Here is a 72,089-nt window from a genome sequence, read left to right as displayed (position 1 = left end):
ACTGCGGCCAGCTTGCGGCATGCCAACTTTGCTTTTCAGGGGTAACTTCTGCTACCCCTCCGGGTTCCAGCACCGTCAGCTGGTTCTCGTCAGAGCCTTTGGCCTAGGTGCCTCCATCTCGGTATCCGAGTTCCGGCAACGTCTGCTGGTCCTTGGTAGTGCTTTGTAGCACAGGTACCTCCTGCTTAGTAACCGGGTTCCAGCACCGTCAGCTGGTCCTCGGTTGTGCCATTGGCTCTTATTCCTTCTGCTGCCCCTCCGGTTGCCAGCACTGTCAGCTGGTCCTCGCTATTTCCATTTGCTCTTGCAGCTTCTGCTACCCCTCCGGGTTCCAGCACCGTCAGCTGGTTCTCGTCAGAGCCTTTGGCCTAGGTGCCTCCACCTCGGTATCCGAGTTCCGGCAACGTCTGCTGGTCCTTGGTAGTGCTTTGTAGCACAGGTACCTCCTGCTTAGTAACCGGGTTCCAGCACCGTCAGCTGGTCCTCGGTGGTGCCATTGGCTCTTATTCCTTCTGCTGCCCCTCCGGGTGCCAGCACTGTCAGCTGGTCCTCGCTATTTCCATTTGCTCTTGCAGCTTCTGCTACCCCTCCGAGTTCCAGCACCGTCAGCTGGTTCTCGTCAGAGCCTTTGGCCTAGGTGCCTCCATCTCGGTATCCGAGTTCCGGCAACGTCTGCTGGTCCTTGGTAATGCTTTGTAGCACAGGTACCTCCTGCTTAGTAACCGGGTTCCAGCACCGTCAGCTGGTCCTCGGTAGTGCCATTGGCTCTTGTTCCTTCTGCTGCCCCTCCGGGTGCCAGTACCGTCAGCTGGTTCAAGAGGACAAAGAACAGGAAGACAACCACCAAGATGCAGAACAACAAGAGAGAGAAGACAAAGAAGCATAAAAAAACAAAGCAGAAGAACATTAAGCATAAGACTAATACTCTGAGCAAATGATATTATCTTATTTATAAGCAGAAGAAGACTAAGCAGTGTATGGGGGTGAGTCCGTTCCTCCTCGTGGTGCCCCTGGAAAAGGCCTGCTGCTGTAAGCCAAACTGAACGCGGACAAATCCTGTTGTAAATCTTTTGTGACAGGCAGAACGGAAGGTGTAAACTTCTAACTTTTCTAGATAACAACTACAGGAATGCCTGACACAAACAAGAATATGATGAAGAAGAATAGGAAGAAGATGAAGAAGTTGAATATGTAGAATAATAATTGTTGAATAAGAAGAATATGAAGAATGTAAGAAAAGGAAGAAGAAGAAGAATGTAAAAAAAGGAAGTAGAAGAATTTAAAAAAAGGAAGAAGAAGAAGAATGTAAAAAAAGGAATAAGAAGAAGAATGTAAAAAAAGGAAGTAGAAGAATGTAAAAAAAGGAAGAAGAAGAAGAAGAAGAAGAAGAAGAATGTAAAAAAAGGAATAAGAAGAAGAAGAAGAAGGTAAAAAAAGGAAGAAGAATAAGAAAGAAGAAGAAAGAAGAAAGAAGAAGAAGACATACATGTCTGGCAAAATATAAATGAGGCTAACATAGTCAATATCTTTGTAACTCCTAACGTCTTTAAAAAAAAAGTTTAATTCCTGCTATTCCATTTGATTGGGCTAAACCTCTATGGCTTTAATGTCTCCTCCACCTCCCACAATACATTCTACATTATTCTTAGTTGTTTTTCTTCATGTAGAATTAACCTACAAGGAAAGAAAGGGTTTTTTTTAATTCCGATATTTTGGCCCCATTGACTTGCATTGGTTCCCGGTATCGGAATCGGCGATACCGATACTTTTTTTTAAGATCGGCCGATCCATTCCGATCCGATATTTTCAAGTATCGGCTGGTATCGCTCAACTCTAGTGTCGAGCAATACCATCCGATATTGAAAAATATCGGATCGGATTTAATCGGCCGATATCCAAAAAGTATCGGGTATCACCGGTTCTGATCCCGGAAGTCCCATTCAAGTCAATGGGACAGAAATATCGGAATTAAAAAAAACCCTTTCTTTCCTTGTAGGTTAATTCTACATGAAGAAAAACAACTAATAATAATGCAGAATGTATTGTGGGAGGTGTAGGAGACATTAAAGCCATAGAGGTTTATCCCAATCAAATGGAATAGCAGGAATTTTTTTTTTTTTTTAAAGACGTTCGGAGTTACAAAGATATTGACTATGTTAACCTCTTTTATATTTTGTCAGATATGTATGTTTCACTACTTCCATGCTCTTCACCTTATTTTTTACTTCTCCCACACTTTCTCCTTCATCATCCTCAGCAGCAGCATCTTTTTCATCATCTTCTTCTTCACCTTATTCATCTTCTTCTTCTTCACCTTCTTCCTATTATTCCTTTTTTTTACATTCTTCATATTCTTCTTATTCAACTATTATTCTTCTTCATATTCTACTTCTTCATCTTCTTCCTATTCTTCTGCTTCTTCATCATATTTTTATTTGTGACAGGCATTCCTGTAGTTGTTATCTATAAAAGTTTGAAGATTACACCTTCTGTTCTGCCTGTCACAAAAGATTTACAACAGGATTTGTCCGCGTTCAGTTTGGCCTGCAGCAGCAGGCATTTTCCAGGGGCACCACGAGGAGGAATGGACTCACCCCCATACACTGCTTAGTCTTCTTCTGCTTATAATTTAGGTAATATCTTTTCCTCTGATTTTTAGTCTTATGCTTAATGTTCTTCTGCTTTTGGTTTTTCTGCTTCTTGGTCTTCTGTCTCTTGTTGTTCTGCATCTTGGTGGTTGTCTTCATGTTCTTTGTCCTCTTGATCATCTTCTTCAGGGTCATCTTTTTGGTCTTCTTCGGTGTGGTCTTCAGGGTCATCGTCTTCAGGGTCGTCGTCAGGGAGTTCCAGAGTGAGAACCAAAAACCATTTCCACAAGCTCGAACTTGGAAAAGTAGCAGAAGGTACAAGAAGGCTGAGGAACTGCTGAGAACCAGCTGACGGTACTGGAACCCAGATGGTTAGCAGAAGGAACAAGAGCAAATGGAACTAGCGAGGACCAGCTGATGGTGCTGGAACCCGGAGGGGCAGCAGAAGGAACAAGAGCCAATGGCACAACCGTGGACCAGCTGACGGTGCTGGAACACAGTTACTAAGCAGGAGGTACCTGTGCTACAAAGCACTACCAAGGACCAGCAGACGTTGCTGGAACTCGGATACTGAGAAGGAGGCACCTCGGCCAAAGGCACTGCTGAGAACCGGCTGATGGTGCTGGAACCCGGATGGGTAGCAGAAGCTGCAAGAGCCAATGGAACTAGCGAGGACCAGCTGACGGTGCTGGAACCCGGAGGGGCAGCAGAAGGAACAAGAGCCAATGGCACAACCATGGACCAGCTGACGGTGCTGGAACACGGTTACTAAGCAGCAGGTACCTGTGCTACAAAGCACTACCAAGGACCAGCAGACATTGCTGGAACTCAGATACCGAGAAGGAGGCACCTCGGCCAAAGGCACTGCTGAGAACCAACTGACGGTGCTTGAACCCGGATGGGTAGCAGAAGGTACCCATGATAAAGACAAAGTTGCAGGCTGCAGTTACCAAAACCCACAGTCCTACAGGGGGTGCTTGTCCTATTGGCACTACGGAACCAGCCTTTATTACCAGAACCCACAGCCCACATAGGAAGCACCTAAACTGCAGGCACCATAGACTCGGCTAACCCGACCGCAACACGACAGGACAACGTATTGGTGGCAAAGTGACGTTGACACTCCCCGGAAACAGCAGGCGTGCTGGAACCAGGATGGGCAGGAGGGAGTACCCGTGCCAAAGACACTTCTGAGCAGCAACTGGCGATGTTGGAGCCCAGGGTCAATCAGGGTGTAGGCTGAGGCCTAATTTCATCAAGTTTAATATCTGTTGTAGACTACTACTGATTTTAAACGTGCTCCAACTAGGCCTCTGGCTCCACTCTGTCTCTTGTATTTCCCCTGGCCACCAGTTGCTGCTCAGAAGTGGCGTCTGCACAATCAACACTTGTTCCTGTGTTACTGGGGTTCATTAACGTCAGCTGTTCCCCTGATGTGTGTCCGGCAATGTCTCCTGCTCTGTCTACATTCCCATTACTAGTAGTGGGAATGTGGACAGAGCAGGAGACCTTGCCGGACACACATCTGGGGTTCAGCTGACGTTACTGAACCCCAGTAACACAGGAACAAGTGTTGATTGTGCAGACGCCACTTCTGAGCAGCAACTGGCGGGGTTGGAGGCCAGGGGAAATACTAGAGACAGAGTGGAGCCAGAGGCCTAGTTGGAGCATGTTTGAAATCAGTAGTAGTGTGAATGTGGAGGCAGCAGGAGGTATTGCCGTTCACACAGCATGGGAGTAGCTGGCATTACTGAACCCCACTAACACTGGAGCATGTGTTTTTCTCTGTGCAGACGGCACTTCCAAGCAACAACTGGCTGTGTTGAAGCCCAAGATCAGTCATGGAGAAGGCTGAGGCCTAATTGCAGCAAGTTTTATAGGTGATGTAGTTTAAATGTGGAGGCAGGAGATGTTGCCGTCCACACAGCAGGGGAGCAGCTGGCATTTCTGAACCCCACTAACACTGGAGCATGTGTTTCTCTCTGTGCAGACAGCACTTCCAAGCAACAGCTGGCTGTGTTGAAGCCCAGGATCAGTCATGGAGCAGGCTGAGGCCTAATTGCAGCAAGTTTTATAGGTGATGTAGTTTGAATGTGGAGGCAGCAGGAGATATTGCCGTCCACACAGCAGGGGAGCAGCTGGCATTACTGAACCCCACTAACACTGGAGCATGTGTATTTCTCTGTGCAGAAGGCACTTCCAAGCAACTGGCTGTGTTGAAGCCCAGGATCAGTCATGGAGCAGGCTGAGGACTAATTGCAGCAAGTTTTATAGGTGATGTAGTTTGAATGTGGAGGCAGCAGGAGATATTGCCATCCACACAGCAGGGGAGCAGCTGGCATTTCTGAACCCCACTAACACTGGAGCATGTGTTTCTCTCTGTGCAGACGGCACTTCCAAGCAACAGCTGGCTGTGTTGAAGCCCAGGATCAGTCATGGAGCAGGCTGAGGACTAATTGCAGCAAGTTTTATAGGTGATGTAGCTTCAATGTGGAGGCAGCAGGAGATATTGCCGTCCACACAGCAGGGGAGCAGCTGACATTACTGAACCCCACAAACACAGGAGCTAGTGTTTTTCTCTGTGCGGACAGCACTTCCGAGCGACAACTGGCTGTGTTGAAGTGCAGGATCAATCATGCAGCAGGCTGAGGCCTACTTGGAACAAGTCTAAAATTGGATGTTGTGTCAATGTGGAGGGAGCAGGAGACTTTGCCATCCACACAGCAGGGGAGCAGCTGGCGTGACTGAACCCCACTAACACAGGAGCTAATGTTTTTCTCTGTGCAGACAGCACTTCCGAGCGACAACTGGCTGTGTTGAAGCCCAGGATGAATCATGCAGCAGGCTGAGGCCTACTTGGAACAAGTATAAAACCGGATGTTGTGTCAATGTGGAGGGAGCAGGAGACTTTGCCGTCCACACAGCAGGGGAGCAGCTGGCGTGACTGAACTCCACTAACACAGGAGCTAGTGTTTTTCTATTTGCCGACAGCACTTCCGAGTGACAACTGGCTATGTTGAAGCCCAGGATCAATCATGCAGCAGGTTGAGGCCTACTTGAACAAGTATAAAATCGGATGTTGTGTCAATGTGGAGGGAGCAGGAGACTTTGCCGTCCACACAGCAGGGGATCAACTGACGTGACTGAGCTCCAGTAACACAGGAACAAGTGTGGATTGTGCAGACGCCACTTCTGAGCAGAAACTGGCGGGGTTGGAGGCCAGGGGAAATACTAGAGACAGTGGAGCCAGAGGCCTAAGTGGAGCACGGTTAAAAATCAGTAGTACTTTGACTGTGGAGGGAGCAGGAGACTTTGCCGTCCACACAGCAGGTGAGCAGCTGGCGTTACTGAACCCCACTAACACAGGAGCTAGTGTTTTTCTCTGTGCAGACGGCACTTCTGAGCAACAACTGGCTGTGTTGAAGCCCAGGGATTACAGTTCAGGTGGTAGAAACATGAACACAACAGGAGACCTGGATACTGTTGCCAGCCAATTATTTATTCTGGAAGAGGACTGGCAAATTCTGATGAGATCCAGGCCTTGTTCATTTTCAGAAAAGTAAGCCAGTCAATGTTATCGGAGGACAGTCGCGTGCGACGGTCTGTAGTACACCACCTGCGGCACTAAAGACGCGTTCCGATAATACACTGGCAGCAGGGCAAGCCAGCACATCCAATGCATACTGGCTAAGTTCTGGTCATGTATCCAGCTTAGAGACCCAAAACTTGAAGGGGGAAGAGCCGTCTGGGAGTACAGTGACAGGGCAAGACATGTAGTCTGTCACCATCTGATGGAAACGTTGCCTCCTGCTGACTGGAGCCGTCTGTGATGGTGTAGACATTTGTGGCGGACACACAAAACTTTGCCACATTTGGGCCATACTGGTCTTGCCTTGTGCTGAGGCGCTGCCTCTGCTCCCTCTTTGTGCAGAGCTTCCTCCACTGCCTCGGCGCACAGAGCTGCTTTGTAAAGCACTAGCAACACTGCTCTCGGGTGAAATGGAGAACATGATGGACTGCACCAGTGTGTCTTTGTACTCCCACTTTTTACGCTCCCGGTTCAACGGTGGTATGAGGCTTTGTGAGTTGTCCCGGTAGCGAGGATCTAGGAGGGTGTACACCCAATAATCAGCCATGTTGAGAATGTGGGCGATGCGGCGGTCATTTCTCAGGCACTGCAGCATGAATTCAACCATGTGCTGCAGACTCCCAACTGCTAAAGAAACGCTGTCCCCTGCTTTAGTCGTCAACTCTGCCTGCTCTGCATCAACCCACCCTCGCTGTACATACTGACTTGAGCATTGTGCATCCCTCCTCTGGAGAGATGTCTTCCTCCTCCATTGACTCCTCCTCATCCTCCTCACAAAGTGTCCCCAGCCTAGGCCTTTGTGAGGAACCACGTAGCGCAGACTGTCCAGAAGCAGATGGCATTTGTGACTCCTCATCCTCCACCTCTTCCAAAACCTCCTCCCTTTGTGCTTTCAGTGTTTTTTGAAGGAGGCAGATAAGGGGGACAGTCATGCTGACTAGTGCATCATCTGCACTCGTTATCTGCGTGGAATCATTGAAGGCACGCAAAACGAGGCAGATGTCCTTCATAGAGGCCCACTCAGTGTTACTGAAGTGTGACCGGCACACAGTGTGACTTGTTTGCGCCTGATGCAGCTGGTACTCCATTACTGCTGCCTGCTGCTCACACAACCGCTCCAACATATGTAACGTTGAATTCCACCTGGTGGGTAGGTCACATATGATGTGATGTTCCGGAAGGCATAATCGGCGCTGCAGAGCTGCAAGGCGCGATCTTGCCGTGCTGGCATGCCTCAAGTGAGTGCACTCTATGCGGACCTTGTGCAGCAGTGCATCAAGATCCAGATAGTCCCTCAGAAAGCTCTGCATGACCAAATTCAGCACATGTGCCAGACATGGGATGTGAATGAGGTTGCCTAGGCCCAGAGCTGCCACCAGATTTCGGCCATTGTCACACACTACCAAGCCTGGCTGGAGATTCGCTGGCAGAAACCACACGTCGCTCTCCTGCTTGATGGCATTCCAGAGCTCCTGCGCTGTGTGGCTTCGATTCCCCAAAGAAATTAATTTGAGTACGGCCTGTTGACGTTTGGCCACGGTTGTGCTCATATCGGTCGTAACAGGCTCCTGCAGCACTGATTCTGAGGAAGTTAAGTAGGAGGAGGAGTCAATGTGTACAGACTGGATTCCTGCAATCAGTGGAGTTGGCAGAACACGTACAGCACCACTCTCCAGATCTGTACCTGGCTCCACAACATTGACCCAATGGGCAGTGAGGGAAAGGTATCGTCCCTGTCCATGGTTACTGGTCCATGCATCGGTGGTCAGGTGGACCTTGCTATTGACGGCGTTTAGTAGCGAATGTTTTATTTTTTCCTCCACATGCTGTTGCAGGGCAGGGACAGCTTGCCTGCTGAAATAAAAGCGCCTGGGCACGGTGTATTGTGGGACTGCCAATGCCATGAAGTTCCGGAAGGTGTCAGTCTCCACCAGCCTGAATGAGAGCATTTCAAGGGCCAGTAGTTTGGCAATGCCAGCATTCAGAGCCTGTGCTCGGGGATGATTTGCCGAGTATGGCCGCCTTTTATCCCATGCCTGTGCTACTGATGGCTGTAGAGTGGCCTGGGAGTGTGAGGATGACTGGGAACATGGTGCTGTGGGTGGAATGTCACTGGGTCTCCGGACAACAGTGCCAGAGGGTCTTCCTTGGCGAACCTGTGAGGAAGCTGAACCAGCTGTGTGTGAGCTGGAGGAAGAGGCCCCAACACGAGCTGAAGAGGTGGTAGGTGATGCTGTACGTTGGCCTACGTCTTCAGTGTGTCTGTGTAACTCCAGCTCGTGCTTGGTCCGCACATGTTTCCACATATTTGTGGTATTGAGGTTGCTGACATTTTTCCCTCGTTTGACTTTCTGATGACACAGCTTGCATTTGACAAAGCAAATGTCATCTGCAACTGTGTCAAAAATGGACCACGCACTGCAAGTCTGGGAAGCGCCCGTTTTGGCTTTTGGAAGAGGAATGCTCCTAACTGGTGCCGAAGTGGAGGCTACAGGAAACCAAGTCTGCCCCCTCTCTCTCCCTCCTGTTTTGGCCGTTCGGGGAATCTCTTCCTCAGAGCTGCTCCCACCACCTTCCTGTTCCTCACGCAATGATGGGTCAAGGACCTCATCATCTACACTCCCCTCTTCAAACACCTGCTTCTCCTGGGTAGTCTCGCCAGCACCGTACGCACCAGAAAGTGGCACCTGAGTCTCGTCATCATCTGATGCGTACTGAGGTGTGCTGACCATAGGCACTGGCCCACCCGCCTCTTCAGATTCAGAGGGACAAAGAAGTTGCGCATCACTGCATACTCCCTCTTCTTCACATTCTTGAATGCTGCTTGGCTGGCCCCCTCTTTCCAAGACAACACATTCAGAGAACAGAAGTAGAGACTGTGATGGCTCCTGTCTAGGGCTCTCTGACTGCCTGAGCACTTTGGCAGGTGGTGAAGAGACAGATGGTTGCTCTTCAGTGCTCTGGCCCTGAGAGGACGTGGAAGTCATTGAAGTTGATGCGCTAGCTGCCATCCATCCGACAACAGCTTCAATTTGTTCCTCCCGAAGCAGTGGGGTACGGCGATGTCCTACAAAGCTGCGCATAAAGGACTGTTGCCTGCTAAAACTGGGGGATGCTGACTCACTGGTGCCCGCAGCAGGCACAGAATCCCCACGCCCTCTCCCTGCAGAATCCCCACGTCCTCTCCCTGCAGAATCCCCACATCCTCTCCCTCCTGAAACTCCACGCCCACGCCTTCATCTTGGTAGACTGATAAAGATAGGCAGAAAAGTACAAAGGGGGGGCTTAGTGTGCTTATTCCTGAACAGCTGCTAACAGGTATAAGAAACACTAATTTTATAAAGTGTGTGTGTGGACTACACTTTAATATGAGCTAATGTGGCCTACACAACTGTCAAATGGAGTGTTTGGTGAACTTTATTTTGGTTTCTTTTTTTCAAAAAAACTAAAAGGATGTGACCAAAGATTTGAAAGCGATAGTATCACAAACTTTTTGGAGCTATTACAATGCAGGAAGGTAACCTACAATGTAAAAGATGAGGCTCCAAAAAATAGGGTAATACTAATCTGGCTGCAGCTGAAGGGCACAAGCCAGAAAAAAGTCTCCTCTATCTACTCCTATATAGTGTTTGCAACCAACCAATGTAGATGGATACGGATGGATGCACACTAATAGGAGGATGAAAAATGAGCTGCAATAAAAGAAAAATATGTGTGAGGCAGTGACGCACGCTGAGCGGCCTACAACCAGATGTAGCTGTAGGACACACTACAGCGTGAGCTGCACTTACACACAGAGAACTCTCAGACAGCCGGGAACAGTGCAGATAAGTGGGCACTAGCACTGAAAGGCTGCAGAAAGGCTCCGCTGTCTACTCCTATAGTGTTTGCAACCAACGTATATGGATACGGATGGATGCACACTAATAGGAGAATAAAAAATGAGCTGCAATAAAAGAAAAATATGTGTGAGGCAGTGACGCACGCTGAGCGGCCTACAACCAGACGTAGCTGCAGAACACACTACTCAGTGTGAGCTGCACTCACACACAGAGACCTCTCAGACAGCCGTGAACAGTGCAGCAAACTGAGCACTAGCACTGAAAGGCTGCAGAGAGGCTCCGCTGTCTACTCCTATAGTGTTTGCAACCAACATATATGGACAAAGATGGATGCACACTAATAGGAGAATGAAAAATGAGCAGCAAAAAAAGAAAAATATGTATGAGGCAGTGACACACGCTGAGCGGCCTACAACCAAACTTGGCTGAAGGACACACTACTCAGCGTGAGCTGCACTCACACAGACCTTGCAGACAGCTGTGAACACTGCTGCAAGGCAAAAGAAAGCTACAGTGGTGGATTATGTAGCCTGGGTAAAGCACACTATGATTGTGAAAATCGCTATCTCTAACTGTCCCTCACAGTCTTGAACAGCAGCCTGTCCCTAACTGAATTCACAGCAGAGTGAACCCAAAATGGCAGCGGCGGTGACTTTTATAGTGCATCATGACATCATTTCAGCAGCCAATCACAGCCAAGCCATTAGTTAACATGCCTACATGCCTAACAGGATGTGCCCTCACTTCTGAGGATTGTCATTGGCTAAATCAAATCAAACTGGCTCATAGCATTATGGGAACTTCCGATTCCAGTATTTGATATGCTAAAAGTATCGGAACTCAGTATCGGAATCCCGATACAGTGAATATCGGCCGATACCCGATACTTGCGGTATCGGAATGCTCAACACTAGTTTTAATCAATATTGGACCTGTGTGCGATTTTGCTCAAACCATGAAAGATAACGGAAATGTGAACAACTCTGTTCACTATAATGCCAATTTTTCATAGGCTGTTTGATAGGAGAAGCTTGAAAAAGCTCCATCTGTTTTTTTTTCCATTAGGGAATAACTGAATAAACTGTGAACAAACTTCAAAGGTAAAAATTGACACATTGACCAAATGGATGAAAATCAGCTAAAAATAAAATCTGTTGAAAATTGGACCATTTTTTACATATAATAATAATAATCATTGTCATCGGAATGAGTTCTTATGTCTCACTCAGACATCAGTGTTTTTTCACACACACTTAAAACAGTCTGAGTTTCACTGCCAGCTTCTTATGGGTATGGCAGTAAAAAAATCTGAGGACACAGCGGGATGTAGTCTTCACATTTTTACTCATGGCCTTCAAGTTACTATCCCCAGCCGGGGTGCTGTGTCCTCTGGGTCAGTGGTCCAGCCAACTCTCAGGTAGTGTCATGATCTGAAAGTTCCAAGGTGTCTTGACTGTCCCCGGTGGTGGTTTTGATATTGCACTTTAGGTTTTGTGCACTTAATCATGTATCAGGTGTTACACCCTATAAAGGTGTGCTAGGGGTGTGCAATCACGGCCTGTGATATTGTGAGATTGCTTTCACTTTGAAGTGGAGAGCCTGGAGGAAGGATGGAGCTGGTGAGGAGTCCTGCGCAGCTTAGCCAGGGGGGAAGAGTGTCAGCTATGGTGTCTGGACGAAGGGCTAGCATGGCGTGGTGGAGTCGCAGTGATGGTGTCAGCGGGAAGTGTCTGCATGGGCTGGTGGAGTGGCTACTATGGAGAGTGGCACTCACCATGTGGGACTTGGCCGCTGAGCTGGACTCAAGCATGCTTGACTTCGTGGCAGAAGCTGAACACTTCCTTGGGACTCTGGTACTAAGCAGCTGCAACTGGTGTTGGACTCTGCTCCAAGGCTGCACTAAGGTGAAGGATCCTGTTATGGTGATGGATCCAGGTGGAGGAGAAGATGCACTCAGGTGGAGGGCTCTGTTGCTAGGAGCGCACGCAACAGAGCAAAGCTAAGTGGTGTTTCCCCTGTATTGTCTCTTTCCTCATGTGTGTTATTAGTGCAGTGGTGGGATTAGTCTCCGCACCGACCTATTCCCTAGTGAGGGTTTAGGGTCAGGGCGAGCTAGGGCATTGAGGTACGCGTGCGGCGCCCGGTGCGAAACCGGCATAGGGAATGTAAGGAGTGCAGGGACACTGGCTCAGGGGAGCTTAGGAGGTCTCCATGTCCCCATTCCCTATCGCAGGGCCCACCATTGTTAAAGTTACCCAGGTTCCCCCCTTTATTATTTAAATTCGCCGTACTGGAGGCGGGGTTTCCAGATTTTATGTATATAACGTGTAATACCCAAATTCACCAGGTGGAGGCGGCGTATCCACCTGCACGTTTTATTATTTAAATGCGCCCCACTGGAGGCGGTGTGTCCAGGGTCACGTGTGTCATATGGGTTCGCCTTGCGGAAACATCTGCGTCCTGACACACGTGATCATGACAGGTAGTTTAGGGTACACTTTGCCTAAACCCCCTTCTTATGTTCCTTCTCTGGTCGTCTCACTGCGCTGGCTACCGCATCTCCTGCACCTTACACACAGTGTCCCAAGCCAGCAGTCTTGGATCCTGTCGAGCAACTATCTCCTGGTCCCTTTGACCCTATGTGGCTGCCTTTTCAGCAAATGTGTGTGGATTTGGCTGTCACACATACAGATACTCCAGCCACCGGTTTTCTAGCTGAGTCCTACAGTCTTTCCAATAGTCTGGGGCCGGTCCCCCACTGCAGCCTGGTCCTTTCACGCGTCTACGGTCGGTGTGGGTTTGGGCGCCACTGGTGGATTCTTCACTTCCCTGGCCCCTAGGACCCCTTCTTCACTCCACTTTACTCTCCAGTCCGGGGATGAGCTCCTCACGCCTTCAGTCCCCTCCACCAACTGTCTTCTCTTCCTGACTCCTCCTCCAACTGACTACTGTTACCATGACAACTCTCCAACTGTCAGCTTTCTCTCTAGCTGTCCTACCTTTATATACTTCCTCCACCCACACCCTCTACCTAGTTCTTCCCTGGCCTAAAGAGGTGTTGTGTAGGGAGCTAGTGTGTGGGTACTGGGTAGTGCCCCCCTCTTTTCCCAAGAGTGGGTACAACACCTCTGGCTGTACCTCTGTGGTGACTGGACCCTCAGGGGCGCCACACATAGAATAACCTATTGCACCTCATTGAGTATACAGTCAATTTTGCTGGCTGTTTACAGCCAACATGATTAGCTCTAGTCTTACTATAGTAAGGAGCAATGTACATTGATACTTAAGTATATATCTCCATTTTAGATCCTTGTAATCTGGGCAGTTTTTTACTACTGTGCCATCCAGTATTAGTGTATCCTGTGGTAGGGTTATTTTCACCTTAATGAAAGGCCTTTTTGTATTATAACCTATATAGAGATTCATCTCATGGTTGCAGTTGCATTTATATGGGCCTTTTCTTTGACTCTATTTATTGAACAGTTCTTTTCAACAGTGTTTTAATATTTTTCATGGCGTTCATTATCACGGTTCTTCTGCTTTTTAATTTTTTGTCTTTTAATATATTGCTAAATAAAAGTTATTGTTTTATTCTAATTTTGTGGGTTCTCTTCCTCGCCCTATATGTCTTCATATAAGGCTAGTTGTTGCACTTCTAAAAAGGACAACACTGAACAGAGGCGATACAGTCCAGAGTAACTCTGCGACCTCACGATAGTGAATGGATCCCTCAGGGGTTGCATCTGAATCACGTCACACAGAGATTTAGATGGAAACCCCAAAGTAACTGTTCAGCTTTGAGCTCCGGATAAATGTGATCCAAAATGTTATACAAAATGTTCCCAAAAAAGCTTCCACTCAATCCACAAAACAAAGCAAGTCCCTATTCCGATCCATCAACTTTTAGTGGAAATATAAGGGGCTTCCACGATACTGATGGCACAAAGACTCTGTAAAAGCTCTGCAGCTCCTCGCCCTCCCAAAGTAAATTGTCAGCGTCGGGATTTTTTCTCTAGTCACCAACCTCTGGTAAAGCTCACTTAGAGCTTCTCTTACCTAGGATCCTAGGAGTGGAGAAATAAAAAGGTTGCTTGTCTTTCAAGTTAATCTCATCCTTTATTAAGATGGGTGCATCTTTTATAGGATCACAGAAGAGGAAATGAACAAATATGGATACTTCCGTAACGTTGTGTAACAATTAACAAAATGGTGCATAGCTTACACAATAATTGGCAAGAACGATAGTTATATAACAGAAATGTCAGAGTATATCATGTGTTATAAGATATATTTAATTGAGGGTGTGGGGAGTACGTGGGATTTATGGCATTTCCCTTATGTCAATTTAACAATTCGTGGAACCATATCCGTTAGTACTTTTTGGCCAGATAAATATTTGGCCTTGACATTCTGGGAATGAGAGGGGAATTTGGAACTGACCACTGGCAGAATTATCTAACCACGTAGACAGATGATAACAATTAAAATAGTCAAGGGTTATAAGTTGTTTTTCAGTTATTTTCTGAATTTTAGAGAACTAAGATTTACCATTTCTTTAACAAAATGCAACAAATTTTGCTCTTCCAAATCCAAATGCCCCCCTCCCTTCTGATCCCCATCGCATGCCTAAATCAGGTTTGGCATTTCAGTAGCTATAAAAGCCCACCTAATTTATGGATGCATGTCTCCCCACCTAATTTATGGGTGCATGTCTCCAGAAGTATGAACTGGGCATAATGTACTGGTCACTGCAGGGTACTGGTCACTACAACAGCAGTTTGCATTTTTCACTCAGCTACATCTGCTGCTATTTGTTTCTGGAAAACACTTATGGAGTCAAAATCATCACTACACCTGTAGCTAAATTCCCTGAGGGGTGTAATTTTTGAAATGGGATCAATTGAGGAGGGATTCTTCTGGGACTTAGGGGCTCTGTAGGTGGAGTCCACAAACTATTCTACAATAATCTGTTCTCCAGTAGTCAAATAGAGCTCCTTCCCTCCTGAGTCTCGTCGTATGGCTAAACAGTACAGCGACATATGGGGTGTTGCTACGTTTAGCAGAAATTGTGTGACACATTTTGGCACCATTTTTCCCCATTTTTCTATGTGAAAATGTAAAATCTGTGGCTAAATTTTTTTTGGGTGGTAAAAATTTAAACATTTTTTCTTCACTGCCCAGTGGTATAAAATTCTGTGACACACCTGTGGTGTCAATATGATCACTGTATGACTGGATGAATTCATTGAGAGGAGTAGTTTGTAAAATGTGGTCACTTATCAGGGTTTCTGCTGTTCTGGAACCCCATGGGCTCTGCCAATGTAACATGGCACCTTCAAACCAGTGCAGCAAAATCTGCATTTCAATATGGCGCCACTTCCCTTCTGAGCTTTGCACTGTGCCTCAAAAGTAGTTTTTGATCACTTATCGGGTATTGATGTACTGGGGAGAAATTGTGTAACAAATTATACTGTTCATTTTCTCCTGTTACCCCTTTTGAAAATTGCAAATGTGGGATCAAAGCAACATTTTAGTGGAAAAAATAGTAATATTTCATTTACTCAGCACAATGTTATACAAGTTTATGAATCACGTGAGAGTTAAAAATACTCACTACTCTCCTAGATGAATTCCTTGAGAGGTTTAGTTTACAAAATGCACCCAAGCAGTCATCTTCCAACAAATATGGGTTGTCGGTATAGTCAGGAAAAATTGCCCAACAAATTTTGGCATTCATTTTCTTTTATTGCCCTTGTGAAAATAAAACTTTGGGGCTAAAACAACATTTTTGTAAGAAAAAAAATGTGAATTTTTATTTTTATTGCTCAACATTATAAAAATCTGTGAAGCTCCTGAGGGTTCAATGTGCTCACCACACATCTGGATAAGTTCCTTGAGGGGTCTAGTTTACAAAATGGGCGCATTTTTGGGAGGTTTCCTCTGTTTAGGCACCTCAGGGGTTCTCCAAACGTGAATGGAGTCGGCTCTCAATTCCAGGCGGTTTTGTATTCCAAAAGCCAAATCGTGCTCCTTACCTTCCAAGCCCTGCTGTGCACCCAAACAGTAGTTTTTCTCAACTCAATATATGTGGTACCGGTGTACTCTGGATAAATTTCACAAATTTTAGGGTCAATTTTTTCTTGCTACCCTTGTCAAAATTAAATATTTGGGGCTAAAATAAAATTTTTGTGGGAATTTTCACAGCTCAATGTTATAAAATTCTGGGAACGTCCTGAAAGTTCAAAGTGCTCAGTACACATCTAGATAAATTCCTTGAGGGGTGTAGTTTCCCAAATATGGTAATTTATGGGGATTTCTACTGTTTAGGCACCATGGCATCCACTATTGATTCCAGCAAATTTTGTATTCCAAAAGTCAAATGGCGCTCCTTCTCTTCCAAGCCCTGTTGTGCACCGAAACAGTCGTTTTCTTCCACAAATCTGGCATTGGCGTACTCAGGAGAAATCTCACAACAAATTTTATGATGAATTTTCTCCCGTTAGTCTTGTGAAAATGAAAAATTTGGGGCTAAAGTAAAATTTTTGTGGGAAAAAGTTGTGTTCATTTTTTCCTTCCACATTCCGTTAATTCTTGTGAAGCACCTGAAGAGTAAATAAATTTCTTCAATGTGGTTTTGAGCACCTTCAGGGGTACAGTTTTTAGAATGACATCACTTTTAGGTATTTTCTATCACCTAGGCCTCTCAAAGTCATTTCAAATGTGATGTGGTCCGTAAAAAAAAGGTTTTGCTAATTTTATGGAAAAATGAGAAATTGCTGATCAACTTTTAGCGCTTCTAACTTCGTAGCAAAAAAATTATGTTTCAAAAATTGTGCTTATTTAAGGTAGACATGTGAAAAATGTTATTTGTGAACTTTTTTTGTGACATAACTTTCTGGTGTAAGTGCATAAAAATTAAAAGTTTGAAAATTGCTACATTTTCTAAATTTTTTCCACATTTCCGATTGAAAAAATTGGCCTGGCCATGAAGGCGAAAACAGGCCCTGGCGCCAAAGGGTTAAATTCTCAAAAATGAATGCACAGTGGTGGCAACATAAAACACCAGGAGGAGATGAAATACTGTGATATAATCAGATGTATTGTCAACTTATTGTACGGAAGATTCAATAAATACTCTGCAATAATAAGCTAAATATACCGAAAGTGGATATATGGGCACAATAGCCTATGATGCAATAGTATAATGCATCATTGAGAGAAGATCAGTAAAAATAAAGTAAGTAAAGGAAATGTGTAAACATATTACTTATGCTCATCTCTTCCTGCCGGAATGACACCAGGCCCCATTGCACATTTCAACGCTAATTATTGACGGTTCGAGTTTCTAGCTCTAGAGTAAGTTTGATTAAGGCTGGGGTCACATTACTATAGAATAGGAGCGAGTCCTGTGCGAGAAAAAATCGCATAGCACTTGGCCCAGTGATAATCTATGGGGCAGCTCACATCACCGTTTTTTTTCTCAGGCGTATTCCACATTAATAAAAAAATTGCAGCATGCTGTGATTGTACGTATATATTGCTTGAGGCTATGTGCCCACGTAGCGTTTTAAAACGCTCACTAAAAACCGGACTCCTTCCCAGAAATCGCGCGGTTTTTTCCGATTTCACCGCGATTTTACCGCGATTATGATTGCGATTTTGCCGCGATTTTCGTGTGCGATATTCAAGCACTTTCCAAGCGATTTGAAGCATCGCTTGGAAAGTGATTGACAGGTTGGTCACACTCGTCAAACATAGTGTTTGACAAGTGTGACCAGGTTTTTACTATTGAGGCCGCCTATGCGGCATCAATAGTAAAAGACAGAATGTTAAAATGCTAAAAAAAAAATAAAAAAATCGGGGTATATTTACCTTCCGGCGTCTTGCGCTGCATTCCCGGGCCTCAGCGTTCCCAGTAATGCCTTGCGAGACCTGTGATGACGTAGTCTCGCGTTGCTATAGCGATCTCGCGAGACCGCTAGAGTCACGCGAGACTACGTCATTACAGGGCCTTGCCGCAAGGCCTTACTGGGAACGCTGAGGCCCAGGAATGCAGCGCGGGACATCGGAAGGTAAATATACCCCGATTTTTTATTTTTTATTCTTTTTTTACAGGGGTATTGTACCCAGGGCCTGGAGGACAGTCTCCTCTCCTCCACACCGTGGGTACCAACCGCACATGAGACGCTTAACTTCCCGCATGGTGGGCATAGCCACATGCGGGAAGTAAGCGGTTCTCATGCATTCCTATGGGTGCGGAATTGCGGCAGTTCTTTGCGATTCCGCACAAAAGAATGAGCATGCTGCGATTTTTTCCGCGATGCGATTCCGCCGCGGAAACAAGCGCAGCATTAGCACAGCATGTGCGGAATGCCATAGGAATGCATGGGGGGCGTTCTGTACACGATTTTTAAACGTTTTCACAGTGTTTTCACGCCGAAAATCACGGCAAAAACGCTTAAAAATCGCTACGTGGGCACACAGCCTGAGACTCACCAATGCAAGCCTATGGGTGTGAGAAACCATGCAAGTGCTGACCGATTTTTACGCATCGGTGCCCTTTGAAAAGCCGGCAATTCATGTGGCGCATACAGTAAAATCACACTGGCAGGATAGAATTGAATAGATAGAATAAATATATACACATCGAATACATAGATACAGGATAAAGATTGTCAGTGGCACATATATATATGCCTGTATATATATATTACATAGATAGAAGAAAAACTGGCAATTCATCTGCCGTATACAGTAAAATCACAGTGACAGGTTAGAATAGATTAATATGTGTATGAAAACTGAATTGATTCCGCGCAGCCGCAATAATACAGTTCCAAGAATGGTGAAAAATATACGGTGGTTTATTCAGCGCATTTATATTTATTTATTTTCATTGAAATGTTTCCTTCATAATATTAAATCTTTTTTCTAAAAATTTGCTAAAAAATTTGTTCTAAATTTGATAACAAAAGTTGTTCCATTTATAATAGGATAATAACACTCCCTTCGGTTTCCATCAATGTAATGAGTTAAACCATGACATTTCTTAATTACATTATCTAATTATCATTTATTCAGTCCTAATGAAATGCTTTCCCTTTGAAAAATATTCTTTTAATTATTTATGGCAACATATCAATTGTTATTTGCAGATCCGCGGTGCGGATCCTCCCGCGGATTTTTCGGCGCGGATTTTACTATATCCGCAGGTCAAATGACCTGCATTTTTCCTGTGGATTTCTTCCTCTTTCTTGCGGTTTTACTGCGGTTTTTGTGCGGTTTTCCACCTGCGGATTTTTAGAATGGAGTAGGTGGAAAACTGCAGCAAAACCGCACAAAAGTGACATGCTGCTTTTTTTTCCGCACAAAAAACACGCGGAAAAATCTGCAGCATGTGCACAGCATTTTTTTTTTTTACATAGGCTATAATGGTACTGTACATCACCTGCAGTCCTGCTGCAGAGGATCTGCACAGAGCCTTATAACCATAATAATCTTTATTTTTATATAGCGCTAACATATTCTGCAGCACTTTACAGTTTGCACACATTATCATCACTGTCCCCGATGGGGCTCACAATCTAAATTCCCTATCAGTATGTCTTTGGAATGTGGGAGGAAACTGGAGAACACGGAGGAAACCCACGCAAACACGGGGAGAACATACAAACATCTTGCAGATGTTGTCCTTGGTGAGATTTGAACCCAGGACCCCAGCGCTGCAAGGCTACAGTGCTATCCACGGAGCTACTTATGATATTAATTCTTTTACAGCATGACACACTTTATTTTATAGCACGTGTGCCCTTTATTTTTGTGATCAAATTTCTTCCTCGTGAGAATATGTCAATTGAACAGTGATATGATTGTATAATTAATCTACTAATTAGCGTTGAGCATTCCGATACCGCAAGTATCGGGTATCGGCCGATACTTGCTGTATCGGAATTCCGATACCGACATCCGATATTTTTTCAATATCGGGCATCGGAATCGGAAGTTCAAAGTTGATTGACAGCAGAAATGACGTCATCATGATGCGCGGTGTGTGCGCATCATGATGCGCCGTCATTTCGGGCCTTCCGGGGGTCTCTGCCGGCCTGCCGGGGGGCTGTGCCGGCCTGCCGGGGGGCTGTGTGGACTGCCCGGGGTCTGTACCGGCCTGCCGGGGGGCTGTGCCGGCCTGCCGGTGGTCTGTGCACCCTGTGGGGGTCTGTGCCAGCCTGCCGGGGGGCTGTGCTGATGTCCGGGGGTCTGTGCAGGCATCGTCCGATGGGACTACAAGTCCCATCTGGCGATGCCTGCTACCATGACAGTGATTGACACATTAGCCAATGATGGGACAGTAGTAGTCCCATCATCCGGCTAATGTGTTAAATGTAAAAGAAAAAAAAAATACTACATACATACTACATGCATGCTACATACATACTACATGCTACATACATACTACATATATACTACATGCATGCTACATACATACTACATGCTACATACATACTACATACATACTACATGCATGCTACATACATACTACATGCTACATACATACTACATACATACTACATATATACTACATGCATGCTACATACATACTACATGCTACATACATACTACATATATACTACATGCATGCTACATACATACTACATGCTACATACATACTACATACATACTACATGCATGCTACATACATACTACATGCTACATACATACCACATATATACTACATACATACTACATGCATGCTACATACATACTACATGCTACATACATACTACATACATACTACATGCATGCTACATAAATACCACATGCTACATACGTACATACTACATACATACTACATATATACTACATGCATGCTACATACATACTACATACATACTACATATATACTACATGCATGCTACATACATACTACATGCTACATACATACTACATACATACTACATGCATGCTACATACATACTACATGCTACATACATACCACATATATACTACATACATACTACATGCATGCTACATACATACTACATGCTACATACATACTACATGCTACATACATACTACATACATACTACATATATACCACATACATACTACATGCTACATACATACTACATACATACTACATGCATGCTACATATATACTACATGCTACATACATACTACATACATGCTACATACATACTACATACATACTACATGCATGCTACATACAATACATTCATACAATACATACATAGACATACAGTACATATAACATAGAGTAACATACTTACCAATACTTGTCACATTGTTCCCCGAAGCCATTGTCTTCTACGGAATAAATATTAAAATAACAAACCACAAAAATACTCACCCATGATCCGAAGCAGTCCACGAGTGTGTCCCATGACGATCTTGGGTAGAGAACTGCAGCATCAGCTGATGCTGCCGCTCTCTACGGGCTGCAGGAATCCAATGACGGAAGGTAGGTATCCTTCCGCACTGTATTCCTCCGCCACTTAAAAAAAAAGTCCCTAGTCTCACTTTATGGTAAAAGCTGTGTGGGAATTTTACCATAAAGTGAGACTAGGGACTTTTTTTTTAAGTGGCGGAGGAATACAGTGCGGAAGGATACCTACCTTCCGTCATTGGATTCCTGCAGCCCATAGAGAGCGGCAGCATCAACTGATGCTGCAGTTCTCTACCCAAGATCGTCGTGGGACACACTCGTGGACTGCTTCAGATCATGGGTGAGTATTTTTGTGGTTTGTTATTTTAATATTTATTCCGTAGAAGACAATGGCTTCGGGGAACAATGTGACAAGTATTGGTAAGTATGTTACTCTATGTTATATGTACTGTATGTCTACGTATGTATTGTATGAATGTATTGTATGTAGCATGCATGTAGTATGTATGTAGTATGTATGTAGCATGTATGTAGTATGTATGTAGCATGTAGTATGTATGTAGCATGCATGTAGTATGTATGTAGTATGTATGTAGCATGTAGTATGTATGTAGCATGCATGTAGTATGTATGTAGTATATATGTAGCATGTAGTATGTATGTAGTATGTATGTAGCATGTAGTATGTATGTAGCATGCATGTAGTATATATGTAGTATGTATGCAGTATGTATGTAGCATGTAGTATGTATGTAGCATGCATGTAGTATATATGTAGTATGTATGTAGTATGTATATAGTATATATGTAGCATGTAGTATGTATGTAGCATGCATGTAGTTGTAGTATGTATGTAGTATGTATGTAGCATGTAGTATGTATGTAGCATGCATGTAGTATATATGTAGTATGTATGTAGTATGTATGTAGTATGTATGTAGCATGCATGTAGTATATATGTAGTATGTATGTAGCATGTAGTATGTATGTAGCATGCATGTAGTATGTATGTAGTATGTATGTAGCATGTAGTATGTATGTAGCATGCATGCAGTATGTATGTAGCATGCATGTAGTATATATGTAGTATGTATGTAGTATGTATGTAGCATGTAGTATGTATGTAGCATGCATGCAGTATGTATGTAGCATGCATGTAGTATGTATGTAGTATGTATGTAGCATGTAGTATGTATGTAGCATGCATGTAGTATGTATGTAGCATGCATGCAGTATGTATGTAGCATGCATGTAGTATATATGTAGTATGTATGTAGTATGTATGTAGCATGTAGTATGTATGATGCATATATGTAGTATGTATGTAGTATGTATGTAGCATGTAGTATGTATGTAGCATGCATGTAGTATGTAAGTAGTATGTATGTAGCATGTAGCATGTATGTAGCATGCATGTAGTATGTATGTAGCATGCATGTAGTATGTATGTAGCATGCATGTAGTATGTATGTAGCATGCATGTAGTATATATGTAGTATGTATGTAGTATGTATGTAGCATGTAGTATGTATGTAGCATGCATGTAGTATATATGTACTATGTATGTAGCATGTAGTATGTATGTAGCATGCATGTAGTATATATGTATGTAGTATTTTTTTTTTTTTTTTACATTTAACACATTAGCCAGATGATGGGACTACTACTGTCCCATCATTGGCTAATGTGTCAATCACTGTCATGGTAGCAGTTATCGCCCGATGGGGCTTGTAGTCCCATCGGACGATGCCTGCACAGACCCCCGGACATCAGCACAGCCCCCCGGCAGGCCGGCACAGCCCCCCGGCAGGCCGGTACAGACCCCCACAGGGTGCACAGACCACCGGCAGGCCGGCACAGCCCCCCGGCAGGCCGGTACAGACCCCGGGCAGTCCGCACAGCCCACCTGCAGGCCGGCACAGACCCCCGGCAGGCCGGAAGAGACCCCCGGAAGGCCCGTACAGACCCCCGAGAGGCTGTACAAGGGCAGGAAAGGGTTTTCCAATTCCGATACCGGAAGTCTCATAGACTTGAATGGGACTTCCGGTATCGGCATCGGCGATACCGATACTTTTTTTAAAGATCGGCCGATCCATTCTGATCCGATATTTTGAAGTATCGGACGGTATCGCTCAACTCTACTACTAATGCATCACTGGACTGCGATGTGATGTATAAAAAATTTTAATGGAGTGAGTCTTGTGGCGTGGATTCGTTGTTCATTGACTTGGCTTTCTCTATCATGTGGGTGTGCCAATTGGTTCGCGGTGTGCTTGCTTCGACATGTGATCCCGTTGCGTTGTGGGCTTTCTGCTTTGTGACTCGTGCCACTTTGCGGTGTTTTTCTTCTTTCCTCTGGAGCTGCGGACACGAATTGTCTTTTTGGTCTGCTTCTGTTAGGGACAATATTGTTCCCTTAATTTGATTCTAAGAATTGATTAATTTTTAAAGAATTGCTCCTACTAATTCTTTTCAAATAATTGATTTATTTATTTTTAATATTACTTAATAATTAAAGAAATACTTCATTCATCCTTTGTAATCACATAAAGACTTATTGCTTGTTCTCCGGTGGAATTTCAACACAGAAAAAGTGACTTTTTCTTCACTATATATCCTTCAGGATAGTCACTACAGTACTTGACCTAGTGGCGTGTGCACAATGTATCTGATTTCAGTGCCTGAATGCCTGTTTCCGGGTTCGTTTCAGGTTTTCTTTTTTTCGGAGCAGACTTATAGTTCATTTATTTTACTTAACAATTATATTTTTTTAGCCCAACATCCTGTAAATAGAAATTGATTTGTTGGCATGAAGTAAATATTTTGTGTATAATTTAAATTCTGTGCTAAAAGAGATATACTAATTGTCTGTTACCCATGAGCTTTGAATCCTGCATATATTTAACCAATGTAAGCATACTGTTTCTCTATGTCTTGTGTGGTATTTCCTGAAGAAGGGGCCATATGGACCTTGAAATGTGTTGAATAGACCACCGTATATTTTTCATCATTCTTGGAACTGTATTATTGCGGCAGCGCTGAATCAATCCACTTTTCCTACACATATTAATTTACATGGTCATTGACCGGCCCATGGATCTGCAGGAGCCGACATCTTTATATGCTTTAGTTTAGCATCATCAGGTGAGCAATTTTCTTGGAGAGTCTATTGTCCAACCTGTGGGATAAGACCCTATTTGCGCTTTCTGTTTCCCTCTTTGTTCAAATAAAGGTTAGAATAGATAGAATAGCTATATACACATAGAATACATAGATATATAGATGTCAATGGCACACACATACAGTATATATGTATATATTACATAGACAGATAGAAGAAAAGCCCACAATTAATCTGCCAGGTACGGTAAAATCATTGCAGGAGCCGACAGGATAGAAGGGATGGATTAGATACAGTAAATACATATAGAATAGGTAGATATATAGATGTGACAAACACACACACTGCACTAATTGTGCAACTTAGGCTACTTTCATACTTGCGTTAGGAGGCACAGCGTATGCTCGTCGTGAAGCTCCGCCCCCTGCCGAGCCTCCTCCGGTCAACTCCGCCTTTGGGCGCATGACGCTGCATGCGACTTGCGTACCCTATCTTTAGCATTGGGTACTTAGGCCGTCCGCAGGTATGCTTTTGCTGGCGCATGCATCCTTCTGACGATGCACCAGCAGCACCAAAATGCAACACGTTGCATTTGGCGCAGGTCAGCACACCATCAAAAGGATGCATGCACCGGCAAAAGGACACCTGCGCACGGCTTGCGTACCCAATGCTGAATATAGGGTACGCAGGTCACATGCAGCGTCATGCGTCCATAGGTGGAGCTGACCAGAGGAGGTGCAGCAGGGGGCGGAGCTTCACACCAAGAGTACGCTGCGCCTCCTAATGCAAGTGTGAAAGTAGCCTTACTCTACATGTATTTAATTAATAAAAGATTATTTTTCTGAAAAAAATGGCGTGGGGTCCAGCGTAATTTTTGTAACCAGCAGAGAGAAAGCTGATGGCTGGGGGCCGATGTTTATAGACTGGGAAAGGGGTAATACCTATTGAGCTTCCAAGGCTATTAATATCAGCTCACAACTGTATACTTAGCCTTTACTGGCTATTAAAATGGGGGACCCTAAAAAAGACATAGGGTCCCTCTATAATTAATAACCAACAAAGGCTATGCAGACAGTTGTGAGTTGGCTGATATTAATAGCCTAGGAAGGGGTCATGGATACTGGCCCCCTCAGGCTAAAAACATCAGCTCTCAGCCACCCCAGAAAAGGTGCTTCTCTAAGATGCACCAATTCTTGTACTTAGGCTCACTCTTCCCACTTGCCCTCTAGCGGTGGCAAGTGGGGTGAAAGTTGAGGGGATGATGTCACCATTTTTGCATTGTCAGGTGACATCAAGCCCCAGGTTAGTAATAGAGAGGCATCTATAAAGCGCCCCCATTACTAACCCCATAGCCACATAGTATGAAAACACAGACACCCAGAAAAATTCCTTTAATTGAAAGAATGACAGACTTCTTTAATAATCTTAATTAAACCATACTTGTAACATCGCCCATTCCCCTGATGCCCACGTCATCTGCAAAAGAGTTAAAAAAACCCACAATATTCCTCACCCTCACCTTTCCTGCAGAGATGCTGCTAACCCATTTGTCCCACGGTGGATCTAGCTCTGCTATAGCTAGATGTGAGGCTGCATGGTTGCATGATGTGATCATACAGCCTGTCATCCAGTAAACACTGAGCAGCATGTGCTCAGTGTCTGCCTGTGAACTGCTCTTCCCTGTCTGAGGGCACTGCGAGCGTAAAAAGTTCTCCTGCTCATGGTGCCATCAGACAGGTCCTGCGAGTTCACAGCCAATGAACTAACTTCACCTATCTGACGTCAATGAGAGTGCCATGGGAAAATTTATCTGTAAAATCGGATAGCAATCGCACTGCATTTGGTTGTAAATAGGATGTGGAAAATGGGATTGTACTCTAACGACACTCACATTACACTCATGAGACTTTCGGCTGGCAGGCTTGGTCTGATTTTCATACGTTTAGTCTGACTCCAGTCTAATCGAGAGAGTTTGATGAGTTAGCTCTTAACATCCCTGTCAACCAATTGATTGCTATACATCTGTGACCTGCTAACCTTCTTCAACCTTCCTCCTCACCTTCTCATCTTCTGAAGATATACATGGCTGTCTCTGGAGCTGTGTGCTTGATCACATGCCTTGTTATATCTATACATAAATACAGGGATAATAGTGTAGACTCAGGACAAACCACTGAAAACTGAATGCGTTATAGCAGAACTTATGCTGAGCTTTATAATTCTACTACTGCATTGCTTTTATTCTTCCAGGCTGTCACTCAGGGAGTAAAGTCTGCACAGCTAGAAGCGAGGAATTAAGGAAAATGTAAGGCGATTGCATTGCTTTGACCCTCTCAAGAGGCAACTTGAGAATTTCACTTTAAGTGTTTTAGATACTTTCTGCAGTTGTTTGAGAAGGAGACAAGCTCGTGATGAATGGGATGTGGTTTTGTGGAGAGTGGGTGTGGTTTTACATGTGACAGAGTTTTCCTAAAAAATACCCCCAAATATTGGGCACATCACTAATGTAATAGGCAGCATACCCATAGACTAAACAATGTAAAAATGTACCACTTTGATAAATTTGGTGTATTTTAAGAATCTATAAGTTTTCACTGTCTATGTGTTATGAAAGAATAAATAAATATGCACCACTGGGTTTGGATTTGTGGCACTGTAAGACTGTGGGTTTTTTTTTTTAATATTATATAATGTTCTAATTATGAGTAAGGTTTTTATGCCTGGCACCCATCCTATAGGCTTCCTAGTATGGTTTGAAAAATGCTAGAGAAAATTAATGCTATAAGTGGAACAAAATAAAATAGCTACCAAACAATCCCTATAGAAAACGATCAAAAACACAATTTTAATTAAAAAAAAACAATTTTTCAAAGAGAATAAACCTATTTAACAACCAATTCCTCATAGTACTGGTATTTGTTATGACGTGAACACTTCTCTATATCGTGAATAATACAATGGTTGAAAATTTAGCGCACACTCCCTCTACGCACCTAAATATTATTGTATGGGATCTCCTGGAGAAAATTTGTTTCAAGCTGACGGGCCCAATTTTATGCTTATCTATTTAATGTGTGGACGATCAGAATCCTTCAAAAGATGAAAACCCCTTCTGCTTTACTAGACAGATAATTTTGAGGTTAGTAAAAAAAAAACTAAAGAAACTTTCCTATACTGACATTAATGGCTTCTAGGAAATTTAATAAAAACTGTCCTTTTAAGTCATGAATCTTTTCTTCTGTCAGCCGCCTTTTCTATCCGCATCCCTCTAGAAGACGGTACAAGGTAGCCATTTAGCGAAGACTCGGTAATCGTTTTGTTTTAAAGGACAAGGGCTAATCACTATCTGTTTAACATTCTCGTCATGTGAGGAGGCGGACGAATAAATCAGTTAAACAGCGAGATGCAGAACAACTCATTTTCATGTAAAAAGGGGTGATTGCCTTTTAACGTTGTTTTTTTTTAAAGCTGTTAAAGCCCAAACATCCTGGTCGATCAGCCTATGAATTATTAATAAAAAGGGAGAGAAAAGAGGCTTTCTTTTTCTAAATACCATCTACTAAGCCACCACAGACTGAAGTGCCTCACACTGATTCCTCATTTACATAGTCCCAGTTGGAAGCTAATGAAGACTGCTGAGCCTCCTTTCAACATGCAGATAAACCTTCATGTATTTAAAAGCAGGGAATATGTGCTTGTTGCTGGCAAATTATTCATCTTAGATCTGAAGTTTTTGACACCGCCTGCGTCAGATAAACTGTCACCCAAATTGCAAACTAATTAGTGATTCAAACATTTTCGAGCTGATTGATGACAGAATAATTTACGCTTGTTTCTCAGTTTCCAGCTGGCGGAGGCTGCTGACTGGAGTCCTAATTAACGCTAGTACATCAGTCATGTTCTGCCAAGGCAGCACGTACAATTAAAAGGCAGTTTAAATGGAATATCACATTAAAGAGGCTGATAGATGTAAATGTGAGGAAACAGCGCTTTAGGAAGGAATGACAACAAAACCCACTAACCAAAACAGAATAGAAGGGTTTTTTATTTAAGAAAATCATAACAAAACAAACACAAAGTACACAGATAATGAGGCGCCAGACATTTTCTAAGTTGGTCAACTTTTTTCTATCTCAAAATAATTTTACTAGTGATTTATTTATTACACTTGTTGATGTTGTACCCACTATAAATAAGTGGCATTACTATTATACATTTTAAGCCAATGACTATGGTTGTATACATGCCACTGTAATCCTTCTGCGGGAGGAGATGTTAGTATTAGTGCAAGAAGCTCTAGGGAGAACAGATTTTATCCAACCACTGAGACTAGGGGGACTGGGACCCGTAGCTTCATCCAGACTGGCAGTATGAGTGTGTGAGCTGTCCAGCTATAGTAATCAGTTTCTTTCTTTGGCTAATAGGAAAGCACCACACCCTACTTAATGCAGAAAGCTTCCACATATGGTTAATTCTGACTCTGCGTCTCAGGTCCTGTGAAAGGTGTTCTTGTTCTGGCCTTGGAATGTTTACTATTTTTTTATCTTCTGACTTTGTACTTTGTCTGCCTTCCTGGTTATTTCCTGTCAACCTGACCACTCCTGCCAGCCTGCACCACTGGAGAGTAGCCAGCTTGATGGCCCCTACTCAGGGATCCATTTGCAGCTTCATATCTAGAAAGATTTAAAGGGTGAAGGCAAGGACAATTCCTGGAATCGGGTCAGAGTTGCCAACCTGATTTTATTTTTTCTGGACAGTGTATCATAAAACTATGGACAGACAATATTTTTATGGACACATTGGTAAACTATAATAAATCATTTTACTTAAAAGTGATACTTATATACCGCCCATAATTCTGATACGAGGAAATCAGATTCATTCACCGTAAACTATAAAATGATGATAATTACTATGTTTAATAATATGTTTCTTCAGCTTCAAAAAAATTAAGGATTGCTTAAGCATTTTTTGCTGACAGGGCAAAAGAGTGCCCTGTTTTTACAGACTCTTCTGTTTTTCTGGATGATTGGCAACCCTAGATCTGATAAACAGAGTGGCTAGCACTAAAGCCCCCATCACACATAGCGATCTCGCTAGTGAGACCGCTGCTGAGTCACAAGTTTTGTGACACAACAGCGATCTCAACAGCGAGATTGCTGTGTGTGACACTTACCAGCGACCGGCCCCCCTGCCGGTTTATCGCTGATCGTACTGGAATGGCCAGGACATTTTTTTGATCGCTGGTCTCCCGCTGGCTAGCACGCATCGCTGCGTGTGACAGGCGGGAGACCAGGGATTTGCGAGCAGGAGCTGGTATCTAATGTAAATGTCGGGTTTCTAAGCGGCACGATGTGTACCTTAGTTACCAGTGTGCTGGTGCAGGGAGCTGGTAGCCAAGGTACACATCGGGTTTCTAAGTGCCGCGCGCTGCTTAGAAACCCAATACGTACCTTGGTTACTAGCTCCCTGCACCAGCACGCTGGTAACTAAGGTACACAGTGGGTAACTAAGCGACATGCGTCGCTTGTTACCCTTCTGTCGCTGGTGCTGATCGCTGGTGAAGCTGCCTGTTTGGCAGCTCACCAGCGATCATGTAGCGACACACCAGCGATCCTGACAAGGTCATATCGTTGTCGGAATCACTGGTGCGTCGCTATGTGTGACGGGCCCTATGTCTGACCATGCTAAACATTTTTAGAGCCACTAAGTGATCACAGATAAAGATACATTATACTTATGAAAAGGGCCAGGACAAAGTATTTTGGTGCCTTAGGCAGATGAAAACAATGGTGCCCTCCCTCGATGAACCCTCATCCGCCAAGTAAAGAAATGGGTCAGAGACTAAGGTATCAGTAACCCTACTAATGCACCACCCCTCTCTGATGGGTCAGGAAACCAGTTATAATGACCACTTGCACTAAAAGTGTTACCTTTTTCACAAACAAATACAGGAAAAAGTAAAAAAAAAATGGTATCTGGTGTCGTATTCCTGTACCGATGGTGGCTCTGGTAGCATTCATATAGGGTTGATTATTCTGGTGCTGTATTCCTCACTAAAGCCATCATCAGTATATGAATACAAAGCCAAAATCATCATTAGTACATAAATAAAATGTCAGACCCATTAATAGTACATAAATAAGGCACCAGAACCATCATCAGTAAATAAATAGGTCACTAGAACCACCATCAGTACATGAATACATCACCAGAACCACCATCAGTACATAAATATAGCACCAGAAAGATCATCAGTAAGTAAATTCAACACCAGAACCAATATCAGCGCATGAATACCTCACCAGAACCACCATCAGCATATTAATGCATCACCAGAACCACAATCAGTACATGAATGCATCATTAGTATCACTGTCAGTAAATAAATACACCAGTGCCATCAACATCAATACATGAATGCATCGCCAGAACCACCATCAGTAGAAGAATGCATAACCACTAGAGTTGAGCGAAACGGGTCGGTCACATTTAAAAATCGCCAACTTTAGCTAAAGTCGGGTTTCACCGATCGAAACCCGACCATAGCGTGAGGTCGGCAATGAGGTCGCCGAGTCAAGCGTCAAAGTCACGTTTCAAATAATGCTTCCAGCGCCTTTTCTCAGCCAATGATGGAGGATGCACATTGTGGGCAACGCGATGACATGGGCAGTGGCCACCACCATCTTAGATAAAGACATTGAAGTGATTGGCTGGCTTTGTGTGGTGTCACAGTGGCTATAAAAGGCTGTGACCGCCGACTGCCATCTTAATTCTGCGGATCTTAGAATAGGGAGAGGTGCTGCTGCTGATTCTGAATAAGGGAGATCAATAACCAGGGAAGAACAAAAAAATTGCTTCTGCTGATAGCGCTTTTCACTGTTCAGTTAGTGTGCAGTGAAAGGGGAGGATTTTTGTTGTGTGCAGCAGCGCTGGTGGTGATTAGGCTGCCTTTTAAGGCTACCTGCTAGCTGCATTGCTGTGTGCACACTGCTGTTCAAACTGCTTTTTTCAAAGCACTCCAACTTTTACTATTTTGTTCTGGTGAGTTACCGAGTGTTCATTTTTTCACACACCGTATAGCGGAGTACACTTCTCACACACGTGTACTCGCTGGTATCACGGACAAATACAAGCTATCTGTGTGTGACTCTGGAAAAACAAGCCGAGGAGATTTTCCATTTTTCCAGACCTACACCTTATAGAGCTGTCCGCTTTTCACCTTATAGAGCTGTCCGCTTTTCAAACAGTTTCGTATATCTGCTGCTTAATTTCGGTCAAAACTATACAGAGACAGCGTGTGTCACTCCGTATAAAAATAGACAGAGACTGACAATATTCCATACAGACACCGTATAGCGGTGTACGCTTCTCACACACTACCGTGTACCGACTGGTATCATGGACAAATACAAGCTATCTGTGTGTGACTCTGGAAAAACAAACCGAGAAGATTTTCCATTTTTCCAGACCTACACCTTATAGAGCTGTCCGCTTTTCAAACAGTTTCGTTTATCTGCTGTTTGATCACGGTCAAAACTATACAGAGACAGTGTGTGTCACTTCGTATAAAAAGAGACGGAATTTGACAATTTTTCATACAGATACCATATAGCGGTGTACGCTCCTCACACACTACCGTGTACTGGTTGGCATCACGGACAAATAGAAGCTATCTGTGTGTGACTCTGGAAAAACAAGCCGAGGAGATTTTCCATTTTTCCAGACCTAGACCTTATAGAACTGTCTGCTTTTCAAACAGTTTCATATATCTGCTGTTTGATGACAGTCAAAACTATACAGAGACAGCGTGTGTCACTCCGCATAAAAATAGACGGAGATTGACAATTTTCCATACAGACACCATATAGAGCTGTCTGATTCTCAAACAGTATTGTATATCTGCCGTTCACATTACATTCACATCTATACAGAGTCAGCGTGTGTGTGTGACACTCCGTAAATACATTCACGGAGATTTTTAGTTACACAAAAAATGTATACAACTGTACACTTCTGATACAGTTCTGTATATCTGCTTGTTGGATTATGGTCAAATACATACTGGGCGAGCATCTGTGACTAACAAAATATATACTGTACGTAGATTTAATTTTTTTAATACACCTTACACAACTGGACGCTCCTTATACAGTACCATCTCTCTGCTGGTATTTTTGGTACATTTTCCCAAACATGAGGAAGTATGGTGGAAGAGGCCGTGGATGTGGGCAGGGGGGCGCGGCAGGTACTCATGGTGGTGGTGCATCGGCTGGTTCTGGCAAAAGCACAATAGCAGCTAAGGCAGGAGGTGTTGAGCCTGCATCATCGTCTGGCCCAAGAAGGCCTATAAGGTTCCCTTTTCTTGGAGTAGGAAAACCACTTTTAAAGCCAGAGCATTATTAACAGGTTTTGGCGTACATTGCCGAAACAGCCACCAGCTCTATTGCCTCTTCTGAACGTTCGAAACCTGCAAGCACAGAGTCGTCAGTACAGGGTTCTGGTCATAAAAGACCCCTTTCATTATGTCCTTCACCCCCACCAAAAGTTAAGGATGCGGCAGCCCACACTTCAGATTACTCTATGGAGCTCTTTTCACATACCATGCCTGGGTTATCCAGTCAAATCCTGAATTCCCCAGTCCAAGATGAATCTGACATGGAGTGCACTCATGCACAACCACTGCTAGATGATTCTGCTGGTACATTGACCTAGAGCACTATATTGCCCTCGCAGTCTACTGAGCCAGAATCTGACCCTGATGAAACTCAGGTGCCCCTTCCCACATTCTATACCACCTTACACTGTGACACAGAGGAAGGTAAAGAGGAAGGTGCAGATGACTTTGAAGAAGAGGAGGTGATGGATGACCCAGTTCTTTACCAGGATTGGCATCCTTTGGGGGAGGAGGGTGGCACTGGCAATAGTTTAGATAAGAAGAAGGATCCGCAGCAGGCATTGACATCACAGCAGCAGTTATCTGGCAGGCCCGTAGCTGTCAAAAAGCATGGACCAAAAACTGAAAGAGTTGTAGGATAGCTTGGCCAGACGGTCAACTTAGCACAGCATGCAAGGCCAGAAAATGTATACCATAGTAGGAAGAGTGCAGTGTGGCACTTCTTTGTCCAAAATCCTACTGATGAGGCAAAGGTTACCTGTAAGAAGTGCGGAAGGACCTTTAGCCGAGGTAAACAACTCAGAAATTTGAATGCCAGTTGCATGCTTAGACATTTAATCAACATGCACTTGCAAGCGTGGACGGACTACAAAACCTCAGGTAGCACATGTGCACCTGCTCCGACTGAAGGTAGCCAGCAACGCTCCATTGCTTCCCCCACTGCAAGACCACCGCCACCATTAAGCACACCACCAGCACTAAATGTGGAGGTGTCATCGCAAGGCCAAAGCACTCAGGGAATCACAATGGTTTTGCAACACAACACTGAATCAAGGCCATCACCACCAATACCATCACCAACCCCCTCTCACTCCATCCAGTCCACCGCTACTTCCCCCATATTCAGCTCTCCAGTCCAGCTCACCCTATCAGACACTCTGAGTAGGACAAGAAAGTACTCATCCTCTCATCTGTGTACACTGTGTTTGAACGCCTACATTGCCAAAAAAATCTCATTAGAGATGATGCCCTACCGTTTAGTTGAAAGTGAAGCTTTCCGCGAGCTCGTGGCCTATGCAGTCCCATGCTATGACCTACCCAGTTGGCACTTCTTTTCTCAAAAAGCCATCCCAGCCCTCAACCTGCATGTGAAAGACCGCATTGTCCATGCACTCAAGCAATCAGTGAGTGGAAAGGTGCACCTCACAACAGATGCATGGTCCTGTAGGCATGGCCAGGGCCATTACGTGTCCATCACTGTGCACTGGGTTAATGTGGTGGATGCAGGCTCCACAGGGGACAGCGGTGGTGGAACAGTGCTGCCTAGCCCACGGTATAGGAAACAGTTGGCTGTAGGCTTTTGACCCTCCTCCTCCTCCATAAGCGAAAGCTCATCCACAGAGCACAGTCGAACGAGCACTCCATCCGCAGCTGCCAGTGTTGCACACGAGGTGTCCCATTATCGAACAGCTAGTGGTAAGCGTCAGCAGGCTGTGTTAAAGATGATGTCCTTGGGCGACAACAGACACACCGCGGAGGTTGTGGTCGATTACTTGCAGCGACAAAGTGAGTCATGGCTGGGCACTCTACATCTTGAGCCAGGCAAGGTAGTCAGTGATAACGGCTGTAATTTTGTGGCAGCCATAGCCTGTGCAAAACACACACATACCTTGCCTGGATCACACTTTGAACATGGTGGTGCAGTGCTTTCTTAATAATTACCCAGAGTTAACATCCCTGCTCCATAACGTGCGAAGACTGTGCTCGCACATCCATCGCTTAAACGTCCACTCCACTCGTATGCAGAAGCTGCAGCGATTGCGCCACCTCCCCAAGCACCGCCTAATCATAGACGTTGCAACAAGGTGGAACTCTACCCAGCACATGGTTGAGAGGCTGTGCGAACAGAGGCAGGCTGTAAAGCATTTGTGGGAGGATACACAGGCAGGCAGTTTGAGGGAAGACATGGAATTGTTAGGTGTGCAGGGGTCAAAGCTGAAAGACCTCTGTAAAGTCCTTCAGTGTTTTGAGGAATGCAAATGGCTCATGCAAAGTTTGATGCACATTAAGGATCTGGCGTCTGCAGCAGAGGAGGAGGAGGGAAGCCTTGCTGACAGTTAGCCATTGTCTGGTCAGGGAACTGTCCTGGACGAGGTGGAGGAAGAAGAGGAAGAGGAGGAGAAGGAGGATGGGGGGATGATTATTTTGGGCAGGAGGATGCTTCTCAGGGGGCTAGAGAAAATGTTGGTGTTCCAAGGTCAGGTACAGTGTTTGTGCATGACTGTAGGGATGTGGATTTGCCAGAAAGTGCTCCTCCACCCAGCAGTGGCAGTGCATTATTGACACCTGGAATATTGGCCCACATGTGCGATTATGCCTTGCGGATCCTAAAAAGGGACCCCCGCACTGCCAAAATGATGAAGGATGACGACTACTGGCTGGCCAGCATCCTCGATCCACGCTACAAAGGCAAATTACACAACATCATGCCACAGGAGAACCTAGAGATAATATTGGCTAACAAACAGGCAACTCTGGTAAACCGTTTGTTTGAGGCTTTCCCAGCACACAGCAGCGGTGCTGGTTCTCCCACGAGCCGTGGTGGGCACAATGGAAGAGGTGTTCCTGGTGCACACAGCCGAAGTGGCGTTGGAGACAGGGGTTTAATGTCCATGTTGTGGAATGATTTCTCAAGTACCGCTCACACGACTGCTAATACTGCATCGATTAAAAGTGACAGGAGACAGCAGTTGTCAACTATGGTTACAAACTACTTCTCCTCCCATATCGATGTTCTCCCTCACAGGTCATTCCCCTTTGACTATTGGGCCTCTAAACTGGACACATGGCCTGAATTGGCACAATATGCCTTACAGGAGCTTGCTTGCCCTGCTGCTAGTGTGTTATCTGAAAGAGTCTTCAGTGCTGCTGGATCAATCCTGACAGAAAAAAGGACCTGTCTATCGACCCAAAATGTTAATGATCTAACCTTCATTAAAATGAACCATGCATGGGTTTCAAAGGATTTTGTCCCACCTTCCCCTGATGACACATAGGTTGCCAGAAAACTGCCTCGCTTTTGTCCTCCTCTTCCTCGGACTTGCCCAATTCCACCATTTGCAGCAGCTGAATGTCCAGAGGGGCCCTGTGCCAGTACCATCGCCCACGAGTGTGCCCCCCCGCTTGGTCATGGCCACAGCACTTGCAAGTTGCAATACTTGCCTCTTCCTGCTCCACCGTTGTGTAGTCTGGACAGTTAAATCCTTCGCAGGGACGGCTACTAGAAATGTGGTGTATTGATCGATGATGGTTAAGGGTGGTTTCACATTAGCGTTTCAGGGCGCAGTGACGGCCTGTGCATGGCCGCCACCTGCCGCGCCTCCTCTGGTAGCTGCATGACGCTGCATGCGTCCTGCGTCCCCTATCTTTATCACTGGGGATGCAGGCCGTGCGCAGTATGCATTTGGCGGTGCATGCATCCTTTTGACGGTGCGCCGACCGCAACCAAATTGCAACAGGTTGCGTTTGGCGCTGGTCGGTCGTCCGACGTCGACTTACAAGCGGATGCAGTGGTGCTTTATGATCACCTTTCACAGTTGTCATAGTCACAGACGTGTGACATTCCTGCCACCATTTTTCAATGTCTCCTCTCATGCCAATCCAATAGAATCACCTACGGCCTGTGGCTTCTGTCTTTTGCACTCCAAAATGACCAGACACATCATGATAGGCAGTAAGGACCATGTCTACATCTCTCCTTGTGATCACAATTGGATGGAGACGAGTAACGGTGACGTGATCCACGCTACTGCAATAAAATAATCCTTTCTTCACAAAGAACCATTTTTGCTGTCTCCACAGACACAGTATTTGAGGGTCTGCATCGCCTCTGCAACATCTACCGGGAGGTTTTCCCGCGATGAGTAATTCCTAAATTTCTGCTAACACTCGACTTTCCATCTGTACTTGTATCCATGTAGTTTCCAGTAGCGGAGAGTCTGGACTGGCATACTGAGATTTAAATATATATGAAGATTTAAAAGTACCACAACACTGTATACTGTTGTACACTTCGACTACTTTTCCCTTTTTCTACTTTTTAAATTCTGGTGTAATACATAGTGAGCCTGTGGGTGTCTGTGTCTGACTCCGGAAGTATAGACGGAAATTTACAATTACCCCTAGACTGGATACACCTGGTATGTTCTGATACAGTACCTTTGTTCAAAATTTTTTATTACGGTATCATCCATAGTGAGTGAGCGTGTGTGGTTTACGCCTTCTTTATATACGGTGAATTGGAGATAACGATTTTTACCCTATACTCGATACAGCTTGTATCTTGTTATACAGTACCTTTGTTCGACATTTAGTATTACGGTCAAATCCATACTGGGTAAGCATCTGAGAGTGACTTCAGGACTATGTATCCAGAGATTTCAATTGTACCCTATAATATATATACTTGCTATCTTGTTATCCAGTACCTTTTTTACAACATTTTTTATTATGGTCAAACCCAGACTGAGTGAGCGTCTGAGGGCGACTCTGGAAATATATACCAAGATTTCAAATTTGGCCAACACTGTATACAGCTGTACTCTTCTGATACAGTAACCTTTTAGCTATTTAGATTCTGGTGTAATCCATAATGAGCCTGTGAACGTCTGTCTGTTACTCCAGAAATATATTTGGAGCTTTAAGATTACCCCAACACTGTATATACTGTAGCTGTACGCTTGTGTTACATTACCCATTTACAGCTTTTCATATTCTTGTGTAATCCATACTGGGCCTGAGAGCGTTTGTGTCTGCCTCCTGAAATGTACACAGAGATTCCGAATGTTTACACTATACTATATATACCTTGTATCTGGTGATACTGTACCTTTTTTCAACTTTTTATTTTATTGGGTAATCCATACTGAGCCTGTGAGCGTCTTTGTATGACTCATGAAATATATACGGAGATTTACTGCTATCCCTAGACTGTATAGAGCTGTACGCTTCTGATACAGTACCATATATCTGCTGGTATTTTGGGTTCATTTTCCAAAACATGAGGAAGTATGGTGGAAGAGGATGCGGACTTGGGGGGGCCACCTGGTACAGATGGTGGTGGTGGTGCCAAAAACACAATAGCAGCTAAGGCAGGAGGTGTTGAGCCTGTGTCATGGTGTAGCTCTGGAAGGCCTGTAAGGCTCCCTTTTCTGGGAGTAGGTAGACTGCTTTTAAAGCTGTAGCATCACGAACAGTTTTTGTCTTACATTGCTGAAACAGTCTCCAGCTCTATCGCCTCCTCTTCTGAAGTTTAAAAAAATGCAAGCACTGAGTCATCAGTGCAGGCTTCTGGTCATGAGAAACCCCTTTCCTTGTGTCCTTCACCCACACCAAAAGTGAAGGATGCGGCAGCATACACTTCAGATTACTCCATGGAGCTCTTTTCACGTACCATGCCTGGGTTAATTAAAAATGGAGCCCATCATATACTGGAGCATTCCAAATGGGGGACATCAGACACTGGAGCAGCATTTACGGAGCCCATTATACACTGGAGCATTAGAAATGGGGCCCATTATGTGTGGAGCATTATTAGGGCCCATCATACACTGGAGCATCATCCATGAGGCCCATAATATACTGGAGCATTCCAGATTGGGGACATCAGACACTGGAGCAGCATTTACGGGGCCCATTACACACTGGATCATTTGAAATGGAGCCCATTATATATGGAGCATTATTAGGGCCCATCATACACTGGAGCATCATCCATGAGGCCCATCATATACTGGAGCATTATAAATGGGGCAGATCAGATGCTGGAGCAGCATCTATGGGGCACATTATACACTGGAGCATTAGAAATGGGGCCCATTATATATGGAGCATTATTTGGGCCCATCATACACTGCAGCATCATCCTTGAGGCCCATCATATACTGGAGCATTCCAAATGAGGGACATCAGACACTGGAGCAGCATTTACAGGGCTCATTATACATTGGAGCATTAGAAATGGGGCCCATTATATATGGAGCATTATTTGGGCCCATAAGACACTGGAGCATCATCCATGGGGCCCATAATATACTGGAGCATTCTAAATGGGGCAGATCAGATGCTGGAGCAGCATCTATGGGGCACATTATACACTGGAGCATTAGAAATGGGGCCCATTATATATGGAGCATTATTTGGGCCCATAACACACTGGAGCATCGTCCATAGGGACCATCAAATACTGTAGCATTATGTAGAGCTCATCATATGCTGTATGTTACATTATATGTGACCAATTATTCTGTATGGAGAAATATATGGGGCTCATTATTGTGTATGGCGCACTATGTGGTGGCCATAATACTGTATGGAATAATATACTGTCCTGTTTTTGAGCTATTGTACAATTTAAAATAGATCAGTCATGTCATGTAAGCAGTGAGGTATTTGTCATTGCACTATACCTATATTTCTGTGCCGTATCGGAGCATCATGAGTTGTGGTATGTGTTAAAGGGGCGCACTGACACTCTTTGGCCCAGGGCACACGAAAACATGGAGCCATCCCTACCCCCCACAACTTTAGCCAAATAACCCCCAGTTTTCCATGCGTAACTATTATGAATTATATTAAGGTTGAAAAGCTTCATTAATAAGAATTGATGTTTTTGGCATTGAAATGGGCACTGTAGGTGTGTTTACTGTCCTCCACTCCCTGCCGACTTTGCTTCCCCATTGACTTGCATTGGGTTTCGTGTTTCAGTCGGACCCCGACTTTTCCCTATAGTCAGCCGATTTCGTTCGACCCGACTTTTGCGAAAGTCTGGTTTCATGAAACCTGACTCGACCCTAAAAAAGCCAAAGTCGCTCATCTCTAATCACCACAACTACCATAAGTACATGACAACGTCACCAAGCTTGGTACAGCAATCAATTGTATTGTGAAGTCAGCACCATATGCATTTGTAACACATTAACCTAGAACTTCTAGTATGTCCTTAGAAATGGTAAGGAGATTGTGGAGGTTGTTGTTATCAGTCATTATCAGATTGAAGACCATACAGGAAACAGTACAAATGAGAAGCAGGTAGGATCACAAATAAACATTCTTATTCAGGTACCTTATAGATGATATCTTCTCTGATTGAAGTTATTGCTTTTCATCTTCATCTTGTTCAGACTCCATGATGACTTTCCACATCTCGTGTCTACAGACTTCCCTCTTCTTCGGTCTTCTGCAGCACATCCCCACACGGTGCTCTTAAAAATAAGTATTAAATATTAAAAAGCCCGCTGCATAAAAACTGTGATATCATGATCTAAACAAGCCTCCTATGGATATGACCTCCAACTCCACAATCTCTTCTTTGATGAGCAACACCTGCCACACTGTCCGCCTTAATAATCTATAACCACCCAACTGTCTGCCATTATCAGATATAATCGCCACACCATCCTCCCTTATGAACTACAGCCTATACTATAGCTGTCCCACCCATCTCCACTGTTTTACCTTAGGATATGTTCACACATTGCGTTTTTGCTGCTTTTTTTAATGAAAACTAAAAGCTGATTTTTACAGTGCCAGAGAAAGCTATGAGATTTGAGACATTTCATACACACGCTTTGTTTTTTTTCCTCACTGAATTGGAAAACTGTTGTTTTTCTGAAAATAGGGAGAGAAAGATGCACAGTCTTGCTATAATGGAGGAGCCGACTGGACGTGGATTTAATCCACAAACCACATAAAGAAAAACAGTCACACTCAAAAAATCATATCTTAGTAAAGAAAAAGATTTATTTAAATCACAAAAAAGTGCAATAAATGCACCGCAGTCAGGTCAAATGAAGAAGACAAAGGTAACTTTTCGACCCTATCTTGAGTCTTTTTCAAACCTTGCTCATATGGAGGGTCATGAAGACTAATTGTGCACAAATAGTGCAAAAATCCTGAATAAAAAACAGCACATTATCCTAGTGTGTATAATCATCCACACAATTCTACTTAGTCGCCAGTATAAGGTACCCCTGAGCCGGCACCCAGTATAATGCTCCTCACATCCAGCTTTCAGTATAATATATACCCCATAGTGTTAAAGACCCCCATTATACTGTTCCCACAGCCAGCCCTTAGAGTCATTTTCCCTACAGCCAGCCCCAGTATAATATATCCCATAGTGTGATACGTCCACGCAGCCAGCATGTCCCAGTATAATATCCCACAGTCACAGAGAAAAAAGTGGGATTCCACCATCCGCTTGATGTTGAGATTAAAACATGACATTTAATGATATTATTTAAAATGAAAAAATCATAATGATAAAATAATTGTAATATGATTATGATTTTTTCATTTTAAATGTTATCATTAAAAGTCATGTTTTAATCTCAGCATCAAGTGGATGCTGGAATCCCACATTTTCCTCTGTGACTTTGACGCCCAGCTGCCGGGCAGGAGTCCATGCACCACACCCTACTATGGAGGCTATAGTCACACCCACGGTGAGCTGAAAATATCCCTTTCCTTTTCCCCCTTTTTAATTTCATAACTAGCTGAAGAACCCGGTGTTGCCTGGCATAGTAACTAACTGTGGTTAGTTATAACAAATTATAATAATTATATCTATATTTATAAAGCTGAGTGTATAGCCCCACCCACTCCAGGACTACTACCCCTAATAACCCACATCATCCCATCATAGCCACCAGAATACTACTACTAATATCCCACATCATCCCGTCAGCGAGAGCCACCAGACAACTACCCCTAATATCCCACATCATCCCGTCAGCCAGAGCCACCGGACAACTACCACTAATATCCCACATCATCCCATCTGCAAGAGGACTACTACCACTAATATACCACATCATCCCGTCAGCGCCACCGGACAACCACTCCTAATATCCCACATCATCCCGTCAGAGCCAACATTGTCAGGCTGGCAATGTTACACCAATTAAAACACCTGGGTTGAATAAATCCGTATTGTATGTCTTCTTTCATTCTGTGTTTGAATTTTTAAATTAATGAGGATGCTTCAAGCCAGACAAAGAGAAGTTCCTGATTCTGGGATCCCCCTGAAGTCTGTGTCAGAGGGTGGTCTGTGTCAGCATGGTAATAAATTGAGTTATTTCCAGCTTTACAGAAGGACAATAACACCATAGAAATTATAAGAATAATAGGCCTCAGTTACCACAACTGTCTACAAGGAAAACTGTTGCTCATAGCAACAAATCACACCTCAACTTTCATCTTTTAAACAGCTCTTGTGAAATGAAAGATGCCTAGTGATTGGATGCATACATACACTACCGTTCAAATTTTAGGGTCACTTAGAAATTTCCTTATTTTTGAAAGAAAAGCACAGTTTTTTTCCAATGAAGCTAACATTATATGATTCAGAAATACACTCTATACATTGTTAACGTGGTAAATGACTATTCTAGCTGCTAACATCTGGTTTGTAATGCAATATCTTCATAGGTGTATAGAAGCCCATTTACAACAACCATCACGCCAATGTTCTTATGGTACTTTGTGTTTGTGGTTCCATTAAACTCTCAAAATGGCCAGAAAAAAAAAACCTTCATGTGAAACTCGACAGTCTATTCTTGATCTTAGAAATGAAGGCTATTCCATGTGAGAAATTGTCAAGAAACTGAAGATTTCCTACAACGGTGTGTACTACTCCCTTCAGAGGAGAGCACAAACAGGCTCTAACCAGAGTAAAAAGAGAAGTCAGAGGCCCCGCTGCACAACTGAGCAACAAGACAAGTACAATAGAGTCTGTAGTTTGAGAAATCGAGGCCTCACAGGTTTTCAACTGGCAGCTTCGTTAAATAGTACACTCAAAACGCCAGTGTCAACATCTACAGTGAAGAGGCGACTCTGGGATGCTGGCCTTCAGGGCAGAATGGCAAAGAGAAAACCATATCTGAGACTAGCTAATAAAAGGAAAAGATTAATATGGGCAAAAGAACACAGACATTGGGCAGAGAAAGATTAGAAAAAAGTTTTATGGACAGACGAATCCAAGATTGAGGTGTTTGGATCACACAGAAGAACATTTGTGAGATGCAGAACAACTGGAAGAGTGCCTGACACCATCTGTCAAGCATGGTGGAGGTAATGTGATGGTCTTGAGTTGCTTTGGTGCTGGTAAAGTGGGAGATTTGTACAAAGTAAAAGGGATTTTGAATAAGGAAGGCTATCACTCCATTTTGCAATGCCATGCCATACCCTGTAGACAGCGCTTGACTGGAGCCAATTTCATTCTACAACAAGACAATGACCCAAAGCACACCTCCAAATTATGCAAGAACGATTTATGGAAGAAGCAGGCAGCTGGTATTCTATCTGTAATGGAGTGGCCAGCACAGTCACCAGATCTCAAACCCATTGAGCCGTTATGGGAGCAGCTTGACCATATGGTATGCAAAAAGTGCCCATCAAGCCAAACCAACTTGTGGGAGGGGCTTCTGGAAGCATGGGGTGAAATTTCTCAAGATTTCCTCAGCAAATTAACTGCTAGAATGTCAAAGGACTGCAATGCTGTAATTGTTGCAAAGGGAGCATTCTTTGATGATAGCAAAGTTTGAAGGAGAAGATTATTATTTCAAATAAAAATCTGATATTTGAACCTTGTCAATGTCTGGACTAGATTTTAAATTCATTTGGCAACTCATTTGATTAATAAAAGTATGAGTTTTCATGGAAAACACAAAATTGTCTGGGTAACCCCAAACTTTTTATTAGCGTGGGTGGTCAGGAGCCGGAATCTCCAGGAGTGGACCATCTGGACTGTGGCACTGAGGGGCCCCGAGCGAGCTGCAAGGTGGAACCGACCCCTATACAAGGTCCGGTAGGAGCAGGCCCAGGGGTTCGAGTACCACGGTAGCCGGTACCGAGAGGCGCGGCTCAGGATGGACTGGAGTAGGACAGTGGGACTGAAGTGTAGATGACAGGACAGGGCTGGAACACAGGAGACAGGAATGGAGTAAGACTATAGACTGGAACGTTGAGGAACTGAAGTGTAGATGACAGGACAAAGTTGGAACACAGGAGACAGGAATAAAGGAGGACGGAAGGACTGGAGCAGGATGGAACTGGAACACCGGAAGCAGGACTGTAGTAGGATGGCAGGACTGGAACAGGATGGAACAGGAACACCGGAGGCAGGAATGGAGTAGGACGGCAGGACTGGAGCAGGATGGAACAGGAACACCGGAGGCCGGACTGGAGTAGAACAGCAGGACTGGAGCAGGATGGAACAGGAACACTGGAGGCAGGAGACGGAGGAAAATAACTGTTAACGAACACGGAAGACAGGCTGCAAGGCTGCTGCAGGGAACACTGAGGATGGCACCGAGAGACTGCAGAGAGCACAGGAGGAAGCAGGGCCCAGTGTGCAAGGTAACACAGCGATCAGGCACCTCCCTCAGGGGGAAGCGGCCTGATATGGCCCCCTTCTGGTCTGCCATTGGTCCGAAGGTGCTTCCGGGTCAGGGCACAGCCGGAGCACAAGAAGCAGAAGGGAGGCGCGGCCATGGCCTATGGCACATGCGCATTGCATGCAGAGATGGCGTCGGCCGCGAGCCTGTCAGAGGTGACCGCCGTGACCGTCGGGTGGCGAGAGGCTGCAGCGTGGGAGCGGAGACCGGGTGAGTATGCAAAGACGGCGTGGGAGCGGAGGCCGGGTGAGTATTGCGGAGCGGTGTAACACTTTTGAACGGTAGTGTATATATTAGATTAGATATGTATTATATATAGATATACTGTATATTAGATATTTGTTATACTGGGCTTTGCTTGTGGAGTGAGTATGGCTATGCAGAGTGGGTGGGGCTATGTGGAGTGGGCATGGCTTATACATACACACACACACACATGCATACACTCAGCTTTATATACTAGATATCTCCACAACCCCTCTTATCATGGCCCCCATTCATTAGTTAAATAATATAAAAACATTTTTTAAAAAGCTTATACTCACCTAATCTCAGCTTGCCGTGCATCACAGCCATCATTTCTCTTCTATGAATTGCAGCAGTGGGCACTGGATGGTGCGATGACCTCACTGCCTCGCTCCATTCAATGTCCCCTTTGTGTGCCATCTTCAACAGGGCGAAGGCCTAAAGTGACTTGTTTGCTGCTGGAGATCATGGCAGAGCAGGGGGCTGATTACAGCTCCTCTGCTCTTGTCCAAGGCAGCGCTGACATAAATTGTATTCACATCTGATATGCATGAATACAATTGGGTGCAGGGAGGAAACATTGGCCAAGATGCAGGCAGAGAGAGGTGAGTGATTTCAATGACTGACACCGCTCTTCTGTGAGCTCGCGCCTTGGCTGACACTGTGTTGAATGCCTGTAGCTGGAGGAAGATGGGGGGCAACTGCAGGCATTCGGAAATGTCAGATGGTAGTATTCCCCCAAAGTGTGTCCCCCTCCGGGTCCTGCTTATGAAAATAATTTTGGGCCTTGCAAGTACTGTAGGGGCCATGACAATAGAGGAGGGATAAAGGGATTTTTTTTGCAGAGAAGGAATTGAAAAGTTTAGCAGAACTAAATGACTAAATAATTTATAGATATTAGACATGCATGACTAATTAGTATATACAAATATGTATTCATGTATTATGTAGTCTTCTTATACTTTTAATAACTTTTCTGTAAAAAAGAAAATATCACTTATCCCTCCCCTTGTAATGATGTCTTGTAATTCTGAAAGCTGATTGGCTTGTCAAATAGCTTAACATTAATTGGAGATCCAAGCTAAATGTCCTCTTATCTTTAAGTTGATCATACCTAATTACAATTTCCTGATCACGCCAGGACACTAAATAAATAGTCACCATTTAATTTAATTCTCTCTAGAGAATGTATTAGACTACATTGATTTTTGCTCAGAAACATAGTCACATACCTGCATTAGGACTGCATCTAAAAGGGCTACGATTTGTAAAGGCCTTCAAAGAAAAGGTTTTAATCTTACGATTAACCTGCAAGAACAATATGTTGATGTATTTAAAGAAATAACAGATTGCAGAGTATCCCCCTCAGAGACACTGCCAGATGTATCAATAGGTTTTTCTTGTGTTTTTTATGAACATCACAAATGCATCCATGTGAAGGGAGTGTGATAACTTTTAGGTAATTCATCCTATTTTCAGTAGACATTTAGAAAAAAAAATTAAGGAAAAACATGTAAGATGCTACATAAATCAGATCACCATTTTAACTCACTTACCATTCTTTCATTTGCCATATTTGAACAAATGGATACAAGCTTATTTAAAAGTAGCAATGGCAAAATTACACATCTGTCCAGACTTACATGCATGTGCTTCTCACATTAGAATATCATCAAAATTAGAATATTTTTTCAATGCAAAAAGTGAAACTCATATTATATAGAGTCATTACAAACAGCATGATCTATTTCAAGTATATATTTCTGTTGATGTTGATGATTATGGCTTGCAGCCAATGAAAACCCAAAAGTCATTATCTCAGTAAATTATAATACTTTATAACACCAGCTTGAAAAATGTCTTTAAAATCCGAAATGCTGGCCTACTGAAATGTATGTTGAGTAAATGCACTCAATACTTGGTCGGAGCTTGGTCCAGCACTTTTCTGGACATAGCCCTCTTCTAGGCTGGATATGAAGTCTGAGCTGTTGTGAAAATTGAGCAGAAAATATTACAACTGTATAAATTATTTAATGAAAAAAAAATCCTCCAGCAATGAACAGGTTAACATCCAATAATATTTCCCATCAACAAAAAATGCTATGATACCACAATTTCACATATATTCTTTTATATTTATCAATGACATTTCTTTGTCTGCATTGCACCATGCTGTTGTCTATCGAGATCTGAAAGCATTCGATAGTAACAGCGTAAAGTGTAGCAGCAACACCTTACATCAAGGTGTTAAAGTTTTGTGCTTTTATTTTACTAACAAAACCCAAAAGGAGAAAAGTCTCATCACAATTCCTAGTCTGTTTCTTGGGTGCCCAATTTGTTTTCCTGGCTGTCTTCACATTAAGCGTCCAATGAAGGTATAAATAGGGAATATTTCCCACCCTACACCTGAGTGATATTCCTGGAAGATTCTGCATCATCTAGTTCAGCAAATTGTGCTATAATTTAACAGAGACAAAAAGGATATACCGATAGAGACCTGCATAACATGCAAAAAGGACGCTCCCTTGCCTTATGAGTACGTTTAATATATGTAAGGTCAAAGAGTGGTGAGGTAAGAATCAACTATTGAAGGCAGAGAAAAGGTTTAAAAAAAGGATATAAAAAATAGTGATGGGCAAACTTGTGGTACCAGAATGGTACCCAAACCCAGACCGCATTCAGATGAATGGGGGACCATAACATCCGTTGTTCACCATTCTGACATCTGCATGACAGCATGGCAAATAGAGTCTCTAATCGACTTTAAGATCTTTGCTGCCAGCAAGAGAGATGCGGTTCCCACACTGTCAAATGACAATGTGAACCAGAAGCTGTGACTGGCGGTAAAAAGTTTACGTTCGTTCACAGGCGTCGGATGATAAGAGAGTACTACTACCAACAGCCTATGCCTTCTGTGGCTGAAAACAGCAAGAGCAGTCACTGATGAGTGTATTCATCAGCCAGTGCCTGTGCTAAAAATAAATAAATAATTTTAAAAATGATGCTGGGTCTCTTCTATTTTTGATAACCAGCGCAGGGAAAACTGACCGCTGTGGGCTGCAATTCTCAGCTGTCAGCTTTATCATGGCTGGTTATCAAGCATAGATGGTACTGCCGTTTTTTAAAATTTTTTAAATAAAAAACTTGAAAAAATGGCTTTTGGTCCCCCGCATTTTTGATAACCAGCCAAGCTAAAGCAGACAGCTGGGGCTGGTATTCTCAGGCTGGTAAGGGGCCATGGATATTGTCCCAGCAAGCCTAAAAATAGCAGCCTGCAGCCGCCCAAGAAAAGGCGCATCTATTAGATATGCCAATTCTGGGGATTTGCCTGGCTCTATCCACTTACTCTGGTGCAGTGGGGTTGATGTGAGCTGTTTTATGGCCGCTGACACTAAGCACACAGGTGAATTATGGAGAGGCGTCTCCATTACTAACCCCATAGTTAGATTGTAAAAAAGACACTACCAGAATAAAATCCTTTTTAGTTAAAAGAAGATACAGACTCTTTTACTTTAAATAAAAATTAAAAAGCACAGGTATACTCACCTTACACCTAAGCCCATGTCCCCTGTAGGAAAAACAGAAAATTATAAACAGCAAAAATACTCACCTTACGCCTAATCCACCAATGTCCCCTGTAAAACAAGAAAAATAATAAACAACCATATCCTTCTCCTGTTCGACATCAGATAATCCATACTGTTATGAATGAGTGACCGTAGGAGGCAAAAACAGAAATACAAGCTAAGTCCAGAAAACCAGAGAAGCTGGCAGCTATCGGATTGCAGACCCCTGAACCTATCAACAACAACAAGCAGTAGCCGTGGGGGGTTCCTACGGTGCCCTAGACCCCTCGATCACAGCCGGAGAACTAAATAGCCTAAAGACAGAAAGGGAAATCTAAACTGCCCCAGAGCAGACCCCAAAGCAATAGGCAACCCCCAACATATAATGACGGTGAAGCAAGATGAAAAACACTCACACAGATAGAAAGATAGGCTGAGCAAATGATGGGGCCCAAGCTAACTAAATAGGAAAGGATAGAAAAGCTGCTGTCTGCAATCCGCCAAAACCCTATCAAAACAAGAGCCAACAGACTGATAGGGAAAAAAGCCCTGAAGATGCTAGGCTTCAAAAAGACTATATCAGTACTAAGGTATTTTCTGAAGACAGAGCAAAAAGGAATTCAGCTCACCCCAGCAGGGAATGGCAGAAATCCAGAAAAACAAGGCAAAACAAAACCAAAACACAAATGCAAAAAGCAGAGTAGAAAACTTTGCTTTTGAGGAGCAGGAATCAGACTGGTCTCCTAACATCCCTCTGAGAAATCACCAGCAAGGCCGAAGGGCGTTGGCTGCCTTATATCCAGTCAGCAATTCCAGTCACCCAGTCATCATCATCCTGCTCAGGTGCTTGGTAATCAGCCTCACTACCTTCCTTCACCAGAAGAGGGAGTTCATCAGACCTCAATGGTGAATGGGAAAATGAACTCACAACAGTACCTCCCCCTTGAGGAGGGGTCACCAAACCCTCATCCACGCCACCAGGGCAATCAGGGTGAGCCCGATGAAAGGCACGCACCAATCTTTTGGCATGAATACAAGAGGCAGAGACCCAGGAATTATCCTCCTGACCATAACCCTTCCACTTAACCAAATACTGGAGTCTCCGTCTAGCCAGATGAGAATCCAGTATCTTCTCTACCTCATATTCCATGTTACCTTCAACCAATGCAGGGTCCGGAGGTGCCACCCCAGGAACAACTGGTTCAACAAACCTCTTCAACAAGGACTTATGAAACACATTATGGATTTTAAATGTGACAGGAAGAGCCAAACGAAAAGAGACCGGATTAATAATCTCCAAAATCTTGTAAGGTGCAATAAATCTAGGCTTAAACTGAGGAGAAGCCACCTTCATAACGATATTTTTTGATGATAACCAAACCATATCACCAACCTTAAACTGGGGACCAATGGTCCTATGTCGGTTGGAAAACTGAATTCCCAGCTTGGAACAGAAAGTCCTCCAAAATCTAGACACAAACTGAACTCCTCTGTCAGATACAATGTTCTCAGGAATCCCGTGCAAGCGAACCACCTGTTGCAAAAACAGGGGCACCAACTCAGAGGAAGATGGCAACTTAGGGAGTGGTACAAGATGAACCATCTTAGAGAACCTATCACAAATCACCCAAATAACAGTCATTCTCTGAGAGACAGGCATATCAGAGATGAAATGCATTGAAATATGGGTCCATGGCCTCCTGGGGACCGGCAAAGGCATCAACAACCCATTAGAGCGAGAACAAGGTTTAGACCGGGAGCAAGTCCCACAGGACTGCACAAAATTCCTGACATCACGAGACAAGGCGGGCCACCAAAAAGCCCAACTCAACAGATATCTAGTACCAAAAATACCTGGATGACCAGCCAATACAGAGCAATGAACTTCAGACATCACTCTCTTCTTCCACTGGTCAGGAACATACAACTTTCCACTGTGACAACGCTTAGGTTTGTCCTCCTGGAACTCTTCCAGAGCACGTCTCAAATCGGGCGAGATGGCAGAAAGAACTACCCCTTCGCCTAAGATGGTAGCAAGCTTGGTCACCACAGGAGAATCAGCAAAGAAGCTCCTAGAGAGAGCGTCAGCCTTGACATTCTTAGTGCCAGGAAGAAAAGAGACCACAAAATCAAAACGTGTAAAAAACAAGACCCACCTAGCCTGTCTAGGGTTCAAGCTTTTGGCCGACTCCAGGTAAATCAAATTCTTGTGGTCAGTGAGGACCACAACTTGATGTTTAGCTCCCTCCAACCAATGTCTCCACTCCTCAAATGCCCATTTGATGGCTAACAGTTCCCGATTTCCCACATCATAGTTACGTTCAGATGGAGAGAACTTTCGGGAAAAGAAAGCACAGGGATTCATTTTAGATGTTACAGGATCCTTTTGGGACAAAACAGCTCCTGCACCAATCTCAGAAGCGTCCACCTCTACCTGGAACGGGAGTGAGACATCAGGTTGCCGCAAAACCGGGGCAGAAGTGAATCTTCGCTTCAGCTCCTGAAAGGAAGAAACAGCCTCCGGAGACCAATTCAACACATCAGCACCCTTCTTAGTCAGATCAGTCAATGGCTTGGCAATACTAGAAAATTTTGCTATAAATTTCCAATAAAAATTAGCAAAACCCAAAAATTTCCTTAGGGCCTTCAAAGAAGTGGGCTGAACCCAATCATAAATGGCCTGTACCTTGGCCGGGTCCATTTCAATAGTTGACAGAGACTAAATAAATCCCAAAAATGAAATCCTCTGTACCCCAAAAAGGCATTTCGATCCTTTGACATACAGGGAATTCTCCCTCAAGATCCGGAACACAGTCCGAACATGTTCCACATGAGAATCCCAATCCTTGGAAAAGATCAAAATATCATCCAGATAGATAATCAAATATTTATCCACAAAGTCCCGGAAAATGTCGTTCATGAAGCACTGGAAGACAGAAGGGGCATTAGTGAGCCCAAAAGGCATCACCAGGTACTCAAAATGTCCCTCCGGAGTATTAAACGCCATCTTCCATTCATCCCCATGCTTAATGCGGATAAGATTATATGCCCCCTGAGGTCAAGCTTGGTAAACCAGCAAGCACCTTTAACTCTGGAGGATAGATCCGAAATCAGGGGTAACGGACACTGATATTTAATAGTAATTTTGTTAAGGGCACGATAATCAATACAAGGCCTTAATGAACCATCCTTTTTGGCCACGAAAAAAAACCCGGCACCTAAGGGTGAAGAGGATGGTCTAATATGACCCTTCTCCAACGCCTCCTTAATATAGGATCGCATAGCCTCGTGCTCGGGTACAGATAAATTGAAGAGCCGACCCTTGGGAAATTTACACCCCGGGCTCAGTTCAATTGCACAGTCATAACTCCTATGAGGAGGCAAAGACGCAGACTCATTCTCACTAAATGCATCATAAAAGTCCGCCAAATAGTCAGGAACATCATGCGACTGAAGAGAGGTGGAAAAAACCGGAGCCTCACTAAGGGCACACCGACAACCCCAACTCACCACAGACACAGATTTCCAATCCAAAACTGGATTATGAATTTGTAACCAGGGAAACCCCAGAACAATGGTATCATGCAAATTATGCAACACCAAAAATCTGCAATTTTCTTGATGGTCTGGGGCGACCCGCATTACCACCTGGGTCCAAAACTGAGGTTTATTTTTCGCCAAAGGATTAGCATCAATCCCCCTCAAAGGGATAGGCGTCGGCAGAGGTGTCATTGGAAATCCACAACGTTTAGCAAAATCCAAGTACATTAGGTTCAGGGCTGCTCCCGAATCCACAAAAGCCTTGGCGGAAAATGTGGACAGGGAGCAGATCAGAGTAATTGCCAGAAGAAACTTAGGTTGAACACCACCCACAGAAAACGTGTGTGCAAAACGTTTCTCTCATTTAGGACAGACAGAAATAATATGCGAGGCATCTCCACAAAAAAAACAAAGCTTATTACGCCTTCTGAACTCCTGACGTTGCTCCCTGGACAACACTCTATCACATTGCATAGGTTCAGACACTTGTTCAACAGGTGGCAACACCTCTCGTGCAGTCCTGCGTTCACGTAAACGCCGATCAACCTGAATGGCTAATGACATAGAATCGTCAAGACCAGAGGGAGCAGGAAATCCCACCATAGTATCTTTTATGGCTTCTGACAAACCCTTCCGAAAGAGAGCTGCCAAGGCATTATCATTCCAGGTAGTAAGGCCCGCCCACTTTCGGAATTTTTGACGGTACAATTCTGCAGAATCTCGACCCTGGCTCAATGCCAACAGGGTCTTTTCAGCCTGATCAATAGCATTAGGTTCGTCATACAACAACCCCAAGGCTTGAAAAAATGCGTTCACATTAGTCAGAATAGGATCATCTGGTTTCAAAGAAAACGCCCAATCCTGGGGATCGCCATGCAGCAAAGAGATGACAATTTTAACCCGCTGCGCGGAGCTCCCTGACGAGTTAGGCTTTAAGGCAAAAAATAATTTACAATTATTTTTGAAATTCAAAAATTTAAACCGATCCCCAAAAAACACATCAGGAGTAGGGATCTTTGGTTCAGCAGCATGTGAATGAGCAAGGTAGGTGGAAATTCCCCACACTTTCGCAGCGAGCTGCTCCACTCGATCAGACAATTGCTTTATCTCCATTGAGAGAAAAAAAAATTCCCCCTACGGCCTCAGAGATATAGAGGAAAAAATATACACACCTCTTTTTTTTTTTTTTTTTTTTTACAATTCTTTCCTGCTATTGAGGACCCTAGGATCTGCGGTATGGCTGGTGATTCTGTTATGAATGAGTCACCGTAGGAGGCAAAAACAGAAATACTAGCTAAGTCCAGAAAACCAGAGAAGTTGGCAGCTATCGGATTGCAGACCCCTGAACCTATCAACAACAACTCAACTAGCAGTAGCCGTGGGGGGTTCCTACGGTGTCCTAGACCCCTCAATCACAGCCGGAGAACTAAATAGCCTAAAGACAGAAAGGGAAATCTAAACTGCCCCAGAGCAGACCCCAAAGCAATAGGCAGCCCCAACATATAATGACGGTGAAGCAAGATGAAAAACACTCACACAGATAGAAAGATAGGCTGAGCAAATGATGGGGCCCAAGCTAACTAAATAGGACAGGATAGAAAAGCTGCTGTCTGCAATTCGCCAAAACCCTATCAAAACAAGAGCCAACAGACTGATAGGGAAAAAAGCCCTGAAGACGCTAGGCTTCAAAAAGACTATATCAGTACTAAGGTATTTTCTGAAGACAGAGCAAAAAGGAATTCAGCTCACCCCAGCAGGGAATGGCAGAAATCCAGAAAAACAAGGCAAAACAAGACCAAAACACAAATGCAAAAAGCAGAGCAGAAAACCTAGCTTTTGAGGAGCAGGAATCAGACTGGTCTCCTAGAATCCCTCTGAGAAATCACCAGCAAGGCAGAAGGGCGTCGGCTGCCTTATCTCCAGTCAGCAATTCCAGTCACCCAGTCATCATCATCCTGCTCAGGTGCTTGGTAATCAGCCTCACTACCTTCCTTCACCAGAAGAGGGAGTTCATCAGACCTCAATGGTGAAGGGGAAAATGAACTCACAACACCATACTGTCCCATGACGATCTGGATGATTTGGATAGCGGTCACATCAGTGATATGACCACTATCCCCACCACCCAGAACACACTGACAGGAGCATAATCACTCATGTCAGTGTGTAGCACTGAGCTTATGTGAGAAAGTTCACTGGAGTTCAAACTCGTTGAACCCCAGTGACCTCACTTATGGCAGTGCTCGCTGCTTGAGAAAGTTCTAACACAACGGTGCCATAAGTTCACCGAAGTTCAGCTATGAAATTCGGTGAAGTTTCCAATGGTAGCTCAGTGCTAGAGACTGACAGGAGCAATTATGCTCCTGTCAGTGGGTTCCAGCTTGCGGGGATAGTGGTCACATCACTGATGTGACCGATATCCAAATAATCCAGGTTGTCATGGGACAGTATTACTTTCATATCAGATAGGTAAAGGATATACAACAAATTGCCTGTATCTGTTGGAAAAATAAGCTAGATTAGAGATGGGAGGATGTCTCAAAATAGACTTATTCAAGGATTTTTAACCCCTTCAAGACGCAGCCTAATTTGACCTTAATGACCTGGCCATTTTTTGCAATTCTGACCTAGCGATTCTGAGATTGTTTTTTCATGACATATTGGGCTTCATGTTAGTGGTAAATTTATGTCAATAATTTTTTTCGTTTATTTGTGAAAAAATCGGAAATTTGGTGAAAATTTTGAAAATTTTGCAATTTTCAAATTTTGAATTTTTATTCTGTTAAACCAGAGAGTTATGTGACACTAAATAGTTAATAAATAACATTTTCCACATGTCTAATTTACATCAGCACAATTTTGGAAACAATTTTTTTTGTTAGGAAGTTGTAAGGGTTAAATAGAAATTTTCTTTTAGCCTCAATTTTTTTCATTTTCACATGGGCAACAGGATAAAATGGATCCTAAAATTTGTTGGGCAATTTCTCCTGAGTACACCGATACCTCATATGTAGTCATGAACCACTGTTTGGGCGCACGGCAGGGTTCGGAAGGGAAGGAGCGCCATTTGACTTTTTGAATGGAAAATTAGCTCCAATTGTTAGCGGACACCTTGTCGTATATGGAGAGCCCCTGTGTGCCTAAATATTGGAGCTCCCCCACAAGTGGCCCCATTTTGGAAACTAGACCCCCCAAGGAACTTATCTAGATGTGTGGTGAGCATTCTGAACCCCCAAGTGCTTCACAGAAGTTTATAACGCAGAGCCATGAAAATAAAAAATCATTTTGCTTCCTCAAAAAATGATTTTTTAGCCCACAATTTTTTATTTTCCCAAGGGTAACAGGAGAATTTGGACCCCAAAAGTTGTTGTACAGTTTGTCATGAGTACGCTGGTACCCCATATGTGGGGGGAACCACTGTTTGGGCACACGTTGGGGCTCAGAAGGGAAGTAGTGATGTTTTGAAATGCCGACTTTGATGGAATGGTCTGCGGGCATCATGTTAAGTTTGCAGAGCCCCTGATGTGCCTAAACAGCAGAAGCAGAAACCGCTCACAAGTGACCCCATTTTGGAAACTAGACCCCCATGGAATTCATCTAGATGCATGGTGAGCCCTTTGAACCCCCAATTGCTTTACAGAAGTTTGTAACGCAGAGCCGTGAAAATAAAAATCTTTTTTTTCCACAAAAATAATTTTTTAGCCCCCAAATTTTCATTTTCCCAAGGGTAACAGGAGAAATTAGACCCCCAAAGTTGCTGTGCAATTTTTCCTGAGTACGTTGATATCCCATATGTTGGGGTAAACCACTGTTTGGGCACATGTCGGGGCTTGGAAGGGAGAGAGCACTGTTTGACTTTTTGAGCGCAAAATTTGCTGGAATCAATGGTGGCGCCATGTCGTGTTTGGAGACCCCCTGATGTGCCTAAATAGTAAAAACCCCTTAATTCTATCTCAACCCTAATCCCAACACACCCATAACCCTAATCCCAACCCTAACCATAACCCTAGCCACAAGCCTAACCCTAATCCCAACCCTAACCCCAACACACCCCTAACCCTAATCTTAACCCTATTTCCAACCCTAACCCTAATTCCAACCCTAACTCTAATTCCAACCCCAACCCTAATCATAACCCCAACCCAAATTCCAACCCCCAAACCTAATTCCAACCCCAACCCTAATTCCAACCCTAACCCTAATTCCAACCCAAACCTTAATTCCAACCATTACCCTAATTCCAACCCTAACCCTAATTCTAACCCTAACCCTAATGGAAAAATATAAATAAATATATTTTCTTTATTTCAATATTTTTCCCTACCTGTAAAGGAAAAGGGGGGGGTTTATTTACTTTTTTATTTAGATCACTGTGATAGGGTTTTTCACAGTGATCAAAATGTACCTGGAATGAATGAATCTACTGGCAGGCAGATTTGGCAGAGGGAGGACAGAGTGACACCAGAAGGTCCCGGGACTTGGGAGGTACCGGGGGAGGGGGGAATCAGAAGGCAGGGGAGTGGAGAGTTGAAGAGGGGAGGGAAGCAAATACTGACGACGGCGGCAGCAGATTGCCACCGTCAGTCAGTGGCAGGGGCAGATCGCAGTCTCCAGCCATGGCTGGATTGTAATATTTCACCAAGTTTCATTGGTGAAATATTACAATTGTTCTGATTGGCTGTTTCACTTTCAACTGCCAATCAGAGCAATCATAGCCACACGGGGGCAAAGCCACCCCCCTGGGGTGAAGTAGAATCATAGAATCATAGAATCGTAGAGTTGGAAGGGACCTCCTGGGCCATCTGGTCCAACCCCCTGCTCAAAGCAGGATTCGCTAAATCATCCCAGTTAGATGTCTGTCCAGCCTCTGTTTGAAGACTTCCATTTATAGGAGAACTCACCACTTCTCGTGGCAGCCTGTTCCACTCATTGATCACTCTAACTGTCAAAAAGTTTTTTCTAATATCTAATCTGTGTCTCCTCCCATTCAGCTTCATCCCATTGCTTCTAGTCTTTCCTTGTGCAAATGAGAATAAAGTTGATCCTTCTACAATGTGACAGCCCTTTAGATATTTGTAGACAGCTATTAAGTCTCCTCTCAGTCTTCTCTTTTGCAAACTAAACATTCCCAAATCCTGCAACCTTTCCTCATAAGACAGGGTTTGCAGACCGGTCACCATTCTGGTCGCTCTTTTCTGAACTTGCTCCAGTTTGTTGATGTCTTTTTTAAAATGTGCTGCCCAAAGTTGGACACAATATTCCAGATGAGGTCTGACCAAAGAGGAGTAGAGGGAAATAATTACTTCACGTGATCTAGACTGTATGCTTCTGTTAATACATCCTAGAATTGCATTTGCCTTTTTTGCTGCTGCATCACACTGTTGACTCATATTCAGTCTGTGATCTATTAGTATACCCAAGTCTTTTTCACATGTGCTGTCACTTAGCCCTATTCCTCCCATTCTATATATGCTTTTTTCATTTTTATTGCCCAGATGTAGTACTTTGCATTTCTCCCTGTTAAAAACCATTCTGTTAGTTGCTGCCCACTTCTCCAGTTTATTTAAATCTTTTTGAATCCTCTCTCTCTCTTCTCTAGTATTAGCTATCCCTCCTAGCTTTGTGTCATCAGCAAATTTAATCAGTTTACCCTCAATTCCTTCATCTAAATCGTTGATAAAGATGTTGAACAATACAGGGCCCAGGACAGAGCCCTGTGGTACCCCACTTGAGACATTCTTCCAACTGGATGTGCAGCCATTTACGACCACTCTTTGGGTCCGATCACTAAGCCAGTTATGAATCCACCTAACAGTTGCCTTGTCCATTCCATACTTAGTCATTTTTTCAATAAGGATTGTATGAGAGACTTTGTCAAATGCTTTGCTGAAGTCAAGATATACTATATCTACAGCATTTCCTTGATCCACCCAATCAGTAATACCATCATAGAAGGAAATTAAATTAGTCTGACATGACTTATTAGTTACAAACCCATGCTGACTCTGTTTAATCACTTCATTCTTATCCAGGTATTGACATACATGTTGTTTAATAATTTGTTCAAAGATCTTTCCTGGTATAGAAGTCAGACTCACCGGCCTATAGTTGCCTGGGTCCACCTTCTTCCCCTTTTTGAAGATAGGAACAACATTTGCTCTTCTCCAGTCTTCTGGCACTTCTCCTGTTCTCCAAGAATTTTCAAAGATTATGGAGAGGGGTTCAAAAATTTCTTCTGCTATCTCCTTCAGTACTCTGGGGTGTAATTCATCTGGACCTGGAGACTTGAATACATTTAGGTTAGCTAAGTGTTTCCTCACTATCTTTCTGTTTATAGATATCCTGGATTCTTCTATTCCCTTAATAGGACAGTGAATAACAGTTGATGTTACATTTCCTTTCTGAGAGAAAACAGATGCAAAATAGGAATTTAAAAGTTCAGCCTTCTCAACATCCTGTCTTACCATTTCATCATTTTCATCCTGTAAAAATCCTATAGCATCTTTGACTTTTCTTTTACTTTTGACATATCCCCAAAATCCTTTATTATTGCTTTTGACATCTCTTGCAAGCCTCAATTCATTTTCAGCTTTAGATAATCTGATTTGTGCCTTGCAGGTTCTGCAGACAGCATTATATTCTTCTTTAGATATGCCTCCTTCTTTCCATTTTATAAACATTTTTTGCTTCCTTTTTAGCATGTGCTTAAGTTCTGTGTTCATCCATCCTGGTTTCCTTAAATGCTTCCTATTCTTCCCTCTTTTCGGAATTGTTAACAACTGTGCTTTGAGAATTTCATTTTTCAAGATTTCCCATCCTTCCTGGACATTTTTGTCTTTAAGGATATCCAGCCATTGGATCCCTCCAATTCTCTTTCTGAATCCCTTAAAATCTGCCTTTCTGAAATCTAACCTTGACGTCTGAGTCTTCACAGGTCTTCCGCCTCTAGTTATCCAAAATTCTAAAATAGCATGGTCGCTACCTCCTAGGGTCCCAGCCACTTTTACCTCCTCAACCATTTCCTCCCTGTTTATAAGGATTAGATCCAAGGTAGCAGTTCCCCTTGTTTTCTCCTTTACCTTTTGGAAGATAAAGTTGTCAGCAAGAGAGGATAAGAATTTCCTTGACCTGTTAGTTTTGCCTGAGAGAGATTCCCAACAAATGTCTGGATAGTTGAAATCTCCCATGACAACTATGTCATATTTTTTGGAGAACTTGGCCATTTGATGCATAAAGAGTTCATCCATATCTTCAGCTTGCACAGGCGGCCTGTAGTAAATGCCTACAATGGTGTCCTTTCCATTGTTCTGTCCTTGTATTCTTACCCAAACAGTTTCCACAGAACTCCCAGTCTCTGAAGCTTCAATCTCTGTGCAGATATACGCATTTCTAACATACAATGTGACACCCCCTCCTCGTTTATCAAGTCTGTTTCTTGCAAATAAGTTGTATCCTTCTAGTCTTGTATTCCAATCATGTGTATTGTCCCACCAAGTTTCAGTGATTCCAATGACATCATATTTCTTTTCCTGTGTTAGTAGTTCCAATTCTCCTTGTTTGTTGCCCATGCTTTGTGCATTAGTATAGAAACATTTTAGTTTGTGATTGGTTTCTCTTTCTCCAATATTTTTTTTAATTAGATTCTTTCGTCTTTGTTCTTCCTTTCCACTTCTAATAGCAGAGTTCTCAGTAGCATTTGTCAGGTGTATGGCTTTTTCTGGTCTTTTGCTTCCCTTCCCATGTTGTTCTAGTTTAAAGCTCTCCTTACAAGTGTAGCAAGGCAACTTCCAAATACCTGCTTTCCAGTCTTCGTAAGGTGCACCCCATCTCTAGCAAGTAGTCCATCGTATAAGTAGTTCACTCCGTGATCCAGAAATCCAAATCGTTGCTGACGGCACCATCGACGTAGCCAGTTGTTCACCTGCAGAATCTTATTCCACCTCCTTGTTCCATGGCCATCCACTGGGAGGATGGAAGAGAAGACCACCTGCGCTCCCAGTTCTTTCACTTTCTTGCCTAAGTCTTCAAAGTCTCTGCAGATGGTTTCCAGGTCGTTTCTTGCGGTGTCATTTGTCCCCACATGTAGTAGCAGGAATGGGTAGTCATCTGTAGGTCTGAAGAGTCCTGATATCCTGTCAGACACATCTTTAATTTTTGCACCTGGAAGACAGCACATTTCTCTTGAAGTTATATCCGGTCTGCAGATAGCGGCCTCTGTTCCTCTCAACAGGGAATCCCCCATGACCACCACTCTCCGTTTCTTCTTCACAACATTTTTCTTTCTCCATCCAGGAGGACTCTGAAGGCGTACAAGGTTGCTGTTTGTTGGCAAAGTCTTATCCTGATGTATTTCTTCATCGTTTTCCTGCGTGAGAGCCTGGTACTGGTTTCTGAGCAGTATGGGTGCTGACTGCCTCCTGATCCTCCTGCTTCTCTGGGTCACATGTCTCCATTCCTGTGTTTCTTCAGGTGCACTTCGAATTTCTTCTCTTTCTGTAACATGAAGAGATAATTCTGCTCTGTCCAAGAACTCTTCACCTTCCTTAATGATCTTCAACGTAGCTAACCTCTCTTCGAGATTTTGCAACTTTTCCTCCAACAGGGTCACAAGCTTGCATTTGTGGCATGTGAAGTTTGGCTTTTCCACTGGTAAATCTGTGAACATGTAGCAAGAAATGCAGCTCACCAAATGGCTCCTGGCCTCTTCCATCTTGAGATTTCTTAAAAAGATGAAAGATGAGCCAAAATTCGATTTCCTCTTTTCAGCTGCAACGGCCAAAACCCAGTGATCGTTGAGCTCGCGGAGACTCTTCACTTATCCCAGAAGGCACTGGGAATATGCAAATGATCTCCTCAAGACTCTTCCCCTGGTTTCTCCGATTTCCTCTTTTCAGCTGCAACGGCCAAAACCCAGTGATCGTTGAGCTCGCGGAGACTCTTCACTTATCCCAGAAGGCACTGGGAATATGCAAATGATCTCCTCAAGACTCTTCCCCTGGTTTCTCCGATTTCCTCTTTTCAGCTGCAACGGCCAAAACCCAGTGATCGTTGAGCTCGCGGAGACTCTTCACTTATCCCAGAGGCACTGGGAATATGCAAATGACCTCCTCAAGACTCTTCCCCTGTACCTTTGGGTCGGGTGACCTTTCATTGACCCCGGTCACCCAACTTGCAGGAATGTGATCTACCCATGATGCCACATAGGCTACATAGGTCGGATTGGCACCAACTTTCAAGATGCCTACGTGGCATCAAAGGTCGGGAAAGGGTTAAAGCAAATGATTGTTGATCTAACTGCACACAGCATTGGTTGAAGGATGGCTGGATGAGAGTCATAGTTGCACGATTAAACAAGGAAAGGAAGATGTCGGTGGTTAGTGATATAAATAAAAGGTGGTATAGAGCTAGGAGTTGGCTACATGCTCAGGTGGTAAGATTTGGAGAGTTATGGGGTAAGAGCATTGAAGGCAATCTGTCACCAGCTTTTTACCAGCTAATCTGAGAGCAACATAACGTAGAGACAAATGACCTGATTCCAACAATGTATCACTTACTTGGCTGCTTAGTAGTTTTGATAATATCACTCTTTTATCACTAGAGGACCAACCAACCTGCTGCTATATAGTACTCTGTATTCATGAGCCCTGTATAACCCCGCCCCACCACTGATTGGCAGCTTTCTGTGTACACTTGCAGAAAGCTGTAACTCAGTGGTGTGGGTGGGGGGGTTTAAAGTGCTCAACAGTTCGATAACTGCTTGCATAAAAAATGTGATCTTTATCAAAATGATAGTAAGCAACTAAGTAAGTGATACAATATTTCAATCAGGGTCTCTGCCCCTACACTATGCTGCTACAAATGGGTAGCAAAAATCTAGTGACAGATTCCCTTTGAGCAGTTGTGCAGAAAGTTTCCTGGGACTGTACATTGAGGTTTTATCTATTGCCATCAGTCATGTACTTGAAATATATGGAAAGTTTTGCGCTGAGATGACAAATGCACAGAAGGTATGATGGTAACAATGTAGTCATGGTTAGTAGAAGTGAATACATAAAGGTATGAAGATGGATCCGGGATTTGCTCTAGATTGGTCACTTGCTTATGGAACACAATTTACATTTACCGTAAGTATTCAGACGACTTTAAATTTTTCACTCTTTGTTTCATTGCAGCCACTTGGTAACTTCAAAAAAGTTCATTTTTTTCTCATTAATGTACACTCCATCTTGACTGAAAAAAACAGAAATGTAGAAATTTTTGCAAATTTATTAAAAAAGAAAAACTGAAATATCACATGTTCATAAGTATTCAGACCCTTTGCTCAGTATTGAGTAGAGGAATGGAGCAACAAATTTTTCACTCCTGGATTTGGGAATCCTTTGACATTCTTCCTTACAGATCCTCTCCAGTTCCGTCAGGTTGGATGGTGAACGTTGGTGGACAGTCATTTTCAGGTCTCTCCAGAGATGCTCAATTGGGTTTAGGTCAGGGCTCTGGCTGGGCCAGTCATGAATGGTCACAGAGTGGTTCTGAAGCCACTCCTTTGTTATTTTAGCTGTATGCTTAGGGTCATTGTCTTGTTGGAAGGTGAACTTTTGGCCAAGTCTGAGGTCCAGAGCACTCTGAAAAAGGTTTTCATCCAGGATATCTCTGTACATTCATGTTTCCTTCAATTGTAACTATGGATGAGCGATATTGCCCAATATCGTATCGGAATTCCTATTTCTGATATTGGAAAATATTGGATATCGGAATTTCCGATATCAATGCAAGTCAATGGGAGAAAAAAAAATCAGAATTGCAAAATGACCACTACAGTGCTATATAATGGATAAAATGGAGGGGAAACACCTCAGGATAATGGGGAAGGAGTTTGCAGAGGCAGAGGAGCAAAAAAATCACTAGAAAATGCACAGAGCAAAAGCTGTAGCAGGAAAACTGGTTGCCATCTTCTTAACAGTGGTGTTTTTTCTTTGGGTTAGGATTAGTTGGGGTAGGGTTAGGGTTTATGGTTAGAAGGGTAAGGGTTAGGGTAAGGGTTAGGGGTTAGGGTTAGTAGAGTCAGGGTTTACGGTTAGGGTTATGCTTATGGTTAATAGGGTTAGGGTTAGGGGTTAGGGTTAGTAGGGTTAGGGTTACGGTTATGCTTGTGGTTAGCAGGGTTAGAGGTTAGGGTTAGTGGTTAGGGTTAGTTAGGGTTAGGGATAGTGGTAAGGGTTAAGGGTTAGGGGTTAGGGATAGTTAGGGTTAGGGGTTGGGGTTAGTTAGAGTTAGTAGAGTCAGGGTTTATGGTTAGGGTTATGCTTTTAGTTAGTAGGGTTAGGGGTTAGTAGGGTTAGGGTTATGGTTAGTAGGGTTAGAGGTTAGGGGTTAGGGTTAGTAGGGTTAGGGTTACGGTTATGCTTATGGTTAGCAGGGTTAGGGGTTAGGGTTTAGGGTTAGTAGGGTTAGGGTAAGGGATTAGGGGTTAGGGTTAGTGGTTAGGGTTAGTTAGGGTTAGGGTTAGGGCTAGTGGTAAGGGTTAAGGGTTAGGGGTTAGGGATAGTTAGGGTTAGGGTTAGAGGCTCAGAGGCTGAAGGATTATGGGATTTCCGATTTCCGACGTGAAAAAAATATCGGAATCGGAAATCGGAATTCCGATATCGCAAATATCGAGCCGATTTCCGATATTTCAATATCAGAAAGCTCATCCCTAATTGTAACCACTTACCTTTCCCCAAAGCTGAAAAATACCCCCATAGCATGATGTTGCCACTAGAGTTGAGCGACTTTTGGTTTTTTAGGGTCGCGTTTCGTTTCGTGAAACCCGACTTTTCCAAAAGTCGGGTCGAGCAAGATCGTCCGATTATAGGGAAAAGTCGGGGTCGTCCCGAAACACGAAACCCAATGTAAGTCAATGGGGAATAAAAGTCGGCAGTGAGAGGAGGACAGGAAACACACCTACAGTGCCCATTTGAATGCCAAAAGCATCAATTCTTCTTACTTAAGCTTGTCAACCTTAATTAACTTCATAATACAAGTTACGCACTGAAAAATGGGGGTTATTTGGCTAAAGTTGTGGGGGGGTAGGGCTGGCTCCAGGTTTTCATGTGCCCTGGGCGAAAGAGCGCCCCTTTAACACATACCACAACTCATCATGCTCCGATACGGCAGAGAAATAGCGGTATAGTAAAATGAAAAATACTTCACTTTTTACATCTCATGACGAGGCCCATCTATTTCTCCATACAGAATCATTGGTCCCATATAATGTTTGAAACAGTATATGATGAGCTCCACATAATGCTACAGTATATGTTGGTCCCCATGGATGAAGCTCCACTGTCTTATGGGCCCAAATAATGCTCCAAACATAATGGGCCCCATTTCTACTGCACTAGTGTATAATGGGCCCTGTAAATGCTGCTCCAGTGTCTGATGTCCACCTTTGGAATGTTCCAGTGTATGGTGGGCACTATCTATCATTCTCCAGAGTATAGTGCTCCCCAAAAATTGCTGTCCCAACATTGAAAACAATCAAATAAGTCTCCTCGCTAGGGAATCCCTGTACTTGTCTGGACTCCTCGTCGTCCCCATCTTCCATCTCACTGCACAGTATTTCAACTTTGCAAGTGCTGTGATCCTGAGCAAGCAGGGGGGGGCCCACTCGTTGGTGACGGCACTGGCACAGGGCCCCTGATAGTACGGTGGTGTGTCTGATGGCGGGTGGGCCGAACCTGCACTTTCATCTGCAGCTTCCTCTTTGTCACTGTGTAAGATGGAACTGTATATGGGAAGGGTAACCTGAGTTTCATCAGGGTCAGATTCAGGCCGAGTAGCGTGCGAGGGGAATGTAGTGGTCTGGGTCAATGTACCAGCAGATTCATCGAGCAGTGGCTGGGTATCAGTGCACTTGTGTCGCCCCCAGGAGTACGGTCGCCACAGTGGCATTACCTTCTTCCTAGGGAGTGTGATGTCATGCTTGGGAGCAACGAAGGATCTCTCTAGCAGGTTAACTGATTGGGCGGTGTTATTCCCACGAGTTATGACCCTCCAAACAGCGTTCATGAAGGCAAAGTGTTTGTTTTACGTGGGCAGTATGGTTGCAAAGCTGAACCTTAAAGGAATGTCCAGAAGGGCACCACCAGGAGTGGAGCCTACGGTAAAATTCGACTCCACCTGGGAAACCTCAACCATGCCAGCTACAGAACAGATGCACACATTGCAAGCTTAATTCCGTTAACGAACGAGACTCCGTCATGCCCCGCGGTCCGAGTCCGGCTTACTAGAGGGACACGTGAGGCTCTGGCACATGAGATTGGCCAATAACTGGTGTGTCATGCCATTAGATGTCCGTGGCTGCATGTGCGCTACACTGAAAAGGCCAGCGTTTGTCGCTTACAGGTGCAGATAACCCGCTGAACAACGTTAGTGATGGGGATCACTGATAACAATTATTACCCGCGAACAATGATTTCCCAGTAAGTGCAGGTCAACCGCAGTTCCGGAATTAGGCCTAACCGTCATTCCTGAAAAAATGAAAAACTTACGTGTGCAAACCACAGGTGCTGTAGCTTGCTTAACAGCTCGCCAGCAGTTCTCACGCCCAGTATGGATTGCACGTGATTGCACAAAGGTTAGAAAGGGTACCGTATCCCCGGATAACATGTATGGATAGCGTACACATTCAAAATATATGTCTGTACATCAGGAGGCAGGCTCAGACGGTGTTAGGCCCAGTATGGATTGCACGTGATTGCACAAAGGTTAGAAAGGGTACCGTATCCCCGGATAACATGTATGGATAGCGTACACATTCAAAATATATGTCTATACATCAGGAGGCAGGCTCAGACGGTGTTAGGCCCAGTATGGATTGCACGTGATTGCACAAAGGTTAGAAAGGGTACCGTATCCCCGGATAACATGTATGGATAGCGTACACATTCAAAATATATGTCTATACATCAGGAGGCAGGCTCAGACGGTGTTAGGCCCAGTATGGATTGCACGTGATTGCACAAAGGTTAGAAAGGGTACCGTATCCCCGGATAACATGTATGGATAGCGTACACATTCAAAACATATGTCTATACATCAGGAGGCAGGCTCAGACGGTGTTAGGCCCAGTATGGATTGCACGTGATTGCACAAAGGTTAGAAAGGGTACCGTATCCCCGGATAACATGTATGGATAGCGTACACATTCAAAACATATGTCTATACATCAGGAGGCAGGCTCAGACGGTGTTAGGCCCAGTATGGATTGCACATGATTGCACAAAGGTTAGAAAGGGTACCGTATCCCTGGATAACATGTATGGATAGCGTACACATTCAAAATATATGTCTGTACATCAGGAGGCAGGCTCAGACGGTGTTAGGCCCAGTATGGATTGCACGTGATTGCACAAAGGTTAGAAAGGGTACCGTATCCCCGGATAACATGTATGGATAGCGTACACATTCAAAATATATGTCTGTACATCAGGAGGCAGGCTCAGACGGTGTTAGGCCCAGTATGGATTGCACGTGATTGCACAAAGGTTAGAAAGGGTACCGTATCCCTGGATAACATGTATGGATAGCGTACACATTCAAAATATATGTCTATACATCAGGAGGCAGGCTCAGACAGTGTTAGGCCCAGTATGGATTGCACGTGATTGCACAAAGGTTAGAAAGGGTACCGTATCCCTGGATAACATGTATGGATAGCGTACACATTCAAAATATATGTCTGTACATCAGGAGGCAGGCTCAGACGGTGTTAGGCCCAATATGGATTGCACGTGATTGCACAAAGGTTAGAAAGGGTACCGTATCCCCGGATAACATGTATGGATAGCGTACACATTCAAAATATATGTCTGTACATCAGGAGGCAGGCTCAGACGGTGTCAGGCACAGTATGGATTGGACGGCCCAGATTACACAGCGGAGGAGCAGGGAGAGGTAAAGATTGCAAATGCTGGGGCCCTGCCCAAGCAAGGGGGGCCCACTCGTGGGCGTCGGTACTGGCACTGGGCCCCTCATAGTACGGCGGTGTGTCTGACGGCGGGTGTGCACCACCACTGTCAGAGACACTTGATTGCACTATGAGGGACCCTGTGCCAGTGCCCGCACCCAAGAGTCGGCCTACCCACCTGTCCAGGGCAATGGCACTCGCACAGTGTCGTGCGCTAGGTGGTGACCCCGGCCATGGGGGGGAGGCAGCACAGTTAGGGAGTTTTAGAAAGTGGCATATGTTGATGTTGGACATTCAGCTGATGCAAAAGGCGAAATAGGTGAAGTCCCAGGAAGAGGTGGACCAAAGCAAGCCATTTTTCTGTCACCCTATGTGTCATCAGGGCAAGGTGGGACAAAATCCTTGGAAACCCATGCATGGTTCATTTTAATGAAGGTTAGATCATCCACATTTTGGGTTGACAGACGGGTCCTTTTTTCTGTCAGGATTGATCCAGCTGCACTGAAGACTCTTTCCGATAGCACACTTGCAGCTGGGCAAGCGAGCTCCTGTAAGGCATATTGGGCCAATTCAGGCCAGGTGTCCAGTTTAGCGGCCCAATAGTCAAAGGGGAATGACCTGTGTGGGAGAACATCGATATGGGAGGAAAAGTAGTTTGTAACCATAGTTGACAACTGCTGTCTCCTGTCACTTTCCATCGATGCAGTATTACCAGTTGTGTGAGCGATATTTGAAAAATCAGTCCACAACATTGTCATGAAACCCCTGTCTCCAACGCCACTTCTGCTGTGTGCACCACGAACACCTCTGCCAAGCTGCCCCCGGCCCGTACGGCTCGTGTGAGAACCATCACCGCTGCTGTGTGCTGGGAATGCCTCAAGCAACCGATTTACCAGAGTTGCTTGTTTATTAGCCAATATTAGGTCAAGGTTCTCCTGTGGCATGATGTTTTGTAATTTGCCTTTATAGCGTGGATCCAGGATGCTGGCCAACCAGTAGTCATCATCGTTCATCATTTTGGCAATGCGTGGGTCCCTTTTTAGGATCTGCAAGGCATAATCTGACATGTGGGCCAATGTTCCCGGTGTCAATGAGGCACTGCGAGTGCTGGGTGGAGGAGCACTTTCTTGCAAATCCACATCCCTCCAGTCACGCACAAACCCTGTACCAGACCTTGCCACGCCAACATTTTCATTTGCCCCACGAGATGCATCCTCCTCCCCTAAGTAATCATCCCCATCATCCTCCTCCTCCTCCTCTTCTTCCTCCACCTCGTCCAGGAGAGGTCCCTGAGCAGACAATGGCTGAATGTCATCAAGGATTCCCTCCTCCTCTTCCTCCTCATCAACATTGGCTGCAGACTCCTGCTCCTTAAGGTGCGTCAAAGTTTGCATGAGCAGACGCATAAGTGGGATGCTCATGCTTAGGATGGCATCGTCTGCGCTTACCAGCCGTGTGCATTCCTCAAAACACTGAAGGATTTTACAGAGGTCTTTCAGCTTTGACCACTGCACACCTGTCAACTCCATGTCTGCTCTCAAAGTGCCTGGCCGTGTATCCTCCCACAAATGCATTATGGCCTGCCTCTGCTCGCACAGCCGCTCCACCATGTGCAGGGTGGAGTTCCACCTTGTTGCAATGTCGATAATGAGGCGGTGGTTGGGAAGGTGGAGCAATCGCTGCAGCTTCTGCATACGAACGGAGTGTACAGGCGACCGGCGGATGTGCGCGCACAGTCTTCGCACCTTCTGGAGCAGGGCTGTTAACTCCGGATAATTTTTGAGGAAGCACTGCACCACCAGGTTCAAGGTGTGAGCCAAGCAAGGTATATGGCTGAGTTTTGAAAGGGCTATGGCTGCCACAAAATTACGGCCGTTATCACTAACTACCTTGCCTGCCTCAAGATGTACACTGCCCAGCCATGACTCAGTTTGTCGCTTCAAGTACTCGGCCAGCACCTCGGCGGTGTGTCTGTTGCCCAAACACATCATCTGCAACACAGCCTGCTCGATAGGGGGACACATCGTGTGCAACAGTGGCAGCTGCAGATGGAGTGCTCGTACGACCGCGCTCTGTGGACGAGCTTTCGCTTCTGGAGGAGGAGGAGGAGGAGGGTCGAACGCCTACAGCCAACTGTTTCCTATACCGTGGGCTAGGCAACACTGTCCCACCACCACTGTCCCCTGTGGAACCTGCATCCACCACATTAACCCAGTGCGCAGTGATGGACACGTAACGGCCCTGGCCATGCCGACTGGACCATGCATCAGTTGTGAGGTGCACCTTTCCGCTCACCGACTGCTTGAGTGCATGGACAATGCGGTCTTTCACATGATGGTGGAGGGCTGGGATGGCTTTGCGAGAGAAGAAGTGGCGACTGGGTAGGTCATAGCATGGTACTGCATAGGCCATGAGTTCGCGGAAAGCTGTGCTTTCCACCAACCAAAAGGGCATCATCTCAAACGAGATTAGTTTGGCAATGTGGGCGTTCAAACCCAGTGTACGCGGATGAGAGACTGAGTACTTTCTTGACCTACTCATAGTGTCTGGGAGGGTGAACTGGACTTGAGAGCTGCATATGGTGGAAGTAGCGGTGGACAGGGCGGACTGAGAGAGGGTTGATGATGGTGATGGAGTTGGTGTTCTTTCTGATGGCCTAGAATCAGTCTTTCGTTGATATAACAGTGGGATTCCCTGACTGCTGTGGTCTTGCAATGACACCTCAACATTTGCTGCTGTGCTAACCGGTGGGCTTACAGTGGGGGAAACAATGTAGCGTTGCTGACTACCTTCGTTGTGATCAGTTGCACATGTGGCACTTGAGGTTTGGTGTTGTGTCCACGCTTGCAAGTGCATGCTGGTTAAATGTCTAACCATGCAACTGGTATTCAAATTTTTCAGATTTTTCCCTCGGCTAAAGGTCTTTGCGCACTTCTTACAGATAACCTTGGCCTGATCATGAGGATTTTGGTCAAAAAAGTGCCACACTGCACTCTTCCTACTTTGGCAGACATTTTGCGGCCTAGCACGCTGTGATCTTTTGGCCCTCTGGAAAAGCTGTCCAGCAACTCTTTTGATGTTTGGAACCTGTCTTTGGAGTGCTCCGGGCCTGCCAGATAACAGCTGTTGCGATGTCGATGTCTGCTGTGGATGCTCCTCATCTGAGCTATTGGAAGCAGCACCCTCTTCCCCCAATGGATGCCAATCTGGGTCAACAACTGGGTCATCCTTCACCTTCTATGTCATGTGCACCTTCCTCTGTGTCACCGTGTATGGTGGTATAGTGTGCGGGAAGGGGCACCTGAGTCTCATCAGGGTCAGAATCTGGCTCTGTACACTGCGAGGACAATGTAGTGCTCTGAGTAGTGCTCTGAGTGAATGTACCAGCAGAATCATCCATCAGCGGCTGTGCATCAGTGCACTCCATGTCAGATTCATCTTGGCCTGGGTAATTCACCATTTGACTTGATAATCCAGGCATGGTATGTGAAAACAGCTCCATGGAGTAATCAGTAGTATGGCCTGCGTCATCCTTCAATCTTGGTTGGGGTGAAGGACACAAGGAAAGGTGTGGTTTATGAACATGAGCCTCCAATGACGACTCAGTGCTTTTACTTTTTACAACTGAAGAAGAGGAGGCGATAGAGCTGGAGGCTGAGTCAGCAATGTAAGACAAAACTTTTTCCTGATGCTCTGGCTTTAAAAGCGGTTTGCCAACTCCTAGAAAACTAAGCGTTCGAGGCCTTATGTAGCCAGACGATGATGCAGGCTCAACACCTCCTGCATTCGGTCCTATTTTGCTCTTGCCACTACCATCAGATCCACCACCAACACCATCATTACCAGCTGCCAACCCCCGCCCAATTCCACGGCCTCTTCCACCAGCCTTCCTCATTTTTGGTAGAAATGTAGACAAAATCCAACAAACTATATAGTAATGTAAAACAAGGTACAAGGTGTCTATAGGACAGGGGAGATTTTGAATTTCTGCAGACACTTGTGGACACTGGACACTTTTGGATTGTGTGAGGTCCACTGATATCTGAGCGCTATGTGACAGGCTCGATGGCACAGCTGTGACAAAAGTGACGAGAGGATAAGGGAGATTTTGAATTTCTGCAGACACTTGTGGACACTGGACACTTTTGGATTGTGTGAGGCCCACTGATATCTGAGCACTATGTGACAGGCTCGATGGCACAGCTGTGACCAAAGTGACTAGAGGATAAGGGAGATTTTGAATTTCTGCACACACTTGTGGACACTGGACACTTTTGGATTGTGTGAGGCCCACTGATATCTGAGCGCTATGTGACAGGCTCGATGGCACAGCTGTGACCAAAGTGACTAGAGGATAAAGGAGATTTTGAATTTCTGCACACACTTGTGGACACTGGACACTTTTGGATTGTGTGAGGCCCAATGAATATCTGAGCGCTATGTGACAGGCTCGATGGTACAGCTGTGACCAAAGTGACTAGAGGATAAAGGAGATTTTGAATTTCTGCACACACTTGTGGACACTGGACACTTTTGGATTGTGTGAGGCCCAATGAATATCTGAGCGCTATGTTACAGGCTCGATGGCACAGCTGTGACAAAAGTGACTAGAGGATAAGGGAGATTTTGAATTTCTGCACTCACTTGTGGACACTGGACACTTTTGGATTGTGTGAGGCCCACTGATATCTGAGCGCTATGTCACAGGCTCGATGGCACAGCTGTGACCAAAGTGACTAGAGGATAAGGGAGATTTTGAATTTCTGCACTCACTTGTGGACACTGGACACTTTTGGATTGTGTGAGGCCCACTGATATCTGAGCGCTATGTGACAGGCTCGATGGCACAGCTGTGACCAAAGTGACTAGAGGATAAGGGAGATTTTGAATTTCTGCACTCACTTGTGGACACTGGACACTTTTGGATTGTGTGAGGCCCACTGATATCTGAGCGCTATGTCACAGGCTCGATGGCACAGCTGTGACAAAAGTGACTAGAGGATAAGGGAGATTTTGAATTTCTGCACACACTTGTGGACACTGGACACTTTTGGATTGTGTGAGGCCCAATGAATATCTGAGCGCTATGTGACAGGCTCGATGGCACAGCTGTGACCAAAGTGACTAGAGGATAAGGGAGATTTTGAATTTCTGCACACACTTGTGGACACTG

The sequence above is a fragment of the Dendrobates tinctorius genome, unplaced genomic scaffold (assembly GCF_039654945.1).
Source record: "Dendrobates tinctorius isolate UK_male_01 unplaced genomic scaffold, ASM3965494v1 ptg000134l, whole genome shotgun sequence".
Classification (NCBI taxonomy): Eukaryota; Metazoa; Chordata; class Amphibia; order Anura; family Dendrobatidae; genus Dendrobates; species Dendrobates tinctorius.
The sequence above is the reverse complement of the archived record's forward strand: the minus strand, read 5'-3'. Positions refer to the sequence as shown.